The sequence below is a fragment of the Mugil cephalus genome, chromosome 1 (genome assembly GCF_022458985.1).
Source record: "Mugil cephalus isolate CIBA_MC_2020 chromosome 1, CIBA_Mcephalus_1.1, whole genome shotgun sequence".
Taxonomy (NCBI): domain Eukaryota; kingdom Metazoa; phylum Chordata; class Actinopteri; order Mugiliformes; family Mugilidae; genus Mugil; species Mugil cephalus.
The window spans coordinates 1,357,978-1,429,148 of NC_061770.1; the positions used below are offsets into that span (position 1 = coordinate 1,357,978).

General features: G+C 39.0%; 3 protein-coding genes across 5 annotated transcripts; 1 reads left to right on the top strand and 2 right to left on the bottom strand.

Moving 5' to 3' along the window:
• Positions 1–344: 344 nt before the first annotated feature.
• On the bottom strand, positions 345–21,167 carry tti1 (TELO2 interacting protein 1). The gene is made up of 14 exons (XM_047568494.1): positions 21,012–21,167; positions 19,665–20,404; positions 18,797–19,134; positions 18,423–18,711; positions 17,940–18,108; positions 17,474–17,766; positions 15,544–15,957; positions 15,251–15,410; positions 14,698–14,850; positions 13,624–13,778; positions 12,599–12,739; positions 11,660–11,864; positions 5,287–5,374; positions 345–3,259 (listed from the first exon to the last, which is right to left on the bottom strand). The coding sequence occupies exons 2-14, from the start codon at positions 20,388–20,390 to the stop codon at positions 3,040–3,042; spliced, it is 3,351 nt and encodes a 1,116-aa protein (XP_047424450.1). The 5' UTR covers positions 20,391–20,404; positions 21,012–21,167; the 3' UTR covers positions 345–3,039.
• A 390-nt stretch (positions 21,168–21,557) lies between these two features.
• Positions 21,558–27,030, top strand: zgpat (zinc finger, CCCH-type with G patch domain). 3 transcript variants are annotated; one of them, XM_047607255.1, is made up of 7 exons: positions 21,558–21,629; positions 22,368–23,015; positions 23,812–23,945; positions 24,080–24,244; positions 24,349–24,471; positions 25,323–25,728; positions 26,125–27,030. In XM_047607255.1, exons 2-7 carry the CDS (start codon positions 22,414–22,416, stop codon positions 26,261–26,263), a joined length of 1,569 nt encoding a protein of 522 aa, XP_047463211.1. In that variant the 5' UTR covers positions 21,558–21,629; positions 22,368–22,413; the 3' UTR covers positions 26,264–27,030. The 3 variants fall into 3 exon arrangements, with proteins under 3 accessions (XP_047463211.1, XP_047463220.1, XP_047463202.1); XM_047607264.1 differs by having other exon boundaries at positions 21,570–21,615; XM_047607246.1 differs by having other exon boundaries at positions 21,573–21,721.
• Positions 27,031–31,816: 4,786 nt separating this feature from the next.
• chrna4b (cholinergic receptor, nicotinic, alpha 4b) lies at positions 31,817–45,509 on the bottom strand. Its single transcript, XM_047607234.1, has 6 exons — positions 45,154–45,509; positions 42,817–42,968; positions 41,621–41,665; positions 41,425–41,534; positions 37,189–38,617; positions 31,817–34,778 (listed from the first exon to the last, which is right to left on the bottom strand). The coding sequence occupies exons 1-6, from the start codon at positions 45,203–45,205 to the stop codon at positions 34,653–34,655; spliced, it is 1,914 nt and encodes a 637-aa protein (XP_047463190.1). The 5' UTR covers positions 45,206–45,509; the 3' UTR covers positions 31,817–34,652.
• Between the last annotated feature and the right edge of the window lie 25,662 nt (positions 45,510–71,171).

A 71,171-nucleotide genomic window follows, 5' to 3' on the forward strand; every position in this document is an offset into this window, starting at 1 on the left:
TGTCATTGCTATGGGGTTGGGGTGTCTGGTCTGGTCTAGGTGGGTGTTACATATCTAAGTAACATACACATGAATGCCAGGTCCAAAAGTCTCCCAGAAGAACATTGTATTGTCACAAGATGGTCAATGTCATTTACTTCTCCTGTCAGTGGTTTTAACATTGTGTCTGATCGGTGTATATAGAGATCCTTTCAAGGCTGGTAAAGTTGAGTGAAATCAGTTGAATTGCTTTATATAGACCCCATCAACTTGAAGCCTCTGAATCGTGACCATAAATAAAGAAAAGAAATTTGCAGTATACTTTTTTTTTTTTTTTTTTGGAAGAGCAGTGGTGTTTTTGTCTCCCAGCTTATTTCTCTTATCCTGATGTGCTGGCCCAGTGCTCATGAACCATTTATAAAAAAGCCTCAATCCTCTCCACTACAAGCCTCTAATCCAATGTGTATATATGACTGTATAATATCAAATAAAATTAGTGCATGTTCAGACATTTTCTTAAAAAAACTTTTTCAAACACAATACAGTGTCAGTTCTTTTCCATTTATTAGTTTGTCTGTTTAAAAAATAATGTATATATAAATACACACACACACACACACACACACACATATATATACACTTCTCACTTTGATCTGAATTTATTGCTTCAGAAGTCCTGTCAACTAGATTTTTTTTGTTTCCAAAGCAGTTTTCTGTTGCTCTCCAAAAGTGCTGTACAGACAGATGAATGACACATTATATTCATAGCTGCTCAGAGGGGTTTCCCTAATGTATCTTAGTACTTAAGCAGTAATTCTTAAACTACTGTATGTGCAGGGCCGCAAACACGTAATTTACTATATTTAAATGAACCTGAAGATGTGTGCCACTTGTTTTGAACAGGGCTGAGAAGCCATCTTACTCTGCCATTTTTGTAACTTGACCATGCTTCGACAGTTGTACAAGGCAGAAACCTTGTTTATGAAGGTGACGTGGAGCACATTACGAGACTAACTGATCGATACAGATCAGATAGAATAGGGTTCATGTGGATAACACACTGGTTAAAGCCTTCAGCAGTGAGGGCAAGAATTCAGAGGATAATGTTAGTGAAACACACTACTGAAACTGGCTGTCCATTCTGCTGCAAAAAATAGTCATGTGTGTCAAGGCCATGAGAGGTTCTCCATCTCTGTGTTATTATCCGTCAGAGGAACAGCAACTTCAGTTACTGTGGGCAGTCACTGTTGACTGGTGTGCTGGCTTAAGGTAAGGAGCAGTGATTGGTGGAATTGATTTTTTTTTCTTTTAAACTGGTAACCTTAATTTAATGTTTTGTAAAGAAGAAATTACTGTTGAAAAAAGGTGGAGAAATGTACATTTCTTCTAGAATGTTTGGTCTCACACTAAGTGTATGCCTTTATCAAATGAAATAAATTGTATATGAAAGAACTCTGAATGGCGGGAAATTTAATCAGTGACTTACAGAAGGGAAAAAGTGAAAAAAAAACATAAAGTTCACACTTTTATGTCTATGGTGGTGTTTTCTCTCTTCTATATCAGCTATGGTTGGCTTTCAGCCCCTGCTCTGTGTATGCGCGCATGTGTTCCCCAACGAGAAACGATGTCAGGCAGTTGCCTGTGTGTAATAGGCACTGCCAAAAGAACCCCCCCAACTTCTGTTGCTGATGACTAATGGTGCTATTGTCAGCACTGGCAGGAGGATAAATAGCAACAGCACAGGATGAGATAAAGAGGCGCCGTGCCGTGCCGTGCTCGCTAGCATTAAGCCAGGGCAGTTAAATACAAAACATGTGGTGATTTTGTTTCCCACACCAAAAGTGTGGCGATGAGGAGGGGAGGCTTTGGGTTCTCTGACAGTTAGGGGATGTGATAGTAGAGGGCACTTTCTGTTTCCTTCCTTTACACAGCTCTAGACCGTGTAAGGTTCTGACTGATAACAGTGACAGATTGGCCAGTGTCTTTGTCATGATGTGTTCAATGTGTCCATATTAACACAACCTCCATTCTTGCACGGCTGCACCTGCCACAGCCTTCCTGAAGAACGGGCCATAAATACACAGCAAAAATCCTTTTTTTAAAAAAAAGAGGGGGGGGGGGGAAGGGTGTTTCCACTTGGGAAGGGGAAAGTAAATGGTCTTGCTCATATAGCACTTTTCTACCTACTCAAAGGTACTCAAAGCGTTTTTACAGTCAGAGACACATCCACCCAAGCACACACACCAGTGCCAGTTGCACTGGGAGCAACTGGGGGTTCAGTGTCTTGCTCAAGGACACTTCGGCATATAGGACACTCGGGGATCGAAACACTAACCCTTCAGTTCATGGACAATACGCTCTATCTACCGAGCCATAGCCGCCCCTCAGGTTCAAAGTAAACACATCACATTTTCAAAATCAAAAAGATGTGGACTTTATCAATTTTACTTTTTGTTGTTGTACTTTAAGGAATGTGAACAGGATGTATTTGTCTTCAGGGATAATGTGAAAGAGGCCATTGATGCTAGATTTGCCATACTCTGTGCTCACACTTTGGACACATTTTAGTCACTACCAGGAAGGTTTGAAGGTAAAGCCTACTTCTCATTTTTTGAATGGTGGAAGTATGTTGGTGAGTACATTCCAGATTAAAGTCAGGGCCTCCTCTCAATGCGATCTGTTTCCAGAAACAATCTGTAACTTGAGGTTGAATATTTCAAACTAGCAAGGTAGTACTGGATGAGAATTTCTTTAGAAAACAAAGAAATGGCATGAAAAGAAATAGCAAATATAACATTTACAGCTATTGAAAAGAAAAACATCAGTACTGTCACTGAATGTTCCCAACAGCATGTCAGGTTTGATTGTACTGAGACGCTCAAATAAGATCTTCTTTTGTACTTGCTGCTTATCATCACTGTGTACAGCATGAAGGTTATCACATATATCTAAGGCTGTTTCTCAGCACAGATTTTGTTTCAGTTAATTGAACTGTCACAGGCAGAGGTTCAAAAAGCCGTGTATTTGGGAGATGAGACGGTGGCATTAGTTCCCAGCTCATTAGCCAAGTGTCTGGTCGAACGCCTCAGTGACCGCGCCAAACTCCTCGTTCAGCAGCTTCAGCACGTTGAGGGAGTACTCATCCCTCGGCCTGGCCATCCCGCTCAGCTGTACAGGGTGGAGGTCGGGGTGGGGTGGAGTGTAGGAGGACGGACAGTGCAGCTCATTTAGAGTAAACCAGAAGGTGTCTGGATCCACCTGGATTAAGTGTCGGAAAACACTGGATAGAGGAGAAAAAGATACATGGAACAGGATTAACTCTAGGCTGCATTTTGGTTTGTTCAGAAATCTCTGGAAAAACACCTTTCTGTAATCCAATGTGACGGACTGAGCAAGCTGGTTGGCTTTAGTGTGCAGTTCTACAGTTTGATAATAAGTTCATTAGCTCAACACTGAATTTTCCCTTCAGCCTGTTTTTATTCCCTCCACCAAGGCACGTACTTAGTACTTAAAGTTATTAAGTTTGTGACTTTGTAGACCAGCCTTAAAATCATTCCTGCAAATGTAGTAAGGCTTAAAAGTTGTTTCCCAAAAAGACTACAAGGAAGACGTACTGTTCTCTTTTCATTGTTGGTCAGTATGTGGTCAAACATTTCAAAAATTTAAATCCTGAAAAAAGTCAATAATGATGACAGAATGACATGCACAAAGCTTGTCTTCATATTTATGAAACTTTTAGGTACATGGTTAATGTGAGCAGTCCTGAGCAGTGCACCAGCTCTGGATACATCTGTTCACTTTCTAGAACTGACGTCAGTCCAGGAACATGAATAATAGACTACAGTACGATGAAGACAGTAAACGGTTTACTGCATAGTGAGATTTACTATCAAAGTGTTCTTAAAACACAGGGCATACAATACGCAGTCAAACACCTTTGAATATGTTGTATCCATGATAATAAGTTTCACACAAGCTACACATGTACTTATTTACATCCCAGCATTCCAGACATGATATAGAGATGTTGGGTATTTCAGACATGCAGTATAACCGAGGAGCCACGAGGGAACAGTCCACTAGTGAGGGGGACTGACATTTGGACTCAGCCAGAGTGGATTTTGCTGTTATGTCTTGGTTCATTATGGCAGGTGGTTGTTAGCCATCAAAACAGCAGTAAAATTCATTAAGAATGTCCACAGTCCAAGGCAAAGGTCATGGGTTGTGCAATTACGTCATGCAATATGAAGTGTGTGGCAGAAAATCCTTTACTTATGTAAACCTAAAACTAAAATAACACTCCGATTACAAGTATAAAGTGTAGGAGGGAGAATTCTCTGTTTGTCCAGCTATATAGAAATGTGCATGGCAAAATCTATTTCCGATCAATTAAAGTTTGTGTTGTCACGCCATGTAAATACATTTCTGGTTTTATCCATTTTTGTCTTTATATAGACACGAAGCATGGCAACAGAAAAACGTGCCTTGTAATACAAAGCATGGCCTTCATTAGTGGTACCAAAATGACCTGAATGTCTAAAATTTCTCATGTATGTATGCATGAACCAATCAATTTTAAGTTTTTAGTATTTTGTCTGTGACTGTACTAAAATAAATTGCACTTGCGATCTAAGAGTGATTCTTAATACAATATTCACAAATGCATGGGGTGTCCAAAACCTTTAGTTTCCACCACTGTATATTTAGACTGGATAGAAGTGTATAGATGTGACATTGTCATTAGTCAGGAGAAATTAACCTCTAGTTTACAGGCCCTCACTAGATGGACTTTTGACTTATTGAAAAATTTCTTTGTGGCCCTTTTTTGCTGTAGTTTCTAATCTCGGATACGTTTCTCATCATCAGGACTGTATGGGTGTGATTTGATCAGATTGGATAGACAGTGCTGGAAACATAAGCAATCAACCCCACAACTACTTACTTCATTCAAAAGATGATAAAATCTGTGACTTCACCTGTGCACTGCCCACATAAAATAAAAAGGATATAAACAACTAAAACCCAAAACTTGGCAGGAATAATTATGTTCATGTAGGAACCCAGTGCCCACAGTAAAAGACGGATATAAAAGTAAAAGCACTACAATGTACTGTAAGTGTTATGTATATATGTGTAGAAAAGTTGATCTTTGAACACAGCAACTGACAGTGGATCAAGGCTGAGCTTATTTTACACATTATAAATGTTCATCAAAACACATGTTAATTAACAGATAAAAACATCTGTAGTTAAATGTTTCACATAACTGCTTTTCTCCTACAACAGTAGGTTTTAGAAATGTCTCACCTCAGACAAGCCTCTTGCAGTCTGATGGGTTGTCTGCAGCTCAGGTAGGGCAGACAGGCCTCACAAACTGCATCCAGGTCTGCTTCACCTGACAAAACAAAGCGCAGGATATTTTGAACATTTAAACTGCACCAGGACAAAATGAACCTCACAAAACCAACCTCAAACATATCAAAACTATTGCAATGTTGTACTGATTTAATTACCCTTTTTAAATCCAACAGACTACAACCTGTCTCAAAAAAATCATACAGGTGCCAAGGATAAAAAGGTGGTGGGTTGGAAAGGGAAGAAAATAAGACGAAAGGGGAAAAAAATAGACCATGTCTGGACTTTACTTTAGCTAACACTTAATGAGCTGAGAGAAACTGCTGAGACGGCTGAGAAAAAAATTCACAGCAGGCTGTTTGCACATCTCTGGATTTCACACATCCACTCGTCCCCCTTTGAGGAGAGGATGTGTGTGAAAAACGGACTCCATCTTTTTCCTCTATCCTACTCACCCTCTCTCCTTTTTTCCCTCTGTGGTTTTATGTTCTCTGACCCACAGGCCTCTGTTCTCTTTTCTCTCGTTCACTGACTGTACCTTTTATAACCTCGCCAGTTCCTGCTCCTTCCATCCACTTCTTTCCACTCTTTCATCTCCTCTGCACAGCTCTCTCGCTCTGTCTCTCTCCATCCTTCACAGCAGACATTTAGCGATTCCCTAAGCTGCAAACTGGGCTGCCATTCAAGCCTCATTTCAAAACATGTCTCTCTCCCTCTCTGCTTACTCTATTTGCCAATTCAACCCACACTCTGCTTGAACCAGACCTGCTCACTGTGTGTCAAGAATAAAAGCAGCAGTGCACATTTCAGAGTTAAATGGGATTATTTAGCAACCGCTTTTATTCCTTTTCTTCCACCCTTTCTGGTGGAGCACTCATAGCCTGTAGTCTTTTGTGGAATCAAGGTGCTCGGAGGAAAGCAAAGAAGTGAGAAAATGCTTAAGAGGGGAGGCCCAGGTGCTGGATTTTGTGGTCAAGGAGTTGAAGCTAGGACTGGTGCTGAAATGTATTATTTGCTTCAGCCAATCTGGGTTTCTGTCTTTCTCTCTCTGTGACTAAGGCATGGTAATTGGCTTGCTGCAGGCATCCCAGAGGTAAGCTGGAGCCAAATCGGTATTCACATGAGTGAGGCTGCAGTCACTCACTGTTTCTCTCCTGTTCTTTTGCATTCTCTCCATTCCTAACACTACACCCCTCCCCTTCTGATAGGACGGAGGACATTCTTAAGCATCAGTGAGAACAATCAAGCACAAGGATCTAAAGAGCAGGACTTGACTCTTTAATGTTTAAGAAAAGATGGAAGGTTATATTCCAGTCATATGAAGGTTACAGCTAGAACATTCTCTAGTGCTCATGCAGGTGGTAAAGGCTATTTTTTCACTATTTATCCTCTATGTAGAAGTTGCCTGGTACAGCCCTAAATCCCACAATACCCCTTAAGGGTTCTCCCCTTTGGCACCAGTTAAATGCTGCCATCATGTATAAACTCCCAGGAGAGCATATAGATATATAGGACTTATTAATCCCACTGGGAAAATCCAAAGTGCGACGTGTCTCCTGCACAACTGAGCATCCTGGTCAGAAGGTCAGAGTCACAACTACTGCATCAGTATCTTGCCTTCTTAGTACATCACAGAACAGAAAAAGTTGCTTACACAAATGTCCGGGTCCAGTTTAGTGTGCAGACATTTGGGACAAAACACAACTAAAGTTCAAACAACTTCTATATCTGCACAAACATTGAACAGGAATTCTGCCCATAGCTGAGACTTGAAATATGTATAAAAACTGAAACCAGACTACTCTTTTCGAAACTTCTCCCAGCACACAGCACAAAACAGGCAGTAGCCCACTGCTCCGCGTGGCCCACTGCTGCAGGAACTGCACTTACTCCACATACAACTACAGTATATACGACTATATTCGACTTAGACAAAATAAGGCAGCCTACCCTATCTTAACAAACACGAATTGGTCATAACAAGAGTAAATGACTAAAACTGCACAGCAGCCTTTCTTTGACAAATGCAACATGCTAACATCTCTACAGTGGCAGCACTAGTACTGCTAGTACTGATATTTTGTCCTGAACCAAAAAACCTAACCTGATGGTGGCCCTTGAGTGTCTGATTCACCTTTCAATAGGTACACAACCCTTAGAGCCATGTAGCTAGACAGGATACAACTTAGCTTTATATGAAGCTATTTCTATCTTTGTGTTTTCATATTTGAACCAACATTTCGACACCCAGGTTTTGAAACCTTAAACTGCTGCCAGAGGAAGACTATTTTGCAAGAAATTATCTCTTCCTTACTTTTTAAGTGGACGCATTAACTGGGGACTCCGACATCATGTCAGCTGACCATGCAGCAACATCCAGATTCAACTCTAATCAGAATATGATTCTGGTAAGACATCATTTGTATTTCATTATGCAGCATTTTGCAACTGATACAGCAAAAATATAAGTATGCATACAGCTGAAAAGTCCTACAATAAATCGGAGGCTTTTTTTTTTTTTCATTCCATGGCACTCAGGTGACGTGTATGTCAATATGCATATATTGCTATCACTCTCTGTCCATTGCCACATAAAGTCCACCCAAATGATTTGATTAACCTGGCATATCATTGCTAGCTACAACTGGTGCCATGACACTAAGGTTAAAAACCACGCCTCAGGTATTTTTAGGGTGAAATTCACAGAACAATTTGTCAATCTTAACATGCAGTCCATGTATTTAGTTGTTACTGGGACTATAGTGGAGTGTTCATATTATCATCCATTTCCCTGAAAACAGCTTGTTGTTACTGGTTGGGTCTGATCTAAAACAATGGACTTATAAGGATTAAAAGCTGATTGGAACTGTATGGTTTGATCATAATTCTCTATGAGGTCCTTAATTAATATGAAACACAAACCACTTCTTACATTTCATTCATAGTTACTATAAAAACACTGCATAAATACAGACATTAAATTGCATAAAAACCGATCTATTTCAGGACTGGCATGCTGCCATGGTTACATAAATGTTTTGAATTGTCTATGAATGTAGGACAGTGTTGATGTTTTATGTTATTCAAATACTGTACCATTGCTCAAGAGCAATGTGCTCACCACTCTGATTTCATGCAGTATGTTTAAACAGAACATGTCACAAATATTTTCTCTATTATCAGAGATGGGTACAGATGGCTTCTCTGCTGGTGTGCTTGATGGCTTTTCTCACCTTTCCATTGCACCTTGAGAGAAGCTTAGAGAGTGAAAGCACTGACACTGTCTGAAGAGCACTCGCTTACTGCTGCCAATTCTGCTGCTGCCTGTTCAGGTGAGTATTTATTTCAGGAAATGCCGGCCTGCACTAAATACCAGTTCTCCTTCACCTCAGCAGGGTCATCTCCTCTTAAAGAGGCCTTGTTCACACCACATACTGAAACCGCAAACTGCCAACTTTACTGAAACTGCCTATAGAAATACACAAGGACAATAACAAATCTCAAACACACTATAATTTAGCATCTTGTGTACATGACGACTTATTCACCAATGTTTTTAAATGGAGGTGTGCACTGCACACAGTACTGTGCACATAAGAATGTTATAAAGTAAGACTAATATTTAATTAAAAAGTCCAATGCATTCCAGTTCACAATGTAAACTTCAAAGTGTTTCCTTTGCAGTCCTCACCATCACTAAGTCTTCCGTTGGCCAAGCAAAGTCTGCTGACTGCCCCGCCACCTCTGTGACACACTGTGTGATCAGCTGCCAACTTTTTATCTGTCACGATGAGGTTCAGCGGGAGCGTGTAACATTCATCATGTTCATAGGGTTTGAAAAAAATCTTATTCATTCATCTCTCTTTAAAAAACAAGTAGATGTAATGGACAGAAACATCATGTTTCCATCACTATTTCTGCATAGTTTTCCACTTCAATGGCATCAACTTCCTCTAATATGATCTAATGGCTCCTGGGTGGATTGGGTGGATTAGGTCCAAGGACTGTCATCTCAAGGTTCTTAACTTTTAAACAAATGCTGCCAAAGCAACAAAAGATAATGGAAATTTAAGCTGTTTGGTTTCATATGTAAATAAACAAGCTTCTCACAACTTGCAAAAGCATTGCCAACCAGGGTTTCTGTACTAGACATGAGCATCTGCTCGAGGATTCTCCATCGAGTTCTTGGCTGAAAAGCAACAGATGAGAACACAACAATGACGACTCTCAGCCACCAACCAGCACTCAGATTAAATTTACTGTAATAGAATACTGACGCTGTTGTGTTGTTTTGACAGCGGTTATGCTGTTGTGGTGATCCATTTCACTTTTACAAGTATACAATTTCATTTGGAATCGCAACCACTGATGATAGTACTTTGTCTTTTTTGTATAGTCTTATAGCCTTTTGCACCTAAAATGCTCATACAGCCACATCTGTTATACTCTGCTCCAATCTGCAGTCTGCACTGCACCTTACTGCACCATTTGCGTGAGAGGCCATGTACATCTCAACAAGCTGTTACCATATTGCACTACTAATGCTACTACTATGTTACACTACAACCACATTTGGACATAGGTTGATTTTATATTTATATTACATTTATTTTATTTTTTTTCTTCTAGAGTGTTTATTTTATATCGAATTGCTTATTTTAGTGTGTGAGAGAAACAACTTTTCAATTCTTCTGTATCTCTTGAAAATATGGAGAACTGATAGATCTCTGGATCTTTTGAAATCTTTCATCTTATTTCGAGCACACTTGCCAGTGGGAATAGCAATAGTTTGGGTTCAACGTGAACCCGAACTGACACTCCTTTGCATCTTTGTTGATTGCAGCCACCGCTGTATAGATGACTATGACCATCCTGCACTCATACAGTTTTGGAGACTGGGATAACCTGAAACCAAACTTTCTATGACAGGGACATCAGTACTTAATGAACATAGTGATTGTTAATTTGACAAGTATCTCAGACTCACATTACAATATTGTGGAACTGAGCTAATTTCACAGAACATTTTCAGTTACACTGAAGCTATGTCAGGCACAAAGCAAACTACAAGAGCAACGTCTCTGTACTCATCAATTAAACAGCCTGCTTTCCTGTTCAACCTGGGTTTGCTGATTGCTGTGCACAAACAGTGTTTTCAGGTAATGGTGGTGAAATGGAACCTGAGGGAGAGCTGTTGTCTGAAGAAGTTACTGTGTGTGCAGCTAAGGATTCAGTAGCATCCTGTTGGCTCAGCTGGCCCAGTCTGTATCTTCAAGGTCTTTAAAATATGTTGAAACCATGTTATGCAATGACTTTAGGATATTTGCAGTAAAAATATTTGACTCAGTGTTCTATAGAACTATAGAAATTCCTAAAGGCTATGAGGAAACCACTGCCTCCTTGCAGATAATCCTAGTAGCGGTTTTGTTATATAGATGCACTGCAACGTGACCTTCACAGTCAGGCTTTTGAAATGCTAAACTGTTGATCATGGCCTCTTCACAATGCAACACAAAATGAGGACTGGGATACACATACTCATGTCTCATGTTGAAGTGCCCCTAACTGAATTTCACTGTTACACAAGACTGCCACCTGGTGGGTGAGGTTTTATAAATATCTCTATCTCCTGCTTTTTTCTGCATTCTCACACAATTTTCATTATACCATTTGGCACAATGACAATAAAGCCTTCTGATTTCTGATTTGGGGTGTGTGTGTTTATGTTGTTGTTTTTATTAAATTGTGTGCATGGGACAATTATGTTGTGGGACTTTTTGAGGATTAAAACCTATTATGACTTGGTTTTAGGGTAAAGGTTACATTTAAGTTATTCAAATCTTTATTTCATGGAAAAATATGAAATTAGTACTGATCTAGTAATGCTCTCTCTTAAATAAAACTACTACTTGTGTAATAAGCGTTGAAACCATCCTTTAATGCAGAAGATTTCTCCAAGTAGGTTACAACAAAAGGCAACCAAAAGAATTTATTGTATGGTGATTTTATAAATAATAATGCTTCCATTACGAGAGATGCTCATGAACCTTGACGCATGACTGGCTGTCTGCCTGTCTTCCTTGAAATGCTTGATTTTGAGCACTGTTTGGCCCTGATCATTCAGTATTCAGCATTTTATTTACATAACAGTTAAATATTACATTTCTAATGAAGTAATCTATCCTACTAATTGACCTGGTATGACAAATTGCACTCCTTATATGATCAGTGTCATATATAGATCATACCAGGGGCAATCATACAGGATACAGTATACTGTGGGAAAACAGTGTATTTATACGTGTTGCATTTTTAATTCTCTTACCCAGATTAAGCCTCTGGCATAGTGAGCCCAGCCCCTGCAGCACTGCCAGCTGCAGCTTGTAGGCCAGGGTGTGAGTGTAGACGGGCCCGGCCTTGGCGCTGATCGGAGCCTGCCGTGCCAGAGAGGCGCTCAGCTTGGGCAGAACCTCCTTAGAAACCCTCCTCCTCAAGAAGTCACAGCATGTTTCACCCAGCGTGAACAGCACCTGCCGTGTGATGTACAAATGCAGCATGCTGTCAAAATGCAATAAAATTTTCCTGTAGTAGGGTAATGACACTGAATTACCTCTAGATGAATCACTGTATTTACAAAACTCTCAAGCTGCCATATTACTGATGACCATAGCTCAGTTTGCCAGCTGTAGCACTGAGCGAGTAAACGACCATTTAATAAGTAATTATAGCAGAATTTGTCAATTACTCTAAAAATAGGAATAAAAGATAGAAGAACAGTCAAACAGATGTATCCCTTCTGTTTGAAAGGAAGGGATCATTATCATCCCTCCTGATTCTCTGAAATATCTTGCTGTGCTCTGGAACAACACAAACACTTAAATAATGTTTCTTTCTTGCCTGCTTTAAAATATCCTGAAAAATGTTTTGTAGAATCACTAATAATTCAAAAGCCCACAAAAAACCTGAGGAACTATTGCCATACTAGTGCCTAAGACCACAACCTTTGACAGATTCAACATCACATGTTTGAAAACCTAAAACATTGTTTTAAATGATAGAGAAAGATAGTCTGCCCTGTTCAGTTGCTGCAAACAATGACCTGATCCCAATTACATAATGAAATGTTTTGAATATTTTTTTCACAGCATCAAACTGAGGGTGTTTTGTGTCTCTACACATTCAATTAATACTTTTCTTTCAGGAAAAGGTCAGTTTAACAAGTATTACTAATTCACTGAAAGAAAAAATTATTTGTTTTACATACCTTGAAGGCTCTGAGGACTGCTAATGGGTCATCAGCCGTGAGTCTCTGTAGGAGGGCTGGCCAGCAGCGATGAGCCATGGGCAGCAGTTCATTTTCCCTCTCACTCAGTACATACACACACAGCTCCAGTACATCTAACACCTTAGGACAAAGGCATAAAGAACACAAGAAAATTTGACTTGTTTGTACACATGTGCATGTGTAACTTTTAGATGCTTCAGCACAGACACAGTGTATTTCTGTATTGTTACTCAATGGGTATTTATTGAAGCATCACTGAAACAGAGCCATACTTTTGACTGCATCAGAATGAAATATCTCCACTACCATAGGTGACATTGGCATGAAACTTAGTACAAATTTCCATGATCTCTCAAGAATGATATCAAATGACTTTTTCACAAGTCATTATCCAGTCGTAAGACTGATATATGTAGTTTCGACTGAAATGTCTTAATGCCTGTTGGCTCGATTACCATCATATCTGCTACTTACAACAGGCACTAATGTCTGATTTCTGATCACTTTCATTAGTCCCTTCACATTCCATCTACCTCCATCATTGGGTCAAATTTTTAATTTAACATATTGACGCCTCTGTTAAACAAATTTAAGGGCTAGGGGTTCCCAATTAGATTCCTTCTAGGTTGACTGCAAATTAACTTTAGTTACTGGACTACAGCGCTCAACTAAAACGGTGGACATGATAAATTACAACTGTTAAGAATGTACACTGATTGCTGATATTAGGATTTAGGTCAAAGCACAACTACCTGTAATTTGCCTATTTAACCATTGCAGTCTTCTTAACAAATATTGAACTGGCAGCACAAATATAGGCTTTCACTAAAGCTTCTATTGTTCACATCTTACAATCAAAGAATGAGAGAGAAATCTCAACACACTAATTCATTTGAGCTGTTAAAATCATGTGTGAGAGGAGATTTCACAAATACTGACAGAAGTCTACAGAATCTATACATTATACAGTAGCTCAAAACTATGCTCATTATGAGTATTGTTACCTTGAGTCGAAGCCTGAGACTGGGGTTGGACAGCAGATGAATGCAGCGCTCCATAACATCTTTAGTGATGGTGAGATGAGAAGGGAGCTCTGCTTTCACATCCGGGCCACAAATATCTTCTTCATCCTCACACTCTGTGGGAGGAGGAGGGACATCTGGAATGAAAGTGAACATATAGTTAGGCAAAATGCTTGGTGATGTTTCCTTCATCCTTCATGTCACCCAATATTGCTGATTTGCCATGTGTTCAAATGTTTATATTTTCTACTGTGTTTTTCACTTCAATAATCCGATCATGCATAACATTATGACCACTGACAGGTGAAATAAATAAAACTGATTACTTCTTTGTCACGCCACATGTTAGTGGGTGGGATATAACAGGCAGTAAGTGAAGATTTTGTCCTCAAAGTTGATGTATTAGAAGCAAGAGAAACTGTTAAGGATTAGGATTTGAGCGAGTTTTACAAAGGCCAAAGTGTGTTGAGTAAACGACTGGGTCAGATCATCTCGGTCAGATCATCTCCAAAACTACAGTTCTTATGGAGTGTTCCTGGTCTGCAGTGGTCAGTATCTATCAAAAGTGGTCCAATGAAGGAACAGCAGTGAACCGGAAACAGGGTCAGCCAAGGCTCACTTGGGGATAGAAGGCTGGCCTGTGTGTTTCGGTGCCTTGAAACAATCAGAATGGTTTTTGGTCGTTTTTGTGCTGTTTTTATTTTTTATTTTTTCTGGACTTTTGTGTTTGGCTGTGTCGTTGGTTGTGGAGTTTGGGACTCTACGGGCAGACACGGTCCGTTGGTGTTTACATCCCTCCCTCAGCGACAAGGACGAGGAAACACCATGCCGCTGTTGCTATGCAATTGGCCAAACAACCGCAAAACACTGTTTTGCCAACTACTTTTGTACATTTGTTCATAATGCCAATTCTGTAAATTTTTTGATTACGCTGTTTGTGTTATTTTACTAGATAATGACCCCTGCTGACCCCTGTCCACCACCGAAAGTTCAAACAATGGGCATGTGAGCATCTAGCGTAATCTATACTATAACTCCTGGCAGACACCATATTACCAAGGTCCTCAGTGTTGTCCTCTTCTATCCCAATGCCCTCTGCTAACTCTTTCTGTTTGCAGTAATCCAGAAGGAACTGGCGGATGTTGAGGGCTTCCTGCTTGGAACTGGTAGATTTACTGGTCTTGTTGCAGCTGAAGGGAAACCACTTTGCTACAGGAAAAGCCAACACAGGTTAGACAATAAGCAAAATCTGTCCACTATGACACAGACATTGTGATTTTTTTCCCCCTATATTTGTCCAGCATTTTATTTGGGAGATTTGACATGAAGAAGGGATCAGTGAAAATAGTTATAGTGATATTCATGCCACAATAGAAAAGTCTCAGCAGCAATTCTACCATCATGAGATATTAAACTTTCCCTGTAGGTAACTTATAAGTTAAATTCCAAATCTTCAAATTTCATAAATTATCCTCCAAATCTGAAATGATCCAAATTAAAAGGGAAAAATGTATTTTCTGTATTTCGATTTTACAAAACAAATATGTAAATGTTCTTACTAAATAGTGAATTACCAAAGGCGGAGTTGACATCATTCTTAAAATCTTACCTAGAGCCTTCATGAGCGCGTGCAGCACAGAGCAGAAAAGAGCAGCTGTGTGGTCGTAGCTGAGATCCAGAGCCATCAGCACATCCTGAACAATGTCCCCGACCAGTGGCAGCAGGCTGCAGTCAGAGTGAGTTAACATCACTGTCAACACCCGTGGAGCCTGACCGATAAGATGGGAATATGATATTCATGTTCAGTGAAGACACAAGCTCATGCAGACACTTCATTGCCAAATAAATTATGACGGTATTTTTTGATTCTTTGGACTAAACCACAAATTATATGTAATCTACCTGAGGATGTTGCCCGAGTCTCTGAAGGTTGAGAGATATGTCATTGAGGAGGTAGTCAGAGTTCTCATTGATCAGTTCCTTCAGGGAGGGGTAGCCGCAGGCCTCACTGATGTCTAACATGGACATGAGCGCTGTCTGGCTGACCAGCAGTGTCTCCTCACCAGCTTTCTCCAGCACAGGATACAGTGAGGTCATCAACAGGGGACGGAAGTCACGCCCCAACGCCTGAGCAAAGCTGGCAATGCCCTCAAGTTGGATGCACAGCTGCCAGATGATGCTGTTGAGATGGTGGATTGTGGAGGAAGATGACGAGGGAGGAAGGGGGGCAAATGACGGAGTAATAACTTGGACAGAGTTCGCATTACTGTAGATATCACTGTTGGATATGGACAGCAGCCTGGATGGGCTAAGCAGCTAAAGAAAGAGAAAAGACAGATGATAATGTCATCCTGTAGTTATTCCACCCACTGTGCATTTATGATATCATTTTAGGCATTTAGTTTTCTTTCTATCTAGCCTGCCATAAGGTAAGACAATTTCCTGATAAAGATCTACTGAGTAAAACAGATTATGATTAATGCTTAGGTGAAGAAAAGGCCTTTCATTTCCAGTAGTAAGAGTTTCCACATTTCTTGTTCACAGTCATTGACTGTGTATGCAGAGGTTACACTCTCCACACTGTCACCCATAGGATTCCTGAAGTCACTTTAAGTCACTTTGAGTTTACTAATGGCTAATTAACCCTTTATAAGGCATTCACTGAAATTCTAAATTTCCAGCCCAGAGTGTTATTGTGGGGCATAAAAGTTTTTCTATGATTTTCTTGCTTTAATACTAAAATATTGCTTTTTTAGGTAACTGTATTATACTTATGCAACAGTTCAACACAAGGACAAATACTTTCCAAAATATTCTTCAGAATAATGTACTACAAGCTCCAAAAATATGCTATATCTATATTGTAAGCTGTCTGTTGTGGTTCGATTTAGGTGAGGGAGAAGAGGGCTCTCTGCATCAGCTGTGTGCTGGCGGGTAGTGTTGCTCAAGTGGTGATTCGGAAGTGGTTGACAGTAAATGAAGGGGTGTTGTTGCTGTCAGGAGAGTCATCAAGAGGGACTTTAGAGCTGAGAGCCATTTGGAGGAGGTCTTGTTTATCTGTTCTGCTCTGGGAAGTTTGTGTCTGCTTGCCATCCATGGGGCTGCTTTATCACTTTCCTAAACTGCAGGGTTAAAAGGGATTTACTATCACAGATTATTACCGTGTTAACTTTGACGGCCCTAGTTTCTTCTTTGAATCTAAGGCCTCAGTTATATTACAAACTGGTTGTGATAACAAAACTTCAAAATGGGCCTTGAACTCAGCTTAAACTGCTTAAACACAAGAAGTTTGATTGTAGATTTGTCAAAGAAAAAATACACCTGCAATTTTTTAATTATATACTTAAGTATTTAATTATTAATGCACCAGAGACGGGACTCTTTATACAGTCCCCACAAAACATACCAAAATATCCAGCCTCATCTCCTTCCTTACTTTAATGACAGACATTGAAGGAATAGTTCATACATACAACTAGAGCACATACTACATGGGTTTTCTTCCCGTTGGACAGCACCAAGCACTTGCTTTTCTTCTTGTATTCATGTTTAACCAAACTTAACTATTGCTCCTCTTACTCTGAACAAGAAAGGGATTTAGAGTAGTTCCTAAATTGCCCAATTTTTCCTATATTTATGAATTATTGATAAATCACAAGTTAAGTTTTTGTGTTGTAATATGCCTCCAATACAATCCTTAACTGTCTGCATTATTTAAGTGATTTGGGGGTGTGCCTTTTATATAATTTTACTGCAGTCAAACTAGTCTAATAATATTGATAAATCACATTCTGTGGTGAAATTGAAACACATTCACTGAAAATATCCTCACCTGCTGATCCTGTTGGTCTATGTCCGTTTCCTCACCAACAGTAATCAAGTGCCAGTTGTTCAGACTGGTGTATTCCTCCATGACAGATATCACTGCCACTTTAAGGTCTTCCTGGGTGGTAGAGTGTCGCTGAACTTCATTCTCCAATCCCTGACCCTGCGTTGCCACGGCGATTCCAGCAGCACCCCTGACTATCTCATTTAGCACCATGGCAGCCTGCTTTCTGTATGCTGAAGACTGGCGGTACAGATCCAGCAGGTGATCAGTCAGCAGGTAAATGTTGCCGTAGTAACCTCAACATAGAAACAAAGAACAATACCTATAAAATATAGGCGCAAAATCTGGCCAGTTTAAACAGCACCATTCAGAACTGTGGCCCGACTTTACTACTTCTAACAGCTTTACATTTCTCATAAATATGAGATGTGCATGTTTTACAGTTCATGTCAAACAGCACTCATCATACCTAATGTCCGACAGATCTCCATAAGCACAGAGAAAATCTTCTCGTCTGTGAAGTAGAGAAAATGTTTCCTGTGTATGTTTGTATTGTAAGAATCTGAGCTCGTCTCTATAGTAGCAGAATAACTCCTTTCCTCCACGATGCGAACATCCATCACATCCAGCTCCAGCACCTGTAAGACACACAGATGTGTGGTATTGATGTGTCATAATTCATTACAGACATCAGGTAAACTAGAAAGAGTTGAAAGTGGCAAAAAGTTTTTTTTTTTGTTGCTATTAAAGCTTATGTTTCAAAACTGATATAATTTTTTTATACAACTCCCACACGCATTTGGCCTCTTGAACCCTATACTCTAAATAGATAAGCTCTAAATAAGTATATTTCAGCAAATGCATAAATCAGATATGTACTATAGTCCTTTACATATGGAAAATGTACCGCTGCATGGAAATGGCTTTACATTTTAGTTCATTACAAAATTACCTGCATCAGAGCTTTGGAAATCCTCTCCAGATGTGCAGCAGAGTTCAACACCACAGAGACTAGAGGTCCCAGTACTTTCAAGTATCCAAGAAAAACGTTGAGGACAAACAGCTTCTTCTGGTCATCAGAGGTCCTCATTAGTCTGGGAAGGGAGGTGGCTAAGGAGTAGAGATTCTCAGACAAGACATTGGTGAAGGTCTGACTGCTGCTGCTGTGGTTCGTTGTATTATCACTGCTGTTACTGCATCTCTGATTCCTCTGTGATATCTCTTTGAGAGCGAGCCCACACCTAGAAAAAAGGACAGCAATTTTAGAAATGTTTTACATCTGTTAGGATATTGTTTATTTTTCCCCCGAAATCAATCAAATCAAACCTCTCTCTAACTCTGGGCTCCTCGTCATTGATTGCTCCCACCAGTGCTTCCAGTAGCAGTCCCACACACTCTCCCAGTGACTGACTGCACCCGCCCAGCAGGTGGTCAGCCATCACCACCATCTCCAACCTAACCCTCCAGTGCTGGTGGGCTGAGGTGCAGGAGATGATCTTCTTCAGCAGCAGTGACAGTTTACCCTCAGTGGTCTTCACCCAGTTTGGTGTCCGATGGATCATGAGCTGGCCAATTCTCCCGAGGTCCGCTGAAGGTGCTTTCCAGGACTCACTGGCCTGAAGCTGGATGTCTTCCATAACAAGACCCACAGTCCTGGACCAAAGCTGAATGAAAATAAGAGTGAAACGATACAATGCATGATAAATAAACAAACCACTGCATTACATTTGTTCAAGAATATGATGTGTTTTCTTTGTCTTCTTTTTCTACAGCTGGTCAACATTGCTCACACAACTAAATAAAATTCATGTTTTCAGTTAACTTAACTTCAGGTATAAGGTATTTTAACAGATTCACAGTGGTTGTCTTTAAATTCTAGTAACGTAAAACTGAATACTGAATTTAATCTCACATTTCATGTGCGTAAGTGTATAGACTAACAAGTGGCAGTGACTTTCCGCAGTTAAATACTTTTTATTATTATGCATAATATCAACAGTAATACATTTGATAAGCTCATATCATAAGTTAATTAGGTTAATTAGTGAATTAATTAATTTAAATTATTGCCAATCATTTAAATATAAACATATATTAGCAAAACATTTTTGTTTTCAATTTACTAAAGAATATTTAGCCAGAACTTGCTGTTCTCTATCATTAGACAAACAAATTTAAAACAGAGATCGGGTACCTTAATGGCCCTGACTGTGACTGAATGGCCTTGTCTCAAATCTCCTGTAATGATCCTGGTTGCAGCGATCGTTATCCCAGGTAAGAATGACGCCATGGTGTTGCCTGCAGAACATCGTTCGTCTGAGGATGGGACTATGTGCTCCTGAGAGCAGTCGCACTGCAGAGTCAAAGATTGGAGGCACTTCAAAGCCGCCTCCTGTATTTCTCGAGATTTCTCCTTCTCGCCTAAAGCCAGCAGCAGCGATATGGCAGCACCTAATCCAGGCAGCATCATCGGTTCAAAGAGTTTGAAGACTATATCACCATACGCAGCATGAAGCAGGGCATCAAGGCAGTGGAGCACAGCCAATTTCAGCTCCTCTGATGTATCCGCAGGTTTCCCTGGATCATTTGGACAGCAGAGGCAGAGGCAGAGCTCTGAGAGGAGGTTGTGGAGGGTCTCCCAGCTCTGGACACAAGTGTTCTCCAGAACGTAGCTCATGGCCTCAGCAACAGCCTGTACCAGCTTCTCCTTCTTAGGCCCTGGAACTTTAAGGACGAAGCGAAGAGGAAAGAGGATGTACTCTTGGAGCTGCTGCAATGTGGCATCATCCACTTCTTTTAACTGCCCCCTCAGTGTCTCCACATTGATCACAGTGGGCTCCCGGGTGAGTAAGACACAGGCCGGGCGTAGGTAGGCAAAAGCGATCTTCGGATCACTAATCTGAGACATGGTTGAAGGCATCACAGCAGGGGCCACTTTATAGTGGACAGAAAAATGTAGAATGTGAGAATTAGACACAGCAATTAGAATTTTTCAATTTCTCCAGTGCTGAAGGCGTAAACTATAATAAGTGTAATCTTAGAGGTCAAAACTTTTGTGTTTTGTCAAAAAATACTCTTTGCTGTTAACCAGCTAAACCATGACAGGTAAACTGCATTTATATTTACATATCCAATAAGTAAAAATCGTCCAAGGAGGACTAAAAAAAATAAAATAATAAATAAAGTCTCTGCATCTGTAAATATTGCAGCTGTCCACTAAATGTTACCAACGGTGAAGGAGGAGGTCCAAGATAAGTTACAGTTTACATCTCATCAGTATCACTGAGGACGATGATGTTTTATATCGCTTTAAACTCAGCACTGTATTTGGATTCCTTATACCATTTTGCATTGGTTTAATAATACGGACTAAACACCTGTTTATAAACGAATTCTCACAATGACAAACAAAACGTTATTTAGAAGCATACACATAACAGCAGCATGTCTGTGCAGTAAGAGCACAACATTAGCTGGTCGAGCTATCAGCATGCTGTTGAAACCACACTGCGGTACTAAGGCCATTGAAGAGACAGCCTACCTTTATATTAACAGTATCAACTGAACCCGGTGACGGAAACAATAGGTCCATTGAAGAGGCTTAATTTTAAACTGAAAAATAAAACATTTTACAGTCATCAAGTTGCAGAACTCTGACTAAAGACAACGTCATAATACTGCGTCACTCGCGCACACGTTGAGCGTAGAGCTAAGTCTTCCGTTTTTCTAGATTTGCCTTCAGAATAAAAGAACGGAAAACACCCGAGTTTCTTTCTTTGAAGAAATATCTGAATTATGTCGTATGTATTATCTAAATAAAATGAATATTTAACTTGAGTTTTTAATACTGATTCATCTGAAAGGAATCTCAGTTTTATTATATTAAATATTATGTTTAAAAGAAAAAGAGCCAATTGAACGCTATTTTTTTTTCTCGTGTAACAGTGTCATCTCATCTTCCATACCGCTTAATCCTTCATTAGGGTGCTGATAATATTTAGCTGTCAAAACACCAGGATCTGCACAGACGCTGTATTTATTTTGAAAAAAAAAATAGTACACAACGGAAGTCAGTCCACCTTTTATGTTTGTCTGCTAACTGGAAACCTTTCGGGTTTATGTGTTCTTGACTGACTGCTGGTTCTGTATGTGCTTTTAGGTATTTCATTTACTTATATTATCAACATAGATGTTATTTGTATGGCTTTCCTGTCGGTGCAATGATACCAGATAACTAACCTAATTACCAAGGTAATGCAAGTGGTATTTTGGTTGTTTTAATCAGAGCTGAGTGTTAGCTTAAATAGGGCTACCGGCTAAAACACTCACCGACACTGCTACAAACAGCTGCACTGTTCGCCCACAATGAAATCTAAAACCATAAGCGTTGGTTCTCTGGTGTTTCTTCAACCTTAAATCAGCTACGCTTCTTAGAAGAGTAGAATAGAATAGTTGTATTGTCATTGCAATAAGTACAACGAAATTATAAGGTGCGAGTGCCATTTAAAAGTATAAAAACACACACGAATAAAAAAAGTATAAAGTAATGCACTAAAACACATACAAGGACGTACTGTAAAAGTGTAGAAATCTATGTAATAATAATTGAGGCGCACTATTTTGCACAACACAACATTCAAACAGCAGCCAATGTAAAAACAGTCAAATTGCACACTGTCCATCAAAAGGTAGTTTCTTTGTTATTTTACTTTTATGTTCTTCTGTCATTATACATACTTTATATATTTTTTTAAAGAAAGGGTAAGTCAGTCAGTTCGTGTGACAAGAAAGAAATGCACAAGGAAGTGAGCTCAGTGTGTTTCTCCTGTTCAGATCCATGTACTTGGCTCTACTCTTAAATCCTCCATCTTGTTTCTGTCTTCCTATGTATCTTAAGGGGTTAAGGCTCTCCATTCCTGTCTTGTCCTGCACCAAGTGTCAGTATGGATGAAGAAACCCTTGAGGCAGCCATCACTACCTATAGTGCCCAGCTGCAGCAGGTGGAAACAGCCTTGTTGGCAGGCCTGGACCCAACCCAGCAGTCAGACCTGCTCAAACTGAAAGAAGACCTTTGCCAGCTGATCGAGCTCACTGAATCCAGCTTGGTGTCCGTCAAAAAGAGCCAGCTGCTGGCTAGTCTCGAGGATAGTAATGGACTGTACATAAATGCCTCAGAGGCAGCAGCGGATACAAACAGTGCAAATGGTAGTCTGGACACTGAGTTTAGAGCTTTTTACTCTGAAGTGGGGGAGTCTTCAGAAAGCAGCTCTACTACCAGAGAGAGGGATATGGACGGGGTGTTGTATTGTGAGAAGGAAGAGGATGAAGATGAGGAAGAAGATGAACTTAGTGGCACCAAAGTAAGAGCACCTTACAGGACTACATGGGGAACACTGGAGTATCACAATGCCATGGTCATGGGGGCAGAACCAACAGATGGAGAGGAGGCACAAGTCAGAGTGCTCTACATCTACCCCACCCAGAAGTCTATGAAGCCCTGTCCTTTCTACCTAGAAGACAAGTGTCGCTTTCAGGATAATTGCAGGTAAAATGTCACTGTTGTGGTACTAATTTAGCAGATAAAAAAATATTGCACGCTGTCCATAAATTTTTTTTATTTCTTTGTAAATGATGTGTTGCATTTTAGGCACCCTTTTGGCACTTAAGGTTGCCGTACATTAAAAACAAACAATAAAAACACAACAAAAACACATGAATGAACAGAAAAAAAAATGACAATGCAGTGTATCAGAGGGAAAGGCGATTTTGATTACGTGAGATCTGAGGGGGGATTTGAACAGTGGTAGTGAACTGATGTCACAGTGTTCTGGTGGCAGCGAGTCCCAGACAGGTGGATGGAGGAGGAGGTGGTTAATGTTACGCAGGTGGAAATATGCTGAGGGTGTTTTTTTTTTGATGTGGGACTGGAAAAATAGGGTAGGATACTGTCGAGGATGACGCCCACACTGTTGAGGGGGAGGGGGATACAGAACAGTTGTTGATGTTGAGAGATAAATAAATGAGGATAAACTCAGTTTTATTGCTGTTTAGTTTGAGAAAAAATTGAGTGCAATGGAGTCAGTAAGGGAAGAGGGTCGGAGGTTGGCACTGAGTTTGCGGGCAAGGTAGAGCTGGGTGCATCTGATATTTATCTTCATTTAACTGTCATCCCTTGGAGTGGCTACCCCTGCAATAATTTTCTGTGACGGTAATCTAAAAGGTGTTTCTGAGACTTTCCACCTTTACAAGAATAAAAAATTTAGTTTTACTAGTTCAGTTTGGGCCCTTGATTATTTACTGTATAATCTTCTTTTATCTCAGTTATCTTCTCATTATTAAAGGTTTTCTCACGGTGAGGTGGTGTATGTGTCAGAGCTTAGAGAGTTCCTGGAGTCCAACCTCAGTAATCTTGAGGAAGGCTCGTCCTGCTTGGCTCGACATGAAGACGGTATCTGGTACCCGGCCAGAATCACAGGTATTCTAATTACAAAAACAGATTTTACGACAGTGACCATAGTGTAATCCACTTGTACTAAAAATCGTATGCATGATTACAAAAAAAAAAAACGTTATGAAATAATTTCTTCTTTTATGGTTCTCCCACCATAGATATCGACAGTGGTTTCTATACTGTGAAGTTTGACTCTGTGTTGCTGAAGGACGTTGTGGTCGAGGCCGACTGTATTATCCCTCCTTTGAGAGAAGACGACCCTCCCGCCTCTGACTCTGATTTGGATGATGCTGAATATGGAGAGGATATGGGATACGCAAAAGGTTAGTTGATAATCCTGTTGAAAAAGGTTGTGCATATGAATGTGGTTCAGTTTGTTTTCCACCTTCTTTCCTTTATGGCTTTGTTTTTCTTTTCTTCACAACAGTTGTAGACTCTGCTGTTGAATCTGCAGCAATGCTAAATGCTGCTAATTTTGGTGGCTGGGAAGCGCATACCAGAGGAATCGGATCCAAGTTGATGCTTAAAATGGGCTATGAATACGGGAGAGGTGAGTGCAGATTCACATTTGTAACACTTTTAGTTCTGAACCCTTCTCCTGTTCAAATCCGTCGTGGCTCAGACCTTTTCCTTTTTTGCACAAATTATGTTACAGTGAAATAATAATAAAAATAAAACAATGATACAATCAAAATACACCATCAAATTACTTTCTTGCAATAAGGTGGGTGCATATAGGTAACAAGACACTAGGGGGCACCAAAAAGATATATAGCCCAAGACATGCCATCTATAACTCAGATGTATGTTTTAGTCTATTTTGCATTTTGTTGCAAATTATGCCTTTTGTGCACTTGCTTTTGAGCTACCCTTTATCCACTGGTCAGAATCAGAATTAGCTTTTCTGGCCAGGTATGTGAACACATACAAGGAATTGACTCTAGTCACTTTGCTCAATGGTACAACAAAATAGAAAAACAACACTTGAATAAGCATAAGAATAAAAATGCATACAAAAATAGAAATACTGTACAACATAAGTAGACTTTCAGAATAAAAAATAGTGTGTGTGTATATATATATTTATATGTATATATATATATATATATATATATATATGTATACACACACAGGTTTCCCAGCAGAACACTGAATTGTCACAAGATGGTCAGTGTTATCACTTGTTCTCTAGGTGGTTTTAATGTTAAGGATGATTGACGTATGACTTAACATGTGACCATAACATAGAAATATTCCTTTCATGTCTGTATGATTGCGGTACATTCACTTCAAACTTGTTTCTGCACAAAAATACGATACAATAAAATACAATTAAAAATTGTACAATTTTACAAATGGAATATGGAATGTGTCCTCATTCTGTATCTTTCGTCTTGTCAGGCTTAGGAAAGCTGCAGGAGGGTCGAGTAGAGCCTGTGATGGCGGTGGTTTTACCCAAGGGTAAGTCTCTGGACCAATGTGCCGAGCTCACCCAGAGACGCACCAAGAGCAAGACTGCTGAGGATGGCACAGAGAAGGCCCGCCCTAAGAGGCGCAGAAAGCCTCGGGTCGCCACCGGAGGTCGCCATACCGTCTTTGACTTTCTCAACAACAAGCTGGGAGGCAAGAGCAGTGATTCTGCTGAGGGGGGTTCTGCTGCGCCGTCAGTTGGGGTGGAAGCTTACCGTGGAGGAAAAAGCACCAAGAGGAGTCTAAATGTGAAACTGTTCCAGGCTGCTGAGAGGGTGTCCCAGACTGAGAGGGAGATCCAGAAACTGAGTGAGACGCTCAGCCGACAGACGGGCAGGTCAGTACTGGGATACGTTTTTCATATATTATACGCTCCTTTATGTGGAATTTGACTTCTGTGAACCAGCATGTCATCAATAGTTAATAATAACTGCATAATAATTGCAGTTATCTGCAATGGCTCCTTGGCTCTCTGGCACCACTGTGACAAGATGCACTGGTCACACAACTATAAATTATTGTTAAATAGGAGCGCTAGTTGTTGTAATGTTCCTGTCAAGTAAAGTGGTAACTTAAATTCACAAATAAGATGGACTGTTGGAGTTGTGTGAAAATGGGATATTATGAGGATTCAGAGGTGAGACACTTGTTTTCGAGGCCAGCTTACTCTGGAAAAGTACAACACATAATTTCTCACCGTTTCTTAATCTATTTGTTGTTTGTGTGGGTAAAGGGATGCCTCCAGAGTGAAGCAGCTGGAAGACAAGCTGTCAGCGGCCCGCCGGCTGCTGGCCCAGCAGAAAGCCCAGGAGCTGTCTGTTCAGAAAGAGCACAAGAAGGCCGATACACACAAGAAGATGACTGAGTTCTAAGTTCAGTTGTTTCAAAGACATGGAAAATAAAGGGAAATCCCTCCCGTCTGAACTGAACTATTCTTTCTGCCTGTTGAAGCTATTTTATTTGCTTTATTATGAACACATTTTTAGCATAATTCCTCATCAGCATCCCTTTATGCAGAATGGGTCTGCTGCTTCTCACTTTATTTTTCAAGATCTGAGCAGTTTATTTCTTTGGATTGTTGTTTACTGTTCACAATAATGTTAAAAAGGCTTTTATTTGAAACATTTTTCTGTGTTTTTCCTTTTGCCAAACTAAAGATCTTCTTTGGAGAACCCATTTTTAATTGTTTTTAACCGGACAAGTTTACACTCTAGAGGTAAGAAATGTCATTTTTGCCACAGAACTATCCAACAGAATCCATTTCTGTTTTCAGTCATTCTGGCCATTCTGACCAGCATCTGCTCTAGAGCTTAGTGCAGTATGCTTTGTCTTTCATGATGATAATTTATGTCACTCTTATACAAAACATCTTTGGAGTGGCGGCCTTCACCTTTCTGTTAAATAATGCATTTGGGCAGCAACTTGTCTGGTCATAAATCTGATGCACATTGTATGTGGGTTGGGTAGTGACCAAATCCATCTTGCAGCCTTTTGGACTCGAGTAAAAGTTTGAAATCATGTTAGGAAGCTGTGGATTAGATTATCGTCCTGTTATGATTTCCTTTTATGAGCAATGTTTAATGTGAATCGATGGGACTTGGCATAACAAGACAAGATTAAAAACTAGTTTTTAAATGACTGAGCGTGACCTCGACCTCATCAGTAAGTCAGAGCATTAGTGTTCTTTTAGAGAAAAGACAGCAAAATCGTCATGCTCAAGCCATCCATGAAGTCTCTGGACAGACTCTGACAGAGCAGTATAGGCAGCCACCCTCTTCTCGGTAAGTAAAGCCCCGATCACGCTCTGTTTTGTTGAGCGGCAGCACTTTAAAACTGCTCTGAATTTGCTGATCACTGGGCAAAAATGGACACTGTCAACTGTGTTTGTTGATTTAATGGGATCCCTTGAGAGTCTGTGCTTCATGCTTTACTCTTGTAACGGCTCTCAGGGCTCTGCGGGAATCACTGCCCGGTCAGCGGCATTTTCTCTCTGTGTTCTGGGTGTTTTCTACATAGCTGGGTATGCCACCCCACACCCCTGCAGATATCTGTCACAAGTATGGATCCAGACTGGCAGATCAGTGCATTTTTCATGGATTATGTGATTAAGGAGGTGTGATGGGGGAATTGATTTGGGGTCCACCTTGACAGGCATTTGAAGTGGGAATTCACACTGAGCTGTTCACCTGAAGTCTGCAAGTCTTCAGGGGTTAGTGTGACTGTGTAGGCTGAACATTCACAGACGTACAATTGCTAAGAAAATTACCTGCAGTTATTTGTGCTATTCATAGTTCCCTGGGGGTCTTTTGTCCATCACAAATACTTCTTATTTAAAGTCACATAATAAAAAATGTCAGGACTTTCTAATTTGTTGAGAATTTCTCCTTTTCTAGTAAGTGGTCTTCCCGTACTGTCAGATATTGGAAGTGTGCGCCCTGCCAAATATTATAGGCCCCTTTACCTGCGCTGGTTGATTTTAAAGTACCACACCTGGGCTCCAACCTTCAACAGTCCTCCAGGAGGAGTTTTTATTTTCTGTTTATTAGGATTTTGTTACAGAGTTTTATCTGTAAATCCTAGTTGGTTTGAATGAGAACAGGTAGTGAAAATTAATTAATGTAATTTCAACTATGTCTCACAGGAGGTTTACAGCAATCCTCTTTACACACCTTCCTCCTTACTTGATGTCAGATTGTAGCTAATAATTCTAAATATATCCCATTGAAACGCACATTTAATATTTAGGTTATATCGTCAGGCCCAGGAAGTTCGTTGTCCAACTGGCTTTGAATCTTGGAGGCAGCTGATGTTTTCTTGTGGAAATGTTGGCCTGATTTTCAGATGTTGAGTTTTAATTCAGAGCAAATGACCTTGTGCAAAATCTCTCAGCTTTTTGATGTTCCCACAAAAACAAGTATTACCCCTACTGTTGTGTTTGTACATACAGGTGCATTTCATTCAATTAAAATACCAGTCAAAAGTTTATCCTTTTCAGTAATTAAATTCAAAAAGTGAAGCTCACATAGATTCACTGCACTTCAAGCCTTTATTTCTTATAATTGAGATGATTATGACTGATAGCCAATGGAAATCCTGTATCTCAGAAAATTATAATACTATGAAATAGTTCAATGTTGTAGACTGGTTGTGTCACATTCTAATCGGTTACTTAAGTCACAACACCAGTAAAGGTTTCCTGAGCCTTTAAATGGTCACTGTCAGAGGTGGCAAAAGTATTCACATTCTGGAAGTGCAGATACTTGTGTAAAAAAAAAAAAAAAATCTACTAAAAGTGCTGATTCAACTCCTTTACTCAAGTAAAAGTAAGAAAGTACAGACAATGAAATGCGCTAAAGTAAAAACTTTTTTTAGGCATTAATGAAACAATGCATCCGTTGATAATTTTGCAAAATGAAAAAAAAAGTTCTGACAGAACAGTCAGATTGAACTGATTAGAGGTCTTGCAAGAGCATCTGGATAATTTGCTTTTCCAAATCTTCCTTCTTTCCTTCCTCCATGCTGCTGCTAGTTATCTTTAACTCCACTCACTCAACACCTTTCCACGGTCAACTGTCCCTTTTTTTTTACTCTTCATTTTCTTCTTCTTCAACTTTCCTTTTCTATTCCAATGCACAAGTCATGTCTGATCATTTTACGTCTTTTATGTTATGTCACCCGTGGAGGTTAAAAGTGGAAAGTATAGATATTTTCTGTACAAATGTAGGAAGTAAAAGTAGTCAAGCCACTCCTGGCCCTGATACATCAGAAGCATCTTGACTGGGCCAAGCAGGAAAAGGACTGAATTGCTGTTCAAAGTCCCGCGTTCAGATGACGGTTAATTTTACATTTCATTTGGAAATCAAGGTCCCACAGTCTGAGTGGAAACCAAGAATCCAATTTTGGTGTTGTTCAACTGCTCAACTGTGTTTTATCCAAAGTACAAAGTCAGCGCAGCTGTCTACCAGGTAATTTTAGAGCACTTCATGATTCCATCTGCTGACAAGCTTTATGGAGATTATGGATTTCATTTTCCAGCAGAACTCGGCATCTGCCCACAGTGCCAAAAGTAGCAAAACCTGGTTTAATGACCACGGTATCACTGTGCTTGATTGCTCAGCAAACCAGCCCGACCTAAACCCCATAGAGCAGAGGAAGATGACAGACACCAGACCCAATAATGCAGATGAGATGAAGGCCTGGCTATTCCAACACTTCTATAGCACTTCAGCAGTGCCCTGGGCCAATCTCCTTCATGGCACATTGATGCAGTAATTGGTCTAGTTTATCTTCATTTTTATTGGTCTTATGTATTATTCTAATTAAAACCATTTAAAGAAAAAAGAAAAAGAAAAAAGAAAAGAAAAAGGCACTTAAATTACATCGCTCGGTGTGTAATGAATCTATGTAATGTGAGTTTCACTTTTTCAGTTGAATTACTGACAGAAATTAACTCTATTTGACTTAATTAATTAACTATGTTATCCATCCATCCATCCATCCATCCATCCATCCATCCATCCATCCATCCATTACTTTTTAGCACATCGTTTCTGGGGATCTCACATTTGATGGAAATTCAACATTGAAATACTTTCAGGGTTTTTGGCTGGGCCTCTCAAGGACAATTGGACACTCCAATGTTTTCTTTGATTTTTTTTTGTTGTTGTTGTTGTTTCATTCAAGGACATCTCTGATTTCAGATTTCATTCAAGGACATCTCTGTGTTTGTCTGCATTCATCTTTCCCTCAATTCTCAGCAGTCTTACCAGCATGATGCTATCACCATAGTGTTACACTGTAGCCAGACGAGCAGTACTTGGAGTACTGCCCAAACAGTTAAATTTGTCTTTTTGTCTTATCAGAACAAAGAATAATTTACCTTGTGTGTAGTTCTTTTAGTGCTGCTTGGCAAACTCAAAGCAGACCGTTGGCAGACATCCATTTTACCCAGAGTGGCTTCAATCTACCTGCTCTGTCATAAAGATCTGATTGATAGAGTGCTCCTTAAGTCCCCATTCTTCCAGCAGGTTCTTCGTTCTCATCCATGGACTTCTTAAGTTATGTTAGAGTGAACATTGTAAAGAAACTGTTTCTGTGGTGTGAGGTTTTGGTTTGGACTTGAGGTTCTGGGCTTTGAGCTTGATGAGTGGAAAGACTACACAGTGTCAACCTGGGAGTCAAACAAGATAATGGGGGTGCTTGGTTCTGTGTTCCTCTTAAAGTCTCAGATCACCTACAAAAAACTGTCTCAACAGTGTTCAGCTGTAGGTTATTAGTGCCACATCGGGACCAGACAATCAATCTCCCACCTGTAGACGGACTCGTCCCCATCAGAAATTTATCCAATGAGGGTGGTCCACAAACTTCAGGACTTTGACAGACCGATCACTGAAGGTAAAGCTAGCTGAGAAGTGATCTGACAGGAAGATGTTAGAAACATTACCATCAGGCCCATCATTTGCCAAGTGCCTAATCACTGGATTTATCTAACGTTATTAAATTAAAATACCTCTCCTTGTCTAAATTAATTATCAAAGCCGTGGCATATGTATCTCCATTCACATAATTGAAATTAGCACGAAGGTCAATTTTTCATCAAGGTAAATTTAATATTGTGACATTTGGTTGTAATTAATAACTGTGTTCTTTCACAGATTTCTGCATTGCTTTCTTGACAGAGCATACACAGAGGACCTTTATTCCATCCGACGTCATTTGGAATTGACCTTTCTGCATGTATTTAATTCTGGAATTATGCTCATGAGATCCCAGCCACAAAAGCATGTGTTATCATTTAATTGAAAATTGTTTGTAGTTTTATAGAGACTATCATCATTTCATTTTGGAATTCATTTGAAAGTACACAGTGGTATTTTGTTTCTATAGAAAACTGGCAAAATAAATGGAAATTAATATCCGCTCTCATATGACTATTTGCATACAGACAAAACAGTGACTTAAGCTTGACTTTCTTTCAAATCTTGGTTTCTAACTAATTTCGAGTTGCAACACAGCCAGAGTACCATTTTCACACTATCATCTGCTTTGTTTCCAGATTAGTTGCTGAAATCAATAAATAAACACAGCACAGGTATTTTCACCTTGCCCAAAGTGCTGTGTTTCCATATTGTGATAAATTGCCATTTTCTCCCGTACGTGGTTTTACATAATGATCAATGTTTTGCCCTCTGCTGAGCTAGGGGAAATGCAATAGTTTGTCAGCTGAGGTCAAAATTGAGGTCATCACTTTGGGCATTCAGGTGTAACGTTACAAGTTCTTTAAAAAAAAAAAAAGAAAAAAGAAAAAAGAAAAAAGAAAGAAAGAAAATCTATCCAGATGAGGTTTTGTTCAGGTGAACAGCAGGAGAGCAGAACAAAAGCAGAAAGTGTTTAATGATGACCTTTATCTTTCAGTAATTTAATACTGTTTTTTTGTTTGTTTGTTTGTTTGTTTTGGATGATATGCAATGTTTTATGTTAGCTTTGTTGCTCGTGTTTCATCAGTTTTCTTTCGTGATATTTCATTGATTTATTACATTAAATAATATCATTGCTACTGCACACACTGTTTAAAGAGACATTTTTTGTGTAAGTTTTAAAAGGAAAATTAATAAGGGAAAAAGTCAGTACTCGGTGTGATTTTATGAAATAACTGACATCTAAACTCTTTTAGTTTAGCTTTACTTTATTACACACAAAACTGATGAATTTATCATTTAAGCACATATCAAAGATTTGAACATTTCCTAAAATAAATGATAATATTACGAAAATATTCAGACAGCTCAACATTGTGAACTGTTGCATGTTTTGTTAAGTGCTGCCAAATATATTTCTACTGTTAAAGGGTATACATTGAGTTTGGTGCTGTAGAAATAATCTCTTCCAATAATATATTATCATTTCAATATACATTTCAAATAATATCAGTGAAATAAACCAACTGTACTTATAATACATACATTCACTGTTTGGCACAAGTGAAACAAGTTTATATTATATATATATTTATGTTATTTATTTTTCCCATTTTCAACCTCTTTAGTAAAGAGATACTAAAAACCGTTTAGTAAAGTGTCACTGGCAATAAAAAAAAAAGACTGCTGAAGAATGAGTCTGTGAATTCTTACAATATCTAACTATTACAATGCAATCTGAGTTAAAGTGATGTTTAGCCATTATTTTGTTATCTGTGTTCTTAGTTTAGTGTGATATCAAAGTAACCTTTGCTAGCTGACAGCAGAGACTGTCGGTGTCGATGTTGGAGGTATTTGGTCATAAACCAAAGTAGAAGGCAAACAAAAGTTTTTGATCTGATAGTGGTGCTCGATAAAATGTGGGTGGATAAGTAATCTTTAGGGGAACATGAAATTCAGCTCATCCAGCTTGACAAGTCTTGAGACTGAATGTACACCTGTACAGAAATTCGCAGCAATAGTAATTTGACAAAAAATATTCTACCATCTATTGCATCTGTTGAGCTAGCTAATAATAAAATAAAGCACGCTGTTTTCTGAACAAGTCTAAATCCCTGCAAGAGATTCTTACCTATATTCGTTAACTGACAGTTTTTCATACTAAATGCTGCCTGACGTCTCATAACTTTTCAATGCAGAAACACTTGCAGAAACTTGCAGCATTATTCAACTTTGTTTAGTAGTTGACAATTAATGATGTAATAATTATTGAGTTAAATTGTGTCTTATGTGCAGAGGATGTTGAAAAGATCGACTTAACGACTCAGGACACCTTCCACATTATGTCTCTGCAAAAACTAAATAAATAAATAAAATCAACACATTTTGCTTTAATCTTATAATGATTTATCTGAATTAAGGGTTTATTTTTTGTTATAATTTTTTATGTCCTCTGTGTCTCTCAACCTCAGACATCTTTGGCTCTTTAAAGAACCACAGTCAATTGCAGCTCAGTCCTTTACTCTCTGCCTCTAGGAGTCAGTGCGGAATGCATGTGCTCTAGTTATGACTCATATAGCAAACTATATTTCATTGATTTCATTAGCAAAGATAGCATCTTTTTACATGTTATTTCTTGAAATGATTTAATTTTGTGGAAACAGACTGAGGCTGCAGCTGCATTACCCTGGCAAAAAGTTGTGCAGGTACTGCATCTGGGAGTGTCTTTGTTCTACATCCAGTGGAATCTGAATTATTCTGCTGCCATGAACTTGGGTTTTCATTGCCACCATTCTTGAAGGACCCTGTGTGTGCATTATAATCATGAACATTTTGTTCCTCACAAGTACAGAGATTCTTTAAGATCCAAAAGACAGGCTGAGAAAGACCACCAAGACTGGTGCAGTCAAACTGAGAGAGCAGCATTTTTTTCCACATGAGTTTTTCCAGCAAAGTACAAACAATGGTGGTGAGACATAGTGGCACTGAGCAAGAGATTTTCTCAAAATATTTGCTATATTTACTTAAATTCCTGTGACCCAGATGTGGCCTATTTCAGTTTATACTGTTCTTAATGTGTTCTGCTTGAACAATATTTTTCCTTTGGTTGAAAACAATTAAATCGCAATCAATTTGAATCACAAATCTGCTGGGATATCCCTATAAAAACCGTCAATTTCTCCTTCAAATATTGAGGCTTAAAAATAATGATTATGTCATTCTTGTCTGCTTGTATTCTACATATTTAACAAGCAAAAGAAGAAAATATGTTCCATTTCCATTTTTCGAATAATAAATGTTTGATTGACTATTTTAAACTCACAAAGCTGTATGTGTCACCTAAGCATTGACCATTGCACTAAGCTGAGAAATCAGTCCAAGCAAAGAAATCCAACACATACTTGAGTGTATTTGTATGTATATTATGCCTGAGCAGTACACTGTCAGCTGTGTTAATACAGGCTACAGTCATATAAATAGCTCACAGTGCCTCGAGTCTTAGTCTTTCTGATTTCTTATCTGCAGTCACAAATGCTGTTGTTGTTTTTTTTTAGGAAGGTGACGGCCTGAGCTATACCTACCATAGTCATAATGGAGTGGTATGGATGGATGTTTTCGCTGTTGGCCTTTTGCCCTCATAAAGAATTTATATGCCCACCGGAATCAATGATAGATGGTTCACCCTGTTTCTTTGTGTATAACCACTCGATAACCCAATGTAAGAGAAAGGACTGTTGCATATGGTTCTTTTGAAAAATACAAAATAGAAAGACAAATGATGAACATTTAAAACATAACACAGCACGTCTTCCTGTCTGTGTTCTTTTCCTTCCATGCTGAGACTCTAGATCATTCCAGCCAGCCAAGGAGGAAGAAAGAGTCCCACCGACCCCAGTATACACACGAGTACAAACATCCAGAGGAATATCCTGTCAATGACCATGGCCACATACTTCCAGTCCTCCTTCACCTATAGCAGAAGAAGAGAAACAGCACAGGGGACATTTCAAATTTCACACCACACCACCTTTCTTTTTACCAGCTGTCAGTTTTCACCCTTGATTGATTTCTCTCGAATGGCTGATTTTTTCATTATGAGCCAGCTATCACTTAAATGTCAGTCAATCCATGCTTGTGTCTTTTGTGAAAAATTCAAGGTTAAATTACTGAGGTCCCATTGACTAAAGACAGGCCATTTCTGGCTTGAGGTAGGAAGTGGATTACAGTTTTGACACATTGATTCACATTGATTGAGGATGATGGATACAAAATGTTTTTATTACGTTTTAGATTTTAAGACATCTTTCCCCTTTATTCCTCATAGCCTGCATTTTCTTCTATCAGCTCTGTAATTAGTGATGCATCAATGCTGCTCACTTAAGTCTCAAACACTTAGTATTTCCCACTTAAACTATATATTTTTCCAGGATATATTTCGATGCAATAAAGAGGAGCCATGGTTTGTTTTTGCTTTGCCAAAAGACTAATGATTTGACACAAGGTAGTCGTCTCTTGTCTCATTTGTCACGTTCATATGCGTAACTGCCCTCATTATAAGCAAAACAAGCCTAAATCATCATCGGAAAATGCCAATTACTGTTACTACAGACAGAATCCCATCACTATCACCAACAAAAAGTCATCAATACTCTTGTTTTCACCATGTTTAAACTAGTATTGCTGCATTATTCATGTACACTGATCAGGCATAACATAATGACCCCTGACAGGAGAAGTAAATAACATTGATCATCTTGTGACAATTCAAAGTTCTGCTGAGAAACTTTTAGACCTGGCATCCACGTGGATGTTAATTAGACATGTGACACCCACCTTAACCAGACCAGACACCCCCACCCCATGGCGGCAGCCATCCCTAACAGGGTGCAGCCTGACACAGACACACACACACAAAAACACCTAAAAAATCACGAAGAAAAGCACAAGGTGTTGACCTGGCCTCCTAAACTGTTCAAGTATTTGTGAGATGTTGCGACTGTGGTTCAGTAGGTAGAGCGGGGTGGGCACAAACCAGAGAGATAGTTGGGGTTTGATCCTCAAATGCCACATGTCAATGTGTCCTTGAGCAAGACAGTGAACCCCCAAGTTTCTCCCAGCGCCCAGCTATGGTATGTGAATATGTGCTTGTGTAAACCAGACCTTGAATATTAAAACAAGATCATTTACCATAATAAAGATAGCCCCCTCCGCTCAACCCATAGGACCCAAAGTCCCCCACTAACAACATCCTGTTTCCAGACACCACAGGACACACTCAGGAGACCCATGTCTATTCTCTGATGAGTCACAACTGTTTTGGAGGCACAAGGGAGACGTACACAATATTAGGAAGATGTCATAATGTTAAGCCTGGTCGGTGTATTTTCCCTTTGTCCTTTGATGTTTTTTGAAGCTTGAAAAATTTATGAAAACTATCAGTGCCAAGTCATACCTACCAACAGTAGCATCTTTGTGAAACATATGGAACACAGCACTACTGCTCTATTCCTATGTTTATATATGGCCCCTGTAGTTTATGGCATCTCATTATCCGAGGACACTCGCAACCAAAACTCAGGTTGCAGTGGAGATGTCTGTGCAAACATGTTGATAAAAGACAAATATTATATATATTATAATACGAGTAACAAAGAGGGCACTGTGGTAAAAACAAAAGGAAATGTTTGACATTAAAATAAGGAAAAAAACATATTCATGCTCACGTAGATTGCTGAATTAATTCAAACACACTCCACAAAGTCCATCCTAACAAACACCGAACTGCTCTCATTTCTATAAGGACTGAAGCGAGATGCATTTGTTATCAGTTGCAAGCTCACCTGCATTGTCTTATATTCTTTGACATGGCAAAGAAGAAAACAAAGACCACTAGATAACCATAGTGAATATAAATGAAGAACATAGAGCCTTGTATGTCCTTTATCTATCCTAACCGCTTGCGACCCTGGCCATGTTTTTATCCTATCCTTCATTCTTCTTGTACAAACATGGAAGAAAACTTCACCGTATGAAATCCATTCTGACTGTGGTAGATTTATATGATGTGCATCTGCTGTTTCCTTTGACATATAGTCACACTCAAATAATGACAACTCGAACACTTATTTGAAAAATAAATTCTTTCTGTGTTTTTGTAATAATTTGTGATAAAGAGAGACAGCCAGGGTTGAACATTCAGACTGGATTGCATTTGTATGCAACAAACATGTTGTAGCCGCACCGAGTTAGGAGAAGTGTACAGTTGTTTAAGATTTCACGTATCTATAGTAGAAACATTTCAAAACTATCAGATGATTAACAAAGACTTACTGGCAATTTACTGCAAATGGAAAAAAATTAAAATAATTCTGTCAACTCACTGAAAAGTCTGCATCTTCTGCCCTGAGATGATCAGCGATGTACTGAACTCCCTCTATGGCTTGTTGCATAGCAGGGGAGATGGTTGGAATCACAATGTCCTGTTGGGTACTTGCGTCTTTAGTGGACTCTGCAGTAATGGTTTCTGCTCTGTAATTTTTAGGGTATATTTTTTGTATCTGTCCCGTGATCCCTGCGATCCCATCATCATGCAGACAGCAGTACTGGAAGCTGCGTGATCGACACCGATGTCCATCTCCTGGAGGATGCTGCTTCTGTTGGTCACATATGTGCTCTACACTGAGAGAGCGGCCATTTGGGGCCAGTTTATTGGGTTCTTCCCTCCCACAAAGTGGGCCCAGTAGAAAAGTTGGGGGTAAGGACAATTGGGAAGAGGATGAAGCTGCAGAGATGTGTCCCCTCAGTGAGTGTTTCTCTGAAAGAACTGAATACAGCCCAGATGTGGATCGACAGAAAATGTTAGCCTTAAGTGGGTGATCGTTTTCATTGGGGCCCTCAAGAGGGGAACAGGGTGGAGAAGGTGAGCAGACAAGTATGCTTGGACTGTCAGACTGAGTCTTTGAGAGGGTATTCTCTACCTGGGCCATCTGTCTCAACCCGGTCTCTAACCCTGTCCAAAAGGTTTGCGAGTTGCCTGTTGTAGATACTGTTGTTGTTGGCTGGTGCATCATCTCAATCAGTTTCTTGCAGTGCTGCTTTGCTGTACCTGGTGGACGCTTCATGAAGAGCACTCGGGGTACCAAGTCCAAGAATACTCTGCGCACCCAGTGAGGCATGCCATGAGTTTGTGGTGATCGATGATGGACATTTAACACAAATACAGTAATTATGATGGAGAGAGTGACAAAGACCATGGTGAACAGCAGGTATTCTCCAATCAGTGGAATCACCAGTGATGTAGATGGTATAATCTCTGTGATCAGTAGGAGGAACACTGTTAAGGACAGTAACACTGAAATACACAAGGTAATCTTCTCTCCACATTGTGATGGCAAATAAAACACCAGCACAGTCAAGCAGGAGATAAGCAGACAGGGAATGATGAGGTTAATAGTGTAGAATAAGGGAAGCCTACGAATGATGAAGTAGTAAGTGATGTCTGCATAGATCTCTGTGCAGCACTCATATTTTTTTGTATTGTATTTGCCCACTGCATTAACAATGACCCACTCGCCACTCTCCCAGTAGTCCATCTGGTCCACGTCACTGTCCATGTTAATCAGATCAATCTTGGCACGGTCATAGGTCCAAGAACCGAACTTCATCTTGCAGCTTTGCTGGTCAAAGGGGAAAAATGTGACGTCTATGCTGCATGAAGACTTATAAATGGCCGGTGGCATCCACTTTATCTGGCCGTCATAGAACAGATGTGCCTTCGTGAGGTGAGTTACTGCAAAGTCGCCATCGGCACTGTAGAAGAAGAAGAGGAAAATAAAAAAGGGACGAAAGATGGAAACACTGATCGCAGTCAGTTTAGATGACTGTTTCCATTAAAAGTTGAAGTGTAAACTTTTGATTCTGGGTGATTGTTTCTAGCAATACTTTAGAATACTTCTAGAATTGGTCAAGGTCATATCCTTGCTTCCAGCCACATCTCACATTAATCTTCAGTAAATAGAATTTGCTCAGTTGCCATAGAAATAGTTGTTCTGGTGTGAAAATCTTCAGAAACAGCAAGTAAGTTGAATCTCACACATATATATATATATATATATATAATATATAGGTATATATATACCAATATATATATATATATATATATATATATATATATATATATATATATATAGTTGTTCTGGTGTGAAAATCTCAAAACAGCAAGTAAGTTGAATCTCACACAAGATTTGAGCTTTAACAACATATACTGTATATATATATATATATATAATATATATATATATATATATGGTATTATTACCAAAATATATTATATATATATATATATATATATATTTTAAAACAGTATATGTTGTTAAAGCTCAAATCTTGTGTGAGATTCAACTTACTTGCTGTTTCTGAAGATTTTCACACCAGAACAACTATATATATATATATATATATATATATATATATATATATATATATATATATATTGGTATAATATATACCTATATATATATATATATATATATATATATATATATATATATATATATATATATATAATATATATATATATATATATATTTGGTATATATATACCTATATATATATATATATATATATATATATATATATATATATATATATATATATTGGTATATATATACCTATATATATATATACATATATATAGGTATATATATATATATATATATATATATATATATATATATATATATATATATAGGTATTATATACCAATATATATATATATATATATATATATATATATATATATATAATATATATATATATATATATATAGGTATATATATACCAATATATATATATATATATATAGGTATATATATACCAATATATATATATATATATATATATATATATATATATATATATATATATATATATATATATATATATATACATTTCAACGACTTGTTAATCTGATAAGTGAAGAAAATCTTATCATTGTACCGGGTGACAAGCAGCACAAATGTTGTTTGTGCTACTTGTTTGGAGGAAACAGTGCTAAAAACTGTTTCCTACCTGATGAGTTGATTGACTCTTATATGGTTCCAGGTATTTTTAAAAAAAGAGAATATGTGTTCATCTATGCTTACACTTACATGCACTTACATTTACATGTCTGTACTGTGTAGCCTACAGCACAAAGACTTTGACCATCACATTTAGACCTTTGCTAAACAATTTCACACAGTGCTGATGAAACTAATCACAGTCAGGAAAACCTATCTGTGTTTTGTAGGATTCTAGAGCCTTAAATCTAGTATCTACGCTGACACTGACTGGCTGACACAATGGTAGTGAGGCATTTTGCATTCACCGGCAATGATTGGTTTGTCAGAGCTGAAGAGGTGCATAACCATAGTGACACAGATGGAGTGAGTATCAGAATCAGAATCAGACAACTACAGCAGAAAAGGCTAAGAGCTACTGTCTGAGAAGCTTCCGATGCTCCAGAAATGGTAAATGGATTGTTTTTATATGGAGCATTGGTAATCAAAGCCCTGGACAGTCACAGTGACACATCCACCCATTCGCTCACACGTGTATTAGAAGCACACACACATTCATACACAAGCGCCATGCACTGGGAGCAGCTGAGGGTTCAGCGTCCTGCTCAAGGATGACTGGATGTGCATTCACTTTCTTTAAGTGAATGAGTATAAAAGATGCTTATGTGCAAAAACGTATAGCAGTGTTCTCTCTGTGTCACAGCCACAGCTGACCCATCTTCCTTTCTTTCATCATCTGCCTCCATTTCCCTTGATTAATCTCTTAGTGCTCACAAAATCTCTCATATGATTGCAGACCTATCATGCCACACCTGAGCCTCCCCAATTTATTTCTCTCCTCATCGTCTGGCCCAGTCAGTCTCTACTTTATATCTCTAGTAGGTCCAGAAATAAGACATCTGCAGCTCATTCACTTCTCTAAAGACTATAGGATTAAGCGTGCCATTGGTCTTTATTTTTTGCTCTTTGAATGCATTGTACCTTTCTTGACATGAAAGGTCTACACAAATAAAGTCCTCATGCTTTGCCTCATTCATTCATACACATAAATGACTGAACCTCAAACATTTCATCACAAAAAAGTGTCATTTTTGTACAACATTTGTTATTTAGAAAATTCTGTCATGCCTGTTTTGGATGCAGACTTTTGTGTTTGCCATATTTAGAATGCAATTAATACAGGTCGAACTGAGGCTCTCACGCTGGGCACATTTCACCTGTGGCCATTTGAAATAGATCCAATTACATTTCATCTTCTAATTCCCAGCCTAATGTATTACTCTCTGTGACGTCGAGCCTTGTTGTTGTAACCAGATCCAAGGCTGACCTTGTTCACGTTTATTTCAGCTAAATTACTTTATGACATTGGCACAGGACAACAGCAGATTCCTTGTGTTTTCCCTCCAGTCATGCCATCTGCTGGAATTAAATCATCAAAATCTGAACAATATTTGCCATATGATGATTTTTGTCTAAAATGTGGCAAGATTTAAGAGCTGGGGAAGCGGATGTGAGACTGGAAAGAACTTCAATTTTGCTTGACATATGGATCCTCACTTGTTGTAAAGGACAATGTCAGGCCTCCAGATAATCTCTGAGGGTATACGGATGGAGGTGACATTTTCATATTCCTCTGGGTTCCAGCGGAGTTTGTAATCGTTCCATTCCTGTAGGAAACATTAATCATATTCATGTACAGTGGATGTGTATTGGACCAAATTTCCAGCATGTGTTTTGTCTCAATATTTCATACTTGCTTGACCCAGACGTTGGTGGTCATCATCTGGTTCTTCTCATCCTTTGATTGAAATGCAAAAAAGGAAATTATTGCAAAGTTAATTTTCTTTCAAATGAACTGCACATCAGTCAGGACTCAGTCATTACAAAGGTAGAATTTCTCATTTCGTCTCATTTAGTTTTTCCAAGCTGCCAAGTGCAATCATGAATGTGTTACAAAACAAATCCAAATCTATAACCTCAAGTTATAAAGACAGATGAGTTGTGTAATGCATCAGAAATATATACAGTATATATATATATATATATATATATATATTAGGTGGAGCAAAAAACATGCAAAAACATCCTCACTGTGGGCAAGCTGCTTTCTCCAGCTCTTCCTAAGCAACATCTAAGACACAGCAGTCAGTGAATATATTCTGCAGAAGGCAACCTCACCCAGAGCTGACTCTCGCTACCACGCATAAGGAAAAAGCACTGTCAACTAATTGTGTGTCAAAAACTCAGAGAATAGTCCACGTAGTGATGCAGGCTGCATAATGTTTGAGCTGCACCAGGCAACTTAGTGCTGTATGGCTCCAAATGGCTGTTTATTATAAAACTGTTTTCAACTCAGTCATCAGAATCCGAATAACGTTTGTGTAAAATGCACATCACATTCTTGTGTTTAAAACTGCAGTTTGTTTGTAAAAGATCCAAATGCAAAGCTACCATAGCAACAAGAGAAATTAAAGGTGTCTTTCTGGCAAGAGCAGCTGTGTCAGGATTGCTGTTCAGGAGGCAGCTTTGAATATTTACTGCCAGTGTTTGCATAGTTGACAAGTGAATTTAATTTGGGAAAATAATGCAATCCATTCTGTTGTGGTTTCATTTCCGCTGATAAGTGATCTTTATTAAATTTGCCTCTCTTCCTTGGTGTAGCTTTGAGTCAGTTATTATGAACATGTACACGACAGAGAGGGCACAATCACAAATGTATCGTATACGCAGTTACACTGAACAAACCATCAAACACTGTTACCAAAGCTGACCAGCTATAGTGTGTGATGTGTTGAACTTGTTTCCTTCGTGTGTGTTCGTTCAGTATGCCGTGGTACAGGATAAGATGTGCATTCAAGGGAACTTTAGTTTTTTTGTGAAAGAGAGAGAGCTTGTTATTTGGAGAAATGAAGAAAAGAGAGTGAAACAAGGCTGTGAGGTTTTACTCACCACATCAATAAGCTGGGCAATGGACAGTCCAAAATGGACTAGCACTGTGTCTGAAGTGTTTTTCACAGGCCGAGAGTGCTTATTGTAATGTGCAAACAGATTCTGGAGCAGTCTCTCTTCGGCATGGGCTCGAGGTCCAACTTGGGAATAAACTGAAGGCAGAAAAGAAATAGTAAAAACATTGAAGGAATCTAAGACCAGCATTTACATGTCATATTCCACTTGCATCACCCAGAGCTTTATGTCAGCTGCTTTTGTGCGGACATCTCTAGTGACCTTTTATATCCCCTTTGAATTTAATAGAAGCCATCATTCCAAATGCACAATATTAATACTGAATATATTTGCTTCAATCTACAATACATTCCTCCATTAGGGATTTAGCTGATGTGGCTTAGCTAAAGAATACAGTGTAATCTAAAAGTGGAGTGACCTCTATTATACAGGTAGCGTATGGTTACATGAGACAGTATCTGAGATATGAGTCAAATGGAGATGGGAGGGGGAGAGCAAAAGAGGAAAGAGGATGAATCTGAATCTGAGGACATCCGTTGCATCTCTGAGCAGACATGCTGATGGAGCGATCTGCTGAGATGTCTCATCCCTCCCTCACCCTCTCGTCCACTCTAGCCCTCTCTCTGCTTCAGTGTCTCTCTTGCCTGGAGCAACTCAATCACATTCTTCTACACTGAGGATGACCTAATGAATTCAATTAAAGAGACGTACATTGTCCCAAGCCCTACACAGAACTGTGTCTTTTGAGTTTTGGTTAATATTCTGTAAGGTGTTCTTTCCATTCTGGATTTATTGCCATCCCAAAATATCATAGTGTGATTTATTTATCTGGGCTCACTGATGTCACATTCTGAGTGGCACCACTGCATATTTAAATGTCATTCTTCTGTGGGGAGCATTATGTTGTGTATATTGTGTGTGGAATATTAATTGTATGAGACCTTGCAGATGTTTTCATCACCATCATTTCATAATACATTTAATCATGAGATTGCACAGAAAGGAAAACATAGCGGGTTTGTTCTTATTTGCTTTACATGTTGCTTTACGTGTTTCAATAGTGTTTTTATCTATTGCAATGCTCTGCTGGATTCATTTCTTAAAATCGGTGCTACAGGTGTTGCTGTCATGCTGCTGGCCTTCCTCTCTGGTCCTTCTACCCATTCAATCAAAACTGATGGGCTGTCCTTTAGTTGCTTGGAAACTGGCATCTACAAATTTCAAAGGCCTGGGATCAATATCTTATTAAATGCACGCATTTTCCATTCCCCCCATTGTCTTGACTTCCTGGTTGAAAGTCCAGACACCCAACAACCTTGAAATGCTTCCATAAGGGAAATTGATGCAGGTAAAAGGTTTTTTTTTCGTGTTTTTTTTTTTTATTTTTTTAATCACATCAAATCACAGCTACATTTACTGAAAGAGGGCAATATTAAATAAATGGAAATCCTCCAGTGGATCCTAAGGCAGCCTTGCACATAATGTGTTCAGATAGGGGAGTTCGTAGGAGGCCTTGACTTGACTTGACTTCACTTATGATGTACTTTATGGCACACTAAGAACGGCACTAACTGGATGAAAGCAGACACACAGAGTGGACAACATCCACCTTTCATTCTTCCTTCATTTTGCTCTACCAGTACATTCAGCATTTACTCATGCACATACTTTCAGATCAGAATCAAGATGGCAATTATGGAATTATGGAAAATAATAATAAATAATAAATAGTTTTTTCACATATTTGCAGTTTTGCTCACAAGCCAAGGTGTTTTATCCTGGTTGTTTATTAAGATATTTCAGAACCTAAATCTATCCTCATCTGATCAACACACTCTGCTCTTGAAGTAGGGAGACCAGCAGAGCTTGGGTAGTGAGAGAGGCTGTTTATATTCTCCTTCAATTAAAGTAATAAAAAAAACTGTGTTTGTTTTCTTTTTTTCTATTATATTATGCAATTTGTCAAATCAGATCAGCCTTCAAAATGTCTTTCTAATGAATAATAGTGTTGCGGCTGGACTGTACAAAGACAACTGGAGTGAGGAATAGAGTTGAATCTGTATTTTTATTTGATTTTACAGAAAAGCAAGTCCAACTGCTGATGAATGTAAAGTTATTACTTCAGATGAGTAAAAGTTAAAAGATCTTCTCTGTGCTCACCCAATAAATGCAAACTAGCCTCCCTTGAGCAAAACTTACAAACACAAACTGCTCTTTCTCTGATCTCACATTTTTTCTTATTATTTTTATTGAATTTTTTTTTGTAGATTCCCTTGTGCCAGATAAAAATAGCTGGAACTGATGGTAAGGAAAATAATTTACCTTGAGGAGGCAGAGCAAATAAAAGTAAGCTGAGACATTTGTATATATCCATAGCGCCTCCAGGAATATCCAACTATGTGAGAAAACTCCCTCTGAATTCTGAAGGACTTCAGTGCTGGTTGTCTATCATCCCAGAGGTGATTAGACCTGGAAGGTCTGTAACAGCACGTCTTCAGGAGGTTATTCAGGTTAAACAGCCAGATGGAGAGTTCATGTCAGTCTGTGTCAGAACAAGGTCCACTGATGCCCCTGGTTCTTCCCAGTCATCTCTTCAGTTTCTCCTCTGTCTGGTAACAGCACCACGAAAAACCAGAGACCATTCAGATTTCCTGATCCAACACCTGAAAATCCCTCCTCATTCCACTGGAAACCCTCATCCAAGTGTGGCTTATCCCTCTCTTTTCCACCCTCCCTGTCTACACTACGCCCTCCCTCGCCTCTCATCTCTCCGCCTCCTCACCTCATCACACTCTCTCTCTCTCTCTCTCTCTCACACACACACACACACACACACACACACACACGCAAACACACACACACACACACACACACACACACACACACACACACACACACACACACCGCATTCTTTTCTTTGTATTCTCACTTTCCCTCCCACTTATTTTCTGTTCTCCCTGTTCCCATTTTCTGACTCTAAGTTTTTTGTCACTGCATAGTGTGGAGATTGAGGATAAGTCCATGAAATTTTCCTTTCAGTATAACCAGTATAGATGAGCAGTGCTGTGTTTGTCTGTGAATGTGTGTTGCAGTTATTTGTATGTAAGTTATGTTACACCATGTGTGTAGATAACTGTCACAGTCCAGAGTGGGAAAAGTGCCAGTGAGTCATTGGACCTCTGGATGCTCTTCAATCTCTTCTCTGCACTGTTTCCCAGGAGAAAGCTGTCTCAAGTCTACCTCTTTTATCGGTCCCCTTCTTTTTTCTCTTTTAAACACCTCTGACCCTCACCTGCTGTCATTTCCTTTCCAGATAATGGTTCCCACATTGCGAGTGATTTCTCTTTCCCTGGAGCCTCTCTGTACTTCATTCCCAGTTCCCTTTATAGCTTTTATACAGCGGCACGCTCAGTGCCAAGGCTAGCCATCTATTGACACATTAGCTTTAGGTGTGTTTACTGTTGGTGTACATCTTTTTCCCCTACCAATGCTAGTATGTCATGTTAAAAAAGTCCTGGATTTAGACCGTGGCTTTACCTGAAAATGAGTAATGCAGAAACTCATTTTTGACTTTCTGACAGTCCTTTCTGACTGTGTTATGTGATATAGTGCAACAAAAGAGGTCCAGGCAGAGTTATATATGTCTTCATCAGATGTGTTTCTCTTCAATACACTATGAGCCCACAGAGAAAAGCCTCCGCAGTGCAAACATCGATTTTTTAATCAAAGACACAGCTTTCTTGATCCACTGATGACTAACAGTGACTTGACAGATGAACAGATTTTCCTCTCACCGGTGCGCTGCCACAAGCACAGACGTAAGTTATTTCCATTGGAGATTTGATAGGCGATTATTTAGTTGGATTGCTGACAGGAGTCCAGTAGGAATTTATAAGTGGGACAACGCAGCAGCAGGGGAGCACTGGATGAGGAAATTTCACTTTCAGTAAAAGGGCAGGGTGCACAAATAGGCCAATTGCAACCTGGCTGCTGACACATACATTAGTTTATCTCCCACCCACATATAGACACATATAAGCTTCCTCTGTGGCCATCTGAGCTGAGGAGAACAACCATCTGTGCGTCCTTGCTTTTCAGAGGAAATGGAGTATAGTTTATAGCAGTGTTCACCTCCTCCTGGTGCCTCCTTAATAATTCAACATGTCCTAATATTGGAAAGTCTTTTCTCATCTCCAAACAGATACTTTGACCTCTGCTTCAGATAGTCACACCCCAAACACTCCTGCTGCCCTATACTGCCTTGTGTTAAGCTGAGGTGAGTGGGTGCAATCTTACTAATACTGTGAATGATAAGTTTTAATCCAATTAAAGTTAAACAATCTGAACTCAAAATTGTACTGTCATTCAATACCCATTCAGATTCGACTATTTTAGCAGGGGGCAGTTTCAATATGTCATGCCACCACTTTACCCTTCACTACTTACGAGTTATGAGTCTTGATAAACGTTGTAGACGTACGAACTGTATCTAGCACAGGCTTGGGCATTGTTTGAACAGGGATTTCCCAATAATGTGATTTATGAGCACAACCAAAGAAATCCTAATCATTGTCATCTCAACTTCATGTCTGATATAGATTAACAAACATGCAAGCTACATTAAGAGGATGAACATGACAGATATTGTATGGTACCTGCATAATATCTGCATGTTCACAGGTCAAAAAAAGAAACCTTTCTAGCATTGTCATTTGCATTCCCTAACAGGGTGTCTTGAGCTAAAATAAATTATTCATCCAAGTTTGTTATTATTAATAAATTAAAATATGTTTATTGGTATTAATATTGTATTATTCAAAATATGTATGCCAGTTGTATCAAATTTGGTGAAGAGTACATAATGAAAATTGCATAATTCAAAATCCAGATCAGGGTTTAGGACATAACACCAGTCTGTCTTATTTGTGCTTCACTGATACTGGTTACATCAGCTTCAGGTGATATATCAACAAGTTAAACAGTGTGTCAAGATGAATCATAGCACTGAACTGAAATGACATTTAGGCTGAGCTGGGTGTATCATGCACCTCCAGCTTTATAGTATTCACATGTATTGTATCTGGCATTATTTTTACAACACTATAGTTTAATATTTGTCTGTAATATGTAACACTCAGACTTATGTGCGATATGACTGACACACAGTATAGTTCTTTCACTGGATTACTATCTTTGTCATCAGAGAGATTTCCACAGAAGAACACTGGTGTCTGCAGTGGTGTCTTTATGTTTTCCCTGAGGATCACTAGTATTTCTTTCATTTTCAGCGAGAGATCTGATTAGAGAATGTGTGATGAAATAAAATGTTCCACTGCTAACCTCCACATGTAGATGCACAGAATCACAGTGTGAGACTTGCTTTAAAACACAAAATGTGTGATGTGATGTCACAAGCACAACACCCTGCTGTTTTAACTGCTATTCACTTTTTGTTCAGTCAGGGAAATGTCGTTGTCTTGCTTGACAGCTCACATTCGCCATCTGGATCAAATATTGATTTGGGTTTTGCATTTAAGATAAAACCACATAAATAAGGTGACTGGTCCATTTATTGTCAGACTACAAATACACTGCAATAGTCCACTTGAAAGTGCACAGAGGGGCTTCTTTTCAGACGGTCTTGGCACAACTGTCATACCAGCTAAAGCAAACTGAACTAATCAGGCCATTGCAGCAGAGCTTGTTTAAGAAGATGAAAGTGTGGCTTACTTCAACACATTATTGTCCTTGAGGAAAAAAATGAGAAAACATAGTCTACTTCAGAACCATCACAGGATACACTACAGTACCATGATGATTCTTAACAATAACACGACTAATATCCTTCCTTGACAGCTGCTATGATGAACCTTGGTAGAAGGGATACAAATACAAAACCACAACCCTTGGGGGAGGTGAACTATGGATTTTATGTTAATCCCACAGATGCCAGACGTCATTAAAAGACTGAACCATATTTGAGAATAGCAGCATTATCGATGAATTCTGAAAACCTACTGAAGTATCTCTAGCATTGACCATATCACAGTAGTTCCCATTGAAGTCAACTTCTGTGAGGAGAGCTCCCGGAAACAGCCCCAGGATCTGAGTTCACTCGGTCGGCTTGCACTCTACAGCGCATGATTTCCTTTAGTGATTCACACAGCTTACTTTGTTTCACTCTCACTAACATGCTTCCACCTTCACAAACTCACACAGGCATGGGGATTCATCCCATGCATGCATAAAGACCTAGCTAGGGTTGCCAAGATCACCTGTCAGTCATGGTAACTGTTTCTTTAAAGGAGATTCAGAAAGCCCACTCCACTTTCCTGCATCATCTGTATAAAATTAAAATGTTTTTCATGCACTTCTCTACATTGGCTTGTAGGGGCATTAAAAATGCTTATAATAATAATGTTGTTGTCTGGCTTTCACATATGCTTCTTTATTTCCAAATTGCTTTTAGAATAGCATCAACTTGGATGCAAGTAGCACCCTGCAGCAGTAGATGGATGTTGAAGCCCTCCTGAATTCTCTCAGGAAAGGCAGATACTGACATAGTTGGATGCTGACTATGAACCCACCTGCAACAGCCCGGGGGTGAGCTGAGATGGCCAGTGAACAGCGATGGGGCACCTGCAACATCTGTGAAGTGAATGTAATCTGGTAATTTTATAAAAGCTTATGTGAAATTATATCCTTTTCATCTTGAAAGAAACAAGGACTTATTTTTATTACAAACCTATGTGAAGACAATTCAGTCCTTTGATGCTGGCCAATGCCAAAGTTACTCAAGATCAATATTATTTTGATTACTGGAAAAATCAATCGGCACAAACACCATCAAGCCAAATGATCCTTGGAACAATAGCAGTCAGGCCTTTATGTGTTGCATTACATTGGTTGTTAATAGACTGATCATCAATATGATATTGCAGACTGATTGGAATGACAATATCATGGTGTCATGGTTCCCACAACTCAGCAAAAGTCATTATAGATATATTAATGTGGACTATTTCATTGTCAATGCTTGGGCAACATGTCACACATTTTTTCTATGATCATAAAGTGATGTTTTCATGTGAAAAGGAATTTTTTTTTTTATCACATTATAATCAGTGGCCCAAACAGAGATGAACAAATAGGAAAAAACAGGAGATGTTAACCTTGAGATATAGTATTTCTTTTTTAAGCTTCACTGTTCCTACCACACCTCACAACTGATTTAAGTATCTTATTTATTGATGGATTCAGCTTTTGGGAACATTGGTAACACAATGATGACATGTTGTTCATTTACTATATACAAAACTTCAAAATGTGTCAGCCACTAACGACCATTAACAGTGGCGGCACGCGAAGCATGATGGGACATCCACCATCTGTTGAGTGACCATTGGATGATCATAACATTTTGCAATACTTTATGGGAAATTTTGAGTGCATTTTGTAGGGGATAGAATTTTTTGATTCAACTGCTTCAGACACCTGTACAATATTGGCGTAACCCCTATTTTTTGCCACTCAGGAGGGCCTGGCCCTGGGCGGCAATGACATTAGACAAACCCATTGTGACGTCACCCATTGGATTCAGAACCTCGAAAATAAAGCCTGAAGTGAGCGGAGCCTGTGGTCACCATGTTGGATGTGCTTTACTCTGCCTACACTCGGATACTGCAAATATGGGCATGGGGGTCGTGTTGGGGTTGAGCTAAGGCAGCTTGAACATTGAAACCCGTCCACCCAACTCTGTGCTGCTGGGTTAGCTTAGGCTACCGAGCTAGGCTAATCGCTATCCGATGTGCTAGCAGTCGGCTAACACATTGGCCTCGCTCCAGGTTTGATGCCATTTGTTCTGCCTAAAATATAATAAATAATATATTAAATACAGAGATGATTTACACGTTAGGTCACATTTCAATAAATTGAATTGCAAGCAAATACTATCCTAGTACATACAAACAAATCACTAATCATAATCATTTTAATAGCAAAAATGGCAAATTAAAGTCAAAATCATCAAAACATCAACACTGCATTCACTACAAATTAGTGATGGATAAATGACTTTCAAAATGTTCTCTGCCCAGATGAGAAGTCCTGATAGTCCGGTTCTTAATCTCATGTAGAACATCTGGATCACCTGGAGGAAAACTTTACACAGCCACATTTTGGTTCCTCGATCCAACGTTACCGTCTAACTTCAACTACTAATATATAACCTTGTTTTAATATCTAGACTAGAGTGAGTTCATCTCATCTCATCTTCCATACTGCTTAATCCTCACTAGGGTCCCAGGGGTTGCTGGAGCCTATCCGGGGAGGCGGGGTACACCCTGGACAGAACCTATTGCAGCTATCGCAGGGCCAACACAGAGACAACCATTCACACTCACACTCACACCTAGGGTCAATTTAGAGTCACCAATCAGCCTAAAAAGCATGTCTTTTGGAGGTGGGAGTACCTGGAGAAAACCCAGGCGGACACAGGGAGAACATGCAAACTCCACCCAGAAAGGCCTGAGCTGGACTTGACCTTCTCGCTAGGAGGCATCAGCGCTAACCACCAAGCTTCTTATTGCCCTATATCAGCAGCTATACTGTAATATAATATTAATATTTTAATATAACTGAACGCAAATCAACACTTTATATCAAACCGAACCAAGTCTGTCATTGTTGAAAACTGATTGTGAGCTCAGATCAGACAAGTTTTGGCGCACTCGTGTCATCTCTGGCACCCCCCTTGGGGGAGAACAACTGAACTAGGAGATACTGGGAGAGCGTAGGATGACATGAGGAAGCAGAAAGGTAATGCACAAGGACACAGGTGAGTGTGCATCCAGGGAAAAACTGATGAACTGATACAGGACGGGGTAAAAAAAAAAGGATGATATATACATAGGGAAGAAAGAATAAGGGTGCATTTCACTACTGGGTGGTTCTGTGAACTATGAAGTACAGGCCATAGGTTGGGAGGACCCTCTGTAATTGTAAATAGCAGCATACACAACGATCCACACAAAATGCATCCTGGTATTCAATTTCAATTAAATTTATTTATAAAGCACATTTAAAAACAACCAAGGTTTACCAAAGTGCTATACATTTCAATGATCACAAATTACAAACAGGTGCAGAGCAAAATAACCATGGCTGGTACAGCCTGGAAAATCAAGACGAAAGGACACATGGGGAGATGACACCTGAGACTAATTAAGGACACTTAAAAGCCTGGGAGAACGTAAAAGTTTTAAGATTGGCCTTGAAGATGATTACAGACGAGAAGCATCTGACTGTGAAGGGTAAGCTGTTCCACAGCTTTGGGGCAGCTACGGTTAAGGCACGATCACCCTTTCCTCGTAGCCTAGATGAGGTGACAGTCAGGAGCAGCTGATTTGAAGATCTAAGAGATCTTGGGTTGGAGATGGGTCACAGATGTATTGGGGAGCTAGGCCATGTAGTGCTTGTAAAACAAATACAAGAACCTTAAACTCTGTCCTGTATTTGACAGGGAGCCAGTGAAGGGACGCTAGTATTGGTGTTATATGTTCTGGCTGATACCTAAGTAGAGTGAGTTGCAATAATCCAATCTAGAGGTAATCAAGGCATTGGTAACTGTTTTACGGTCAGAGAGGGAGAGAACTAAGTTTAGTTTGATAATATTTAGTTATATTATATTAATATTTGTTGGAAAAAACTACTTTTCACTACAGAATTTATTTGTTTATCAAATTTTAAATGTTGGTCAAAGATCAAAGATGTCCAGGTTCAAGTAGGAGGTATAACTGTGTATCATCAGTGTAGCAATGATTGTGCTTTGGAAAATGGAGCCTAAAGGGAGCAAATATAGGGCGAATAGGATGGGGCCTAAGATGGCGCCCTGGGGTACACTGCACATGATTGGGGCAGATGAGGTGTAGAGATTACCAATGTTAACAGAAAAAGATTTGTTTGAAAGATAGGAGGCAAAACCACTGGAAGGCACTGCCTTGGATACCGACCTGATGCTCAAGCAGATTCAGCAGGAGGGCGTGTTCAACAGTATCAAAGGCGGAATTGAGATCTAAGAGGATTTATATAGCAGATTTACCAGAATCTAGGGAGAGCAGCAGGTCGTTCATGACTTTTAGCAGTGCTGACTCTGTGCTATGCCATGACCTGAGACCTGACTGACATTTATCCATGATATTGTTTTTATCTAAGAAAGACAGAAGCTGGGAGTAGACAACTTTTTTTCAAGACCTTGGAAAGAAAAGGGAGCTTTGAGATTGGCTAAAAATTATGTAAGACTGCAGGATCTAGGTTTGTTTTTTTGATGATTGGCTGAACGACTGCATGTTTGAAGCATGATGGAACAGAAACATTACAGAACCAGTAGTGTTTATTTCTGCTCTAAAGGTGCGCATTTTAACATAGAGGTCTGCACAGACTGACTGAGCCTCACATTGGATTTGCGTAGGCTTCTTTTTTCAGTCCCGGATGTTGCTCCTTGGTTTTGTAATCCAAGGAGTTTCATTTTGCATGTAGCCATGCCTGGATATTTTATCTCCTTAACATGGCTGAGACCAGTAAAAATAAAAAGTCCTTAAATTAAAGCATAAAACACAGAGTTAGTTACTCTTCGTCAACATTTAAATTGTGCCCCTTTTTAAGACATTGATAATTTTGTTTATTCTGTATCAGATCACCATGATGTCATTGTCTTAACTGAAAAAAATAAAGAAAAAATAGGGGAAGAGAATCCACTTAAGCCTCCAGAGAAACTCCACCTCTTGTGTGGACCTAACAGGAGTGGACCTCCTGTCAGGATCTCATGAGTACATGTGTGATGATTGATGGGACTAATTCAATATTAGTGGTAATGTCAGTGATAAATATCACATACAGTATCTATGTCTGTTGTACAAACAGACATGTGCACATTTAATTATGTTAACAAACAAGTAAATTAGTAAGGTTAATTACTAGGGTAATCTACTGCCCTTCTGCTATTGACCTAATGGAGGAAACATGTTCACCCTAATAATTACCTTAAAATATTGCACTTGTAGCTACAATTTCAGTGGTTATCCATATTGAACTCGATTAATCCAACGTTCACTTGAGGTTTAAACTAATAGATTAAAATCAGTCCATACACAGTGGGCGCAGCAACATTTAATTATAGTTTAATTACTATACACAAAGCATTCAAGCCCTACGATCCTCTGCAGCTACTGCTGACTCAGGGTTCCTTGTGCAAGGGCATGTACACTATGTGCTATTGATTTCTTTGAGCTGCAAAAAGAGACAGTAAAAGGCATAGATGGCATTTCATTTGAAGACAGACAGAAGTCAGTGGTGTTGATCTTTAGTTTTTCATGTTGAGTTTTATTATACCACTATCTCCTCACACCCACCCTGCTTCCTTCCTCTACCTCACATAATCTGTCAAAAATGCAATATTGTTTTTTATGACACATGTTTGGATCACAGTGAGAATGTGAACACTTGGGCAACAGCAAAATTACAAATGGGAAATAGGAAGAAGCCGTAAGTGTACCCCTATTGTTATTCCCAGAGGTCCATGTTCTTCCACCCTTTCCCTGCTTTCACTTTCACTCTTCAAGCCACATATCTCTTTCTCTGAGAGGGAACCTGGGCCCTCACTGTTTGTAGCTCACACCCTGTCATGACCCAGTCATGGCTTCTGTGGAATAAACAGAAGCCAAGAAACTTACCAGAATAACTCCCCCTCCAGCACCACTTTGATTCAAAGGCTGACATAAATGACAAAAGCAAGAACAGAAACGATATGGGTTGAGTGTAAATGAGTAAATGAGTGATGATAAATATTTCTCTGTGCATCATCTCAATGATATGGTAACAGAATGTGATATATGAGGAAGCATTTAGAGGATAGTGTGGCATGTGCGGTGGGTGTGTGGGGGAGGGTGCGCGCGTGTGTGTGTGTGCCCTTTGAAATACTCCTACAACTAAATTAAATCCAAATGGCATATTATCAGACTCATACTCAGAACTGCGATGACTGAACAATTGAGTCCGGCTACACCAGGCTACGTCTCTTTATCTACAAAACTGAGACGATTTCATCTACCAAGCAAACCAGGAACAAACACCGGATATTGTCTGAACAGTTTAATATTTGGCACAGGTTATGGACCACACAGAAAAATATTGAAAATGCAGTTTGACACATTTGAGACATATAATAATTCTTCCTCTGTGCTCAGTTTACTAGTTTTTCAATCGCGCTGTCTATCGGGCACTAAATCACGTTCTATTTTAATGAGAAGAAAAGCAGGTTGCCACATGCATGATTGAAACATGATTGGAAGATCTTAATTCTGTGGTGGTTTGGATTGAAATTGATGGAGCTGATGACTTCATTGTACTTTCTGTAATTAGAATTTTGAGCAAGGCAACATGCTGACATTTTCAAGTAGCAGAGTCCACTCTCAGTGAGCCTATAGGCTTAATGTCCTTAATACCCCAAGGAAATATAATACGAAGTAGTATTGAAATGTCAGATTGAAACTATTATCAAGCAATACACCTTCCTACCACTTAACTGATGATTGTCAGGATTACATACTTTATGTTTTATTTTCACATGATTAGACACGTTATTTAGACAAGATGTTAATCATCCTTATTTGAAAATCACAATGCGTTTCCTGCGTCTGCACAGAATCCTTTCTGCTGAGCGTAAATTGGCTGCAGGATTGTTGCATATGAATGTACCTCATAGGAGACAGACTGCAATTAACAAGCCACCTGAAAATGTCAGGTGAATTAAGGGAAATCTCCGATGCATATTGAGAGTCATTTGTCTTGGTCGCAGCGAGCATCCCACATGGTGACATGTGGCTGTCTCCAGAAAGATGCAACAGGCTCCCTCATCCATCACGAGTAAGCTTCAGAACCTGACACAATGTGTCTGACTTCTATTACTGTTAACCTGTGGCCCCCTTCACAGTGCCTTTTCACCATTCATTCCTTTTCTTTCCAAAAGGTGATCCATCAATGACATATTTGCACATGTAACATTTCATGTGTGTGTTCCACATGATGGCAACCTTGTTACACTGCTTTCTCTATGAGGAGTCTGCTCACAGGCAAAGCCAAGTTTAGCTAAACTTTTGGTCAAATGAATGTGTATTGACATCCACTCCACACCAACATAAACAGATGGTGGCACTTATTCTCTTTTTGGTGTCATTATATTGAATACATTTAGTGGATGATTAGAACAGATGATGCTATTAGAAAAGCACCAAATCTCCAAATGTCCACACCAACATAATTTCTCATCTTCTATTACCGTATATCCACACTAGTCATGTGGGTTGTAGCAAGTCCTAGCTGTGATTGGGCGATAGGTGGGGTACAACTTAGACAGGTCACCAGTCGATTGCAGGGCCAACACAGAGACAAACCAGGGTCAATTTAGAGTCACCAATTAACCTAACAATCATGTCTTTGGATGGTGGGAGGAAACCAGAGTACTAGAGAAAACCCACGCAGACACAGGGAGAACATGCAAACTCCACTCCAGTACTAATCACACAGCCACTGTGCCACCCAGTATATGATTTTTAAATCTAAAATGATCTATACGTACACGTTAACACTACTGCAATGGTCAGCATTGTAGCACACCATGTTTGGTAGAAGCTGACTAAAAGATCTTTCTCCGCAGGCTCTGTTATGTGTATTTTTTTGTGGTTTGGATCCAGGAAGATGGTGATAACCTTTAAGACGTATCGGATAAATGCTACCCTTTGTAAGAACACTCACAGGCATTCTCATTTTTGTTCTTTTTATTGATTTTTACTCCTTCCACATAGACACAGCTCAGCTTAACTGAGGTGGAACAGAGCCGGACATTTGCTGGACATTTGAATGTTTTCTCTGCATTTCTCTGGAGGAACGCTATGTGGTAAGCTAGAGTTTAGAAGAGTAGCTTTGGGATCTTAAGGGTACAAGTTCAAATCCCTTCTCCTTCTGACTACTACTCACAGCTTCCTATGTGTGTGTGTGTGTGTGTGTGTGTGTGTGTGTGTATGAATGAATGGGTTAAATGCAGAGAGAGAATAATAAATAGATAAATAAACAACTAAAATGATACACCATACACAGATTGGGTTATAGCGCAGCTTGACATGGGAATTGTCAAATTTCTCAAATACTTGCTTATCTCCTTCAAATGTAGGTAGTAGCTGCTTAATAAAATGCTGAATTTTATCATATATAGTACTGCTGGCGCAGACAGCTAATCAAGCATGTACAAATTGATAAGACCTAATCAGGAAGCAAGTGTGTATGTCCGTGTCATTGTTTTTATGAGGATTCATTTCTGTCTCCTAAAATGCTGGAATACTTTGGGAACTAGGCATAAATGTAGAAAAGGTTGGATATTAGTATGGACATAGCTTTACAGACAAACAAGGTAGTGTCCACTCTGTTGTTTCAATGGCCATTTGTCTTTTTCCCCTAAGAAAATAAATCAAATCAAATGCAATAACTGCACATCTACTGCAACAACTGAAGACTGAATGCATAATGTGCGTTTTTACCTTCATGTCAGTATTTTTTCCTTGGTTTGTTGTTCATTTTTGTCAAACCTTAACAACTATCATAGAAGCATGTCCATAATGTAAAGGTAATAGCAGGAATTGGCTTCATACAGACCTCATATTACGTTGTTGGCCCAACGCAACCCCACCTCAGATGAAACATTAAAAAATATATAATTATGATAATATCCAGCAACGCTGTTATTACCAGACATGAAACTCAAGTAGATACCCACCAGTTGGAGCAACAATAAACATAATTTCAAAAAACAAACACATTTTCTCACCCTCCTTTTAATAATGGAGGGGGAAAAAGCTGCCTAACTGCAGGCAGGAGGGATCCTCAGAGATTGACAAGGAAGTCATATACACTGCTCAGTGTCAACAGTTTGGGGTCTTGTTTTAACAGTTTCCATATCCACCTGATACTAAAATTGAATGTGGCATTACAAGTTCAGCAAAGAATGCATACAGTCTCGTTATCGTTTGAAGAATCTATGTACCCTTGAAAAGCAGCTCAACTAACTGTGTATGTTTTAGCAGGAGGGCATTTTGCCCCTTAAATGCATAAAAGCTGAAAGCTGTCCTTCAAAGATAAAAGATAAAATAAAATAGAATGTTGTCAACAGAGAGGCCTTGAATACAGATTACTTACAGTATTGATGAGTCATTTAGAAACAATGTTCTGATATCTGTTGAGTTGCAATCTTGCATACAGACAGCTTCCACAGTAATAACTGAGGCTGAGCCAAGGCACACAATGTTTGTGCTCGGCTTAGCAAGACTGTGTACCGGTGTTCCTTTTCTCTCAGTCTGTCTGTTCTCTCCCCCCCCCCAATCTTTTACTTTCACTCTGTCCCTGTTTGGGTCAATATCCATCTCAATCTGTCTCTCCAAATCCACCTGCTGCCATCTCCTCAGCATGAGGAGGATCAGGGGAGTGTCTGTGTGCATGTGTGTGTCACTGTGTTTATGTGGCCTGATTTTTAACAATGTATAGATGTCTACCACCGCTGACAACATCACCCACTTCCTGCCATTAGTGTTTGCTGGAAAGTAAACTTAAGGTGAAACTTGGATATCTCCAAAACTTCAGTTTATCATTCATTTTGTCCTGGTCATATTCTGTATGAATAGAAAGTTACTTTGTCATGTGGGTTACAAAAACAGATCTGCATGTATTGCGTACACCCAGACTTCAAAAGGTAGCCACAACATCATGATTTAATGTTAAAAATGTATTTGAATCCCTACATGTTAGGGTCACAGGAACTGAACTCCTACAGTTGGCCCGACACTGGTGTATTACACTATATTTAGTGACTCAGTGCATTTACATGCACGTGAAAAAAACTAATTATTGCCTTAGTCGGACTCTAACAGGACAACTTGTGCATCACAATGCGTGAGCATGTAAACACGCTACTCCTTATCCAATTAAGACACCCAAATAATGCGATTGGAATTCGGTTTTCTCCGGCATTTATACGCTTACTACAACAGGATAACACGTGTGTGCATACTCCACATCCAAGAAATCTGGTCGTAGGAGAAAAAACAGATAAACAGAGCTGGTGAAAGAACCGTCTGAGGGATAGTGTGCATCTTATCTGCACCAAAAGTAGCACACACATTATGTAGGAAATTAACAAAGATGTACTATTATCCATCTCGTTGTTTGAAATTTCGGTCTGCCGCAAGAACGACTATTGTTTATTATAAGACGTAATAGGTCAACCGGAATTGGGGTCGTATTAACATGGTATTAACCCAGTGAACCCAGTTTACTGAATTACCTTAGAAAAATTTTGGACTGAGCACACACTGAGGACTGGAGTGCTGTTTATTGATGTGTTTTGATTTGAATAAAGAGTTAGATTTTCTTTTGAGATTTCTATTTTTGGCCTATGTCACTGTGACGTGACAATGTTAAGTGGAGGCAAAACAGAGGGAAGCTTGAAGCGAACACTGTGACTTTCAACCATGAAAATGTCGTCATGCTGTATTTTTGGGGGCTAAAACTGAAAAATCAAATACAAGTACTTGTTGTTTCATCACATACCAGCCACTGCCAGACGTAGACCACTGTGGTTTGGCTTTGGTGAGCGAGAAAGGATTGAGACAATCAACAACAGGCACACCTTATATCAGGTCAGATTAATATGTAATGCATCATCAGTTTCAGCCTTGACAACCTTATGGGTTAGAATAAATCGTGACTGAATTTACCTTCCTTATTTAGGGGATTCTTGTTAAATTAATGCTAACACGTCATTAGTTGCGTGGTTCAGCGGGGTCCAAGCAGAAGTTGCATTTACTACGTTACCCTCCACAGTGGTTCCACTTACTTCTTGTAATATTGTTGTTGGAAATCAATTGATAAAGACAGCCCCTCTGTGTTCGTATGGACAAAAGTCATCGTTCAAATTCTTTTAGTGCATATCTTGCACATGTCCATTCAAGACATTGTTACAGGCATAACGATTTGTATGCCTTCAATTTTTCTTTTGTGTAGATGCTGGGGTTCTCGATTAGGTATGTGTAAATGTCTGGTCACTGCATGGTGGGCAGTCCTGTGAAATTGTCCATCCATTGAGTGATGGACGATTTGACAAATTACATTAAGTTAATCATTATTGTGGGATTCTTATTACTTATTGTGACATCTTTGTTGGAGAGCCTTCACTTGATAAAGACAGACCAGACTTCGTCCCCTCTGTGTCCTCCTTTGGTCAAATCATCCACCCAGTGAGTGGGATGGTAGGGGTCGGTGAATGTCATCCCATCAGTCAGAGACAAATTTTTAAAATAACACTCAGTCTTGGGGAGTGTGTGTATTAGTAATTCTCTAAAAAATTGTCCATTCTTGCCAAAACAGTCTCTTCAAATATGCTAACCGCTGTTTACAAGCTAAAGTGTTTGAGATCTTTTGCTTCCAGTTAAGCCCCGCCCCTCAAAATATGTCACATTGTTTACAAACTGTGGAGGGGTCTATATGTTTACTTTGCTTTTGTTTTAGTAATTTCTTTGTTTTATTCAGCACCCTTTGTCCAGCCTTAGTGCTGTGCTTTCTGTTAACGACTGCAGTACACTATCTTGGGACTACAATGTTCAGGAGTAACCAAGTCTGGTGCCTTGGGTATTCATTTTCACACACCGCTTCAAACATTAGAAGACACTGTCTAGTTGTGCAAGAAAGTTTTGTGTTCATGGTGATCTTTTATTTATAGTAATGAATCCCTCTGGGATGACATTGAGCCAGAACATTCTTTGTGAAACAACTGACCAGGAAAGATGAATAAATTGCAAAAATGGCAAGGAGTCCTTTGTCCAAATACAACCTCAGTGTTGTAAATCCCCTGAGGTGTACCAAGCTGAGGTAAGCTAGGAGGATTCTGCTGGTTTTGAGTCAGTATTCTTGCTGTGATCAGTTACATTGTGTATAAGAAACAATGGGAATGAAACAGTTTTCTCCTTACTTTTTTCATTTTAAACGTTTTTCCAAGAAAAATTGCAGTGTAGATGTACAGAGAATTTGACATTTATATTTAATTTATTTTTGAAATTGTTTTCATTTCTATAAGGGGCTGAGAGAGGTAGAAACACTATTCCAACGGTTTGTAATGTACTCATAAACCCTTTAATCAACATAATTTCAGGCCAACTTCAGTTTGTAATAATTGAGAAGACTTATCATTATTTGTTTTTCTACACCATATGAGTTTGCTTCATTGACGTCTTTGTGAAGATCTTGAAGTGTGCCAAACTAGTATTTACCTGTATTTTATTTCCTATAACTGAGATTAGTTATTCTCCAACAGCCAAACAAGACAATTTTAACATCTCAGCATTAATGCTTTTTTTCTGTAAGAATTAAAATATTACAATACCTGAACCTAACTGCCCCACCTTTTTAATTTCACTATTAACTTGCCTATTGTTATCTGACTTTCACTAATGCCTACAGATTGCCCAGTTTAAAGAGCACCCCATTTTGATAGCTTTAATTAAATGGGGAATACTTAAGTGTAGCTTGAGTGACTAATGCTGTTCCCCTGATGCTAAGGTTACCATCTGGGGTGCAGTGGGCGTGGGCTCACATCAATACCTCAGCATATTCTCAATAGATAAGTGCTATTTTTTTTGCTCCCCTGAGACAAAGAAACATCATGTTGTGATGAATGATCACATGACAAATGTATCCAACAATTTAAACCCATGTTTAATGCAAATGGAAATTACCTTTGGCCAATCCGTCTATTTTTAGTCATGCTCTGTGATGCATTTAATTTAGAGTGCTGTTTAACCAAAGCCCTTGGTCTCCCCTTAATTCATTTGATGAGTCTTGGGCAATCATGCCTTCAGGCTCTTATCCAGTGGCACTTTTAATTTAATGGAAGTTATTTTAGCTGTGTCTAAATTGAAGAGCCAGCTGTTTTACACTTGTCTTCGTCTATTAAGGTAGCTACTTGACAAACTGAAGTTTAAGCTTTGATGACGAGCTAAGAAAGAAAGAAAATTATTTGAAATTTTATCAAAAGGCAAGGAGAAACTTGTTTACATTGAGAATCCTGTCAGCTCATGTCCTTGTGTCTGCAGTAGCGACAAGTGCTTCCTCATGAATGTAAATAGAGTCAGATTTATGACTCTTCATCAACGTGTTCCCAAACATACACTCCCTTTGTCAATTAAATTTATGGTTGCCAGTTAATTTGTTGATTTTCATTTAGAGCCACTGCAAGAGCAGATGTAGGCCTATGTGTCATACATTGATTAGACAGCACCATGAATTCAAGTACATTTTAAACAATCACGTTTGCATCCCTTCCTAGTAAGCAATAGTTAAGACTTTTTTGTACCGTCAAATGTAATTCTAAAAATTAAATAGATTCTCATTTCTTCTTTATGCTGCTGTCACTATCAATCTCTTTGCATCAGAGCAGGAAAGAGACAAACTCAAACTGAGAAGTCACAGTTCATGCGGTCTCTACGTGATATCTCTGTAGACTCTGGAGCCTTAATGCGTAGTTACAGCTCCAGCTGTCCCTCTGGGAAAAAATAGTCTCTATGACAACCCATTGGAAAAGCATGCTTACTAGCTTGATTAGTTCACTATGGCTTAACATATAAAACAATTTCCATGTGCAAGTGACATTACACAGTGACATTTCTTTGTTTATTTTTTTATTTTTTGTTCACATCAGTCAGTTTTGGAGCCAGAAGATCTGATTCCTTCCATTTGGACGCCAGCTGTGATAATAATTACAAGGCGAGTACCTCTCTGTTGGTAGAGATTGAGAAGTTGAATGAGATATTAAAGATGGATGAGCGATAATTGTGTTGCAGTCTTTGACAAGGCTTCCTGGGGTTCCCATTGTGTTGTCCCTCGCCTCCCACTGTGGTTTGAGGCGCACATCACCGCACCACCATCTTTTGTCTGGGTAAGAACAATAAAGTTCAAAAAGTTGTGTATTATTTGTTATATAGTTCATTAGTGTGACATGCTGTATGCTTTTACTACACACATACTACTAAAAATAATATCACTAACTAATATTATTTTCTAGTGATCTATTTCTAATTCCTGGAGATGCTGCTGAACTTCAGAAGAAGCACTGGGGGTGCCAGGCTGGAGTTGGAGGTGGAGGAGTGGAGACGGCAGTGTCGTCTGTCCTCATGGGGAACGTGAAGACTTTGGCAGTAGGACGGATGGACTGTGTGCACTTGATGGGACCCAGACGGAGTGTGTCATGGGAAGTGCTTTGGAGACCTAGTTCACACCGACCACAGTACATCTGTGCCTGGCTTCAAGACACACTCCGTTGGCATCTTCCCATCATCCCTCCTTCAACGCACAAGGAAACATCATGGGACACGATCCATGCCACTGCTGCTATGCAACTGGCCAAACAACCACTTCACCTTGGACACTGTTTTGCCAACTACTTTTGTACATTTGTTCAGGATGCTAATTGTGTAAATTCTTTGATTATCTCATTTTATTTTATCTCTCTTGTGGTTTTTATGAGTGTTTACTTTTATGTGCAACAAAGATACGATGACCAAGTAATTTCCCTCATGGATCATTAAAGTCTGTCTAAGTCTAAGTCTAATTGACATAATTATGTATTTTACATCACTATGAACCTCAAGATATGATCTAACAATCATAACTTAAAGCTCATCCATGTAGGTCTGACATCATCCTGCTCGGGTCCTCTGAGAGTACCTTAAATCACTTCCCATCCAAAAGTGTCAAGAAGAATTTGCAAAGAGGCTAAAAGAATATTGCTGAGTTAAACATTGCCAGCATTTCCCATTTCACATCATCCATGACATTTGAAAGCGTAACACTTACAGTGAAGTTATCCACCCTGAAACCATAAGACTCCCTTTTAACAGTTCCCAATTGACAAGCCACATATTTTGCCCATGCTCTTCCTTTTGACTATGAGCCTAAATCAGGGAAATGCTCAACTCTAATTAGTGCAGAGCTTGAAATTTTGAGGGACACTGTGCATATCATTCCTTTTCATTTCATAAATAAGCAGAGTAAACTCCACTTCTGTTTAATCTGGTATTCTTAAATGTTGCCAAAAAAAATCTGATTTCCTGTCAGATTCCCAAAGGAGTCAGTCAGTCACAAAGGTTGATTTCATATCATCCTGATAAGCTTTCTTAAATCCCAGATGTGTTATCAAACTGAACTATTGGAATTCAATGTCAACATCTTTAACCTACTCCCTCTTAAGGAAAAAATACTTAAATATAGTGCAGATACTGAACCTCTACTGGCCTTGGTTTTTCACTGAACAATATCATATAAGGGGTTTCCTCCACATAGCCATCTAGGTTCTTTCAGTTTCCCCAGTTCATATTAAAAGTAAATAAAAAGAAGAAAAGAAAAAGAAGTTTTATCTTCATGCTCAGAATAAAATATGTTTGACTTCTGAACAGGCAGTGAATGCTTATTTCACACAGCCAACCTCATTTGTGTTTGTGTTGCTGCTAAGCCTCAGACTTTCAACAAAACATCTCACCAGAGTTCGGTTGTTGCAGTGATTTTTAGGTTCATGAAACACAAGCACTAATTGCTAGTTCCAACTGACACATTTAAAAAAAATAAATAAATAGTCACCTGTCACATTGACTTATATCTAAAATCTGCAGCCCTTGTGTCGCCTTCCTGTCCAATCCTCTGTAGATGAACTTTTCACACACTTACCTGTAACATACATTATGTGATGGAATTATTTGACCTTCAGCTGGGCTATTTTAACATCTACGCATCCTTGCGATGGTGTGCCTCATCTCATATTGCAAAAATCATTCGCTTTTTCATTCTCTTTTTGAATCTCCTTCATTCATATTTATATCAGTGGCACAAATGCCTTCTTCTTCTTAAAACTTCTTAAAACTATTGACCTTCTCTCTGATCTTCAACTTTCCATTTCCACATACATGTTACTATCAAAAGAACTAAAAAAAAAATCACTTCCACTTTGCCCCAAGTCTTTATTTCTCACTTCAGACCTCTCTGGCTTCATTCAAAAAGTCTCCAACCATGAATAATGCCTAAGATTCCATATCTCTGGATTTGCAGCTCGTTTGAACCTTGTCAAAATTACATTAACTTAACATATGCCAATCGTGCTTCTCTACAGGACCCCATCTTAATCACAAAATCAGGCCAGGTCACCAAGCACACACACACACACACACACACACACACACACACACACACACACACACACACACACACACACACACACACACACTTTAATTTCTGCCAAGCTGATAATTACTTCTGGCATATCACCAGAGCAATAATCAAGGTGTCAATTCTAATCATGAAATTATTTTGAATCTTAAATGCAGAGAGGAGTGAGACCCTGAATTTGTGTCCAGGTTGTTCACTGCAGTCACAATAACACACTTTACACTGCTTCCTTCTTTATTTGTGTTTTCCTTTCTCCTGTCTGTGTGTGCTTGTTCCTCTTTCCGTATTATCCATAATACCACTCAGGGTAGACAGCACCCTAGATATAAGTGCACCCCATCCAAATAACAAATTTCTATCAGAGTTTGAGATCATCAGTATGGCAGAGTGAAATCATCTATAGTAGAATGCTGCTTGGTTGCAAAACTGTATGGTCGAGGGGCAAAGAACGGAGTGATTATTTTCTTGAAACAATAAGATGCGTATCTGTGCATAGTGTCTCATTTATGTAAGTATTGAAATGTTTATTTTACCTGCTTGATACAGGCAGATAGTCAGGAGAGCCTGTTAGAAGTGGACAAAAATATCTGAGAGAAAATATATCTGTATCCTGTGTAGCAATCTGGTGGTGACAATGACTTATAAAATTATTATTATTATAAAATTAAAATTACACAGGTACAGTTCAATGATATTCAAAAGGGCACATATCCAATTATGTGAGAACCATTTATTTTATTTTATTTTTTTTTTTCGGTTTACTAGACTTTAACTTTTTTAGAATTACGATGCCTTATTAAGGACAACCAACATACACACAAAAAATAAGGCACAGTACTTACCCTAATATTTAGGTTGCAACTGATGTCTTTCTAATTTGCAGTTACTTATGATTATTTCATGGCATCACATTTTCCAATATCCCTGACCAATCAGTCATTAATGTACTGCCTTCTAGAAATAGTAATCTGATGATGACTGGCATCAGACATTAACACTTTTAAAGTGTGAAATGAAGATCTGCCAACTTCAATTTGCAGTTCACCACATTTAAAGGTGCACGTTAATGGCTACTTTATTTAGCTGTTCCACTTGTAACACAAGTTAAAGATATTGACTGTAAGTAAAACTTATTTTTAACTGTACAACAAAAGGGTAAATCTTCCTGTTGACCATGGAGAGAATGTCTTTATATAATGCATTGTTGTGAATTCCTTATCAAAATAAATACAATGTGGTCTTTGGAAACAAATGGCAAATATTTCTTGTTTTTAAAAATGTATTAATTTAAAAAAATGTATGAAATAAGTCATTTCTGGTTCTATATTAAAAGAAAATGAACTAAACTTTGCTTTCATTCCATGGGTTACAAGGGACATAAAGATGACAAATGATTTTACTCCATCATTGAAGGATTTTTCTGTTCTACGTATAAACCATATACAGTCTGTGGTATAAACGCACCAAGTGTGCTTCAGTTTCAACCACCCACCATAATTTTCTTTGTATTCTCTAAAGTGTGTTACTCTTCCGGTGGTGTGAGTAGGTGTGAGTATGAGTGTGAATGGTTGTCTTTATTTCTGTGTAAGCCCTGCAACTGCTGATCTGTCCAGGCGACAAGTGAGATAGGCTCCAGCCTCACCATGACCCTCTAGAGCAGCAGTACCCAACCTTTTTTGCGCCACGGTTTAATGTCAGACAATATTTTAACGGACCGGCCTTTAAGGTGTGGCAGATAAATAACAGGGCTTTCCACAAGCGCCAGCTGCCGGCCATATAGTCCACTACACAATTAAGACCAGTCGGCTACTTTAATCACTATTATTTTTATAGCCCACAGGCTTTAAATATTAATTTTTAATTTTAATAAAATTTAATGTTTATCTCATAGACTGACATAATGTCAAACTGTACCGCACTCATTTGCTCTGGTTGAACCGATAATAACCACAAGCAGTCAGTAGGGTGTCGGGGCCGTCTGAGGCGACGTCAGATGGGACAGAAGCAGAGATAATGCCTATTTTTACCACTTTCATGACCCTGGTCGACTCTCCTTTGGTGCTTTCACACCGGAATAGTCCCGGTTCAGACCTCCTGCTGTGACAGAGTCCGATATCTACCGCCAAATCTCCTCTTTTCCTCGGATGCAGAGCGCTGCCATGATCATCAAAAATGTGTGGGATATCGCTATACAAGTTGTATATAATACACAGTCGGCGTTCACCTATGGCATACACGATCGTGTATCTACACATTTGATTTGTTTGATTGAAAAATAGGAACACAAATCTCTGCCCTTCAGAGATCAGTCTTTATGGGAGTAGACCAAAGCTTGTTTTTGAGCTGAAACCTCTACAGTGATACAGTCTATCAGGCCATCCAGTCAGTAGCAGGCAGATACATACGAGTCAGAGCGAAAAACCCGGGTCAACACAGCATTCCTGTTCACATCGATGCTGCGTCGAGTTATTTGTACACATATATTTTTTGTTTACTACCAAGTTTCAATGAAAAATAAGTATGAATATAGTGTTATTATTATTATTATTACATTTAAGACCAGTATATGATTGTGCCCCACGGCATACAGCTGGCATAAAAATGGCATTTTCTAATATAATAATAAACGTGAATCCACTGTTTATGCAACTTTATTAACAACATCCTCGTAACATCGTGCCAACATCGCAACATGAGTAACGGCCTCTCAGCCCCACACTCTCTGGTTGTAATACTAAAGGTTAAACATGCCTTCATCATAAGATACACTACAAAAACAAATAAAAAGTGCATGAAAAATACAACTAAATGTTGCTAAATCAGTGGGGGCCCTGAGCTTGTTTCTCTGCAACGAGAAGGTCGTAGGGGTAACTCATTACCCTGCGCAAAGAAACTTTCCAAAGTTGTTTGTCTTTTGTTCATTTTGTTAGTTTGGGGGTTTCAATTAAGCGGTAATGGATTATGTTCGGGCTGGGCAATTCATTTCTACAGGGGGCCACATGAAAAATCTGAAGTGTGTTGAAGGGCCAAACCAAATCAATATTAATTTGTAAAAAAGTAGCAAATTATATATGTTGATAAGCTGCTACTGGTAATCAAAAGTATAAGAATATTCTGTAAATATTTATTTAAATTTATGAGTTTTGGTGTAGGTCAAAGAGGAAAATATAACACAATTGATCTGTAGTTTTGGATATAACGCATTCAATTCAATTCAATTCAGTTTTATTTATATAGCGCCAATTACATTACAAATCGTCTGAAGACGCTTCACAAAAACCAGCCTGCAACCTCCAGAGCAAGCCTGAGGGTGACGGTGACAAGGAAAAACTCCCTTTTAACAGGAAGAAACCTTGAGCAGAACCCAGCTCATATGGAGGGACCCATCTGCCGAAGGCCAGCCGAGTAGAAACAGAGAAGATAGAGAGAGAAGAAGAACAGGAATTGGAATGTTGGAAACTTTGTCCTCTTTGGAAAGCTTCGGTGGACCAAGGAGGGACCATATAGCTACATTAATTATTTTTTTGTATCTCATTAAATGTTTAATAGATGGCAAGAAGCTGTTTCAATCATGCTTTTTGAAGAATTAATCAACGCAGATTATAACAGTGCCATGATGTAAATAATACATCATGGCTTTTCAAAATAAAAACAAAACAGTCATATTGCATGCACAGCATAAATACTTTTTTACATTTTCTTATGACTGACATAACGTGGGCCAGACAGGGATGCCCAAAGGGGCGTATGTGGCCCGCGGGCCGTAAAATTCCCAGGTCTGTGATAGACTGACGGAAATAATGTGCGTTATGTATTCTTTCCGTGCGGCCCGGTACCAATTGACCCACGGATCAGTGCCGGTTCGTGGCCCGGGGGTTGGGGACCACTGCTCCAGTTGAATATGATCTACCTTTCATTCTTCTTGATATTAATTAGCGTTGCTTACTATTAATTACTTATAATGAATTAGGATATTGAAGAAAGTCGTAGAACTGAATGAATGTTTCTGATAATGGGTTTTCATGCCAACATGATGTTTCATTCATTGAAAGTGTTTGATTTCATCCCTCTTTCATCCTTCCTCTGAGTTCAACACTGAGTGCGTTTACATGCACATGAAAAAAAAACGAATTATTGCCTTAATTGGACTATAACAGGATAACTTAACTGTAAACACGTTAGTTCAATTAAAATTGGAGTTTTCATTATCCGATTGAGACATCCAGACAATGCGACTGGAATTCGATTTTCTCCAGCATGTATACAGTGAAACGCATTTTTCAATTGGATAATGCATGTGTTCATGCTCCATAACCGCTGCGCTGGCGTGTAACCCCGGAACAAAAACATCCAAGAAAGCCAGTCGTAGAAGAAGATGAACAGAGCTGCTAGAAGAACCGTCTAAGGGATAGCATGCATCTTACCTGCAGCAGAAATAGCGAAAACATTACATACGAAATTTAAAAATGTAGTATTATCCCTATGGTTGTTGTTTGAAATGCCGGTCCCCCGCATGAAGGACTCTTGTTTAATCACGTAATAGGTCAAACGTAAATCGGGCCGTATAAACGTGGTATTATCCCACTGAAAAGACACGTATCACCACCTAGTGTGGAGGAGGAGAATAGTTATTCGATTTTCTTGCGCTGCATGTAAACTGGGACAAGGACTGTAGTCAAAAAGTCGAATTTTGAGTATAGCTCGATTAAGCTCTGCATGTAAACGCACTAACTGTGAGAAGTACACACGTTATTTAATACTCTCTCTAAGAGAACACTGATATGTAAATCATCGTAAGGCGCGAAAAAGCTGTTTTGCAACAAAAGGACACACCTGCAGAGACTGCTGATAAAACTAGCGCCTGGACAGTCTGGCCAGTTCTTCTTCAGTTGTTATTTGGTGTTAGTTTAGTTCTCATTCAGTTCACTCTTAGTTCTCTTCTCTCTCGCAATCTAGTTCTTTCTAGTTCTAGTTTTGTTAAGCTCTTGTTCCTGTCTAGTTCTCAGTTGTTTCTCACATCTTTTTGAATTTTGAAGCTGAATTTTATTTCAATTTTCAAGAAAGTCACGCATTAATAATATTTTTGAAGATATTTTCGGCCAGCCAGGAAGTATTTTTCAATACTTCAGTACTAATATTTTCCATCATTGACAACCAATTTTTCCGTTTCAGTTTTATTTATATAGCGCCAATAACAATACAAATCGTCTCAAGACGCTTCACAAAACCCAGCCTGCAACCTCCAGAGCAAGCCTGATGGTGACGGTGGCAAGGAAAAAATTTTAACGCATGGCATCAGACTCTGCTGCACGGCAACTTCACAGTTGTCCACTTTGTCTACATAAGACTGAGGAAGACTCCACTTGTAAAGCTGAGGTCCAGAACTGCCCATAAATCTGCTCTCAACGCTTCGGTACTGCTGAGTTTCCCCGAGAGTATTGCTGTGGAAGATCGAGCTCACCAGGACAGCGTTTGGTCACCCAATCTAGTTGTTAGGAGTGGCATCCAAGGAGTTTCCATCAGTAGATTATCACTTTTATTTTTGAGCAAAGTTGATGATCGTGTTATAACTAAAGAAACTTTAACACACCTAAATCATTCGTTTAAGAAATTAGGTTCCGTTTGCGTTCTCATTTTTGCTCATATTCTCACTTTCGTTAAACTAATTTAACTCGGTATTCTCATCATTTTCCATTACTTGGTTATATTATTAACAGTGTTGGGCACGTTACTTAAAAAAAAAAGTAATTAGTTATAATTACTAGTTACTTCTACCCAAAAATAACCGAGTTAGTGACTGAATTACTCCACTATAAAAGTAACTAGTTACCAGGGAAAGTAACTATTGCGTTGCTCTTCTTTTTTTTTTAAGTTTAAATGTGTTTATGCGCTTCCATTAACGATCGTGTAACAACACATTTGATTTGTTTGACTGAAAAAAAAACAAAACAAAAAAAAAAACAAGGAACAACAATCTCTGCCCTTCAGAGATCAGTCTTCATGGGAGAAGATCAAAACTTGTTTTTGAGCTG

Bases quoted from the DNA above. Each gene is read 5' to 3' on its own strand.
- zgpat (XM_047607255.1), top strand. From the start codon at position 22,414: ATGGATGAAGAAACCCTTGAGGCAGCCATCACTACCTATAGTGCCCAG. The intron at 23,946-24,079 runs GTATTCTAATTA...CTCCCACCATAG, and splicing joins GTACCCGGCCAGAATCACAG to ATATCGACAGTGGTTTCTAT. The intron at 24,245-24,348 runs GTTAGTTGATAA...TCTTCACAACAG, and splicing joins GGATATGGGATACGCAAAAG to TTGTAGACTCTGCTGTTGAA.
- chrna4b (XM_047607234.1), bottom strand. From the start codon at position 45,205: ATGGATATATACAAATGTCTCAGCTTACTTTTATTTGCTCTGCCTCCT. The intron at 42,969-45,153 runs GTAAATTATTTT...TTCTGCCTTCAG, and splicing joins ATTTGCTCTGCCTCCTCAAG to TTTATTCCCAAGTTGGACCT. The intron at 38,618-41,424 runs GTGAGGATCCAT...CTTCTTCTACAG, and splicing joins GACATTGTCCTTTACAACAA to TGCCGATGGCGACTTTGCAG.
- tti1 (XM_047568494.1), bottom strand. From the start codon at position 20,390: ATGCCTTCAACCATGTCTCAGATTAGTGATCCGAAGATCGCTTTTGCC. The intron at 14,851-15,250 runs GTAAGATTTTAA...CTTTTCCTGTAG, and splicing joins CGCGCTCATGAAGGCTCTAG to CAAAGTGGTTTCCCTTCAGC. The intron at 13,779-14,697 runs GTAATATGGTGT...CTTTCATTCCAG, and splicing joins GGACAACACTGAGGACCTTG to ATGTCCCTCCTCCTCCCACA.